The 64,992-nt window shown below is 39.4% G+C and overlaps 10 protein-coding genes and 1 pseudogene across 13 annotated transcripts in view; 5 read left to right on the plus strand and 6 right to left on the minus strand.

Annotated features, from left to right (window-relative positions):
* LOC141829028 (protein NLP1-like) overlaps positions 1 to 3,619 on the minus strand; it is a 4,856-nt gene extending 1,237 nt beyond the window's left edge. Inside the window, exons 1-5 of one of the 2 annotated variants that reach the window (XM_074716438.1) lie at positions 3,180 to 3,619; positions 2,106 to 3,029; positions 1,841 to 1,888; positions 742 to 1,768; positions 1 to 187 (exon numbers count right to left, since the gene is read on the minus strand). The exon at positions 1 to 187 is cut by the window's left edge and continues 1,237 nt beyond it. In XM_074716438.1, coding sequence (XP_074572539.1) covers positions 1 to 187; positions 742 to 1,768; positions 1,841 to 1,888; positions 2,106 to 2,981 — 2,138 coding nt within the window. In that variant the 5' untranslated portion in view covers positions 2,982 to 3,029; positions 3,180 to 3,619. The other variant, XM_074716439.1, reaches the window with a different exon arrangement.
* Positions 3,620 to 7,612: 3,993 nt separating this feature from the next.
* Positions 7,613 to 17,558, plus strand: LOC141830171 (protein argonaute 1A-like; annotated as a pseudogene).
* A 4-nt stretch (positions 17,559 to 17,562) lies between these two features.
* Positions 17,563 to 21,311, minus strand: LOC141830168 (sucrose synthase 7-like). Its single transcript, XM_074717651.1, is given in 16 exon segments — positions 17,563 to 17,779; positions 17,859 to 17,997; positions 18,074 to 18,318; positions 18,396 to 18,717; positions 18,795 to 19,019; positions 19,095 to 19,261; positions 19,336 to 19,452; positions 19,539 to 19,712; positions 19,807 to 19,902; positions 19,987 to 20,203; positions 20,279 to 20,397; positions 20,465 to 20,657; positions 20,746 to 20,887; positions 20,890 to 20,899; positions 20,985 to 21,117; positions 21,199 to 21,311. Coding segments are annotated over 16 exon segments (2,544 nt in total). The 3' UTR covers positions 17,563 to 17,647.
* Positions 21,312 to 22,375: 1,064 nt separating this feature from the next.
* On the minus strand, positions 22,376 to 31,547 carry LOC141830170 (tobamovirus multiplication protein 3-like). Its single transcript, XM_074717653.1, has 11 exons — positions 31,319 to 31,547; positions 31,131 to 31,221; positions 30,975 to 31,027; positions 30,798 to 30,890; positions 30,639 to 30,710; positions 26,613 to 26,685; positions 26,485 to 26,530; positions 25,434 to 25,497; positions 25,307 to 25,360; positions 25,126 to 25,203; positions 22,376 to 22,825 (listed from the first exon to the last, which is right to left on the minus strand). The coding sequence occupies exons 1-11, from the start codon at positions 31,466 to 31,468 to the stop codon at positions 22,733 to 22,735; spliced, it is 867 nt and encodes a 288-aa protein (XP_074573754.1). The 5' UTR covers positions 31,469 to 31,547; the 3' UTR covers positions 22,376 to 22,732.
* Positions 31,548 to 35,328: 3,781 nt separating this feature from the next.
* On the plus strand, positions 35,329 to 38,098 carry LOC141829750 (inactive leucine-rich repeat receptor-like serine/threonine-protein kinase At1g60630). The gene is made up of 2 exons (XM_074717267.1): positions 35,329 to 36,685; positions 37,220 to 38,098. The coding sequence occupies exons 1-2, from the start codon at positions 35,329 to 35,331 to the stop codon at positions 37,942 to 37,944; spliced, it is 2,082 nt and encodes a 693-aa protein (XP_074573368.1). The 3' UTR covers positions 37,945 to 38,098.
* Positions 38,059 to 44,515, minus strand: LOC141830169 (uracil-DNA glycosylase, mitochondrial). Its single transcript, XM_074717652.1, has 7 exons — positions 44,228 to 44,515; positions 43,939 to 44,159; positions 42,879 to 43,037; positions 42,247 to 42,277; positions 41,613 to 41,748; positions 40,394 to 40,477; positions 38,059 to 38,412 (listed from the first exon to the last, which is right to left on the minus strand). The coding sequence occupies exons 1-7, from the start codon at positions 44,475 to 44,477 to the stop codon at positions 38,346 to 38,348; spliced, it is 948 nt and encodes a 315-aa protein (XP_074573753.1). The 5' UTR covers positions 44,478 to 44,515; the 3' UTR covers positions 38,059 to 38,345.
* A 4,393-nt stretch (positions 44,516 to 48,908) lies between these two features.
* Positions 48,909 to 51,953, plus strand: LOC141829541 (transcription factor ILR3-like). 2 transcript variants are annotated; one of them, XM_074717039.1, is made up of 5 exons: positions 48,909 to 49,094; positions 49,188 to 49,265; positions 50,051 to 50,128; positions 50,230 to 50,392; positions 51,336 to 51,953. In XM_074717039.1, exons 1-5 carry the CDS (start codon positions 48,991 to 48,993, stop codon positions 51,609 to 51,611), a joined length of 699 nt encoding a protein of 232 aa, XP_074573140.1. In that variant the 5' UTR covers positions 48,909 to 48,990; the 3' UTR covers positions 51,612 to 51,953. The 2 variants fall into 2 exon arrangements, with proteins under 2 accessions (XP_074573140.1, XP_074573142.1); XM_074717041.1 differs by having other exon boundaries at positions 49,203 to 49,265.
* Positions 51,954 to 53,214: 1,261 nt separating this feature from the next.
* Positions 53,215 to 54,866, plus strand: LOC141829468 (sialyltransferase-like protein 1). The gene has a single exon (XM_074716945.1). The coding sequence runs from the start codon at positions 53,467 to 53,469 to the stop codon at positions 54,643 to 54,645; it is 1,179 nt and encodes a 392-aa protein (XP_074573046.1). The 5' UTR covers positions 53,215 to 53,466; the 3' UTR covers positions 54,646 to 54,866.
* A 2,136-nt stretch (positions 54,867 to 57,002) lies between these two features.
* Positions 57,003 to 57,605, plus strand: LOC141830205 (germin-like protein 9-3). The gene has a single exon (XM_074717688.1). It carries the CDS (start codon positions 57,003 to 57,005, stop codon positions 57,603 to 57,605), a length of 603 nt encoding a protein of 200 aa, XP_074573789.1.
* Positions 57,606 to 57,682: 77 nt separating this feature from the next.
* On the minus strand, positions 57,683 to 58,552 carry LOC141830150 (uncharacterized). Its single transcript, XM_074717634.1, has 3 exons — positions 58,229 to 58,552; positions 58,094 to 58,147; positions 57,683 to 58,013 (listed from the first exon to the last, which is right to left on the minus strand). Exons 1-3 carry the CDS (start codon positions 58,517 to 58,519, stop codon positions 57,780 to 57,782), a joined length of 579 nt encoding a protein of 192 aa, XP_074573735.1. The 5' UTR covers positions 58,520 to 58,552; the 3' UTR covers positions 57,683 to 57,779.
* A 5,424-nt stretch (positions 58,553 to 63,976) lies between these two features.
* The window catches only part of LOC141829398 (PH, RCC1 and FYVE domains-containing protein 1-like), a 52,943-nt gene continuing 51,927 nt past the window's right edge, over positions 63,977 to 64,992 (minus strand). For both annotated transcript variants that reach the window (XM_074716858.1, XM_074716859.1), the window contains 2 exons: positions 64,400 to 64,833; positions 63,977 to 64,256 (listed from right to left, as the gene is read on the minus strand). In XM_074716858.1, coding sequence (XP_074572959.1) covers positions 64,154 to 64,256; positions 64,400 to 64,833 — 537 coding nt within the window. In that variant the 3' untranslated portion in view covers positions 63,977 to 64,153. The remainder of the gene's footprint in view (positions 64,257 to 64,399; positions 64,834 to 64,992) is intronic.

Genomic DNA, 64,992 nt, shown 5'->3' on the forward strand with positions numbered 1-64,992 from the left:
TCTGATACAGATGCCGTTGTGAAATCTGTATACAGGGAACTGAATTGGATGGCTTTATCAGTACCGTGAACTGAGTCAATAACAACTTGCAGTTTCCTTAAAGAGCGGTCTACTTTCTTGATTTTCCGGGAAGGCCATCGAGCTAATCCATGCTGTCGGCATATTCTTTTAAGAGTAGTAGGGCACACTGGAACATGTAAAGATAATAGGCATCAACTATCATCAGTCACTTGGGATTCCGTAATTGGATCAGACAGCCTTTTGCAGTGCTATAGTTGAAAGCAAAATAACTGAAGTAAAAGTTCCAAAAGCATGCATTTGTCCAATTAATGAACATTAAAATTAGGTAAAATTGGTTGTGGGTGAAAAAAATGAAACCGATTAGCGCACACCAGTCCTGGACTGCATTAGTTTCTTGTCAGAAAGTGAATATGAATCTTAGGCGATACCACCCAATAAGCCTAGGCAACAAAAGGCTCCTTGCACATAAGTCGACAATTTTTTGGATATGCACTTCATACATAGGGATATAGGCTATGTGGTTATCCATCTCTTCCCTAGTTTCACCTCTTCACAAATCTTCTAACAAAGAAAATATCTAATGTATTTGAAAAGAAATATTTGAAAGGGGAAATACTTTTGAGAAAATAAAGAACTAAACAAAGAAACATTTGAAAAGAAAGAGAAATGTAGAGGATAATCCAATCCACGATGGGATTTCTACTAAAGAATGAATTATACCTCCAATGCTCTTTGCAGCGTCTTTCAGGCTACCAGCAAAATACTTACGAAGAACTTCCAAACTAACAGTCTTTTGTGCTTTTCTGTGCCTCTTTTCTGTTCTTGTTGTAGCATCAGAACAGCTACTGTAAAAATTTAAAGAATCTTCATTATCACCATCATTGTTTTCCGATCCTACTCGATGCAGCCTAAGCTTTGAAGATATCTTTTGTGCAGGTGATATCACCTCAACCTCATCTATGTCGCTTACACTATCAAATCTTTCAACTTCATCCTTAACATAAAAAACAGGGCTTGTTTTTTCCTTTGAGGATTCTTCTGTACTTATGGACAAAGGTGTTATATCACTAGACACCTCCATAGTCTGAGCTTCTATTGAAGTGACAGCGACACATTGTTTACCTGGTTCTCCTTCGGAAGAAGAATTGTCTAACAAAAATTTAGAAGGAAGTGCTTTATCCCATTGCAATGTAGCCTCATCTGCCAGCTCCTTTGCTGTGACAACCCTTAAATTTTGGCAAACATGTTGCATAGTACTTGACAATGAGTCAAGGATCAGTTTCTGTTCTTCAATTAGTATGCAATTAGGGGGAAGAAAGAACTCCAACACAAAATCAGCACTCCCAGTCAGAATATTTCTTAGGCGTATTGCAACTGCACTTTTCAAACCAAATATCTTTGCATGGTGGGCGAGTGGATATTCTGTCTTACTCAAAGCACTAACATCTGGCAAAAAACATGGTTGATTGGTGGTGAAAGCTCTACCAGCTACACCTTGTCCCTTCAGCAAGTGATGCTCAGAACAGGCCTCATAAAAACCCATCATAGAAGGATCATTCACATAACAAGAAGATCCAACAGTGGAGACACATTCTCTATAGTTTTCATCAGAATGGCGGATGCCTTTTTTACCTTGTTGAATGCATGGAACCCATGTTTGAGCTAATGGTAGCATGTGCATCATGGAAATGATTTTTAACACTTCTAGGATTTCAGATAAAGCAGCTTGGTATGAATTACTAATTACCTGGGGAAAACAAGTGCTTTTACAATCTGTAGGATTCTTGAAGTGTAATGCTCTTGTAGTCTAATGACTCACCTTAAGCCGCGGAACAGTCACAGCTGCAGAAGAACTAAGGTCTACTTCCTGCAAATACCAGTATCCTTTAGCAAAATACCAGAAAGAAATAGCTAAATTGAGGCCATAAATAACTTGTGCGAATACATTTTTGGCACTTAAACAAACTTTAACTTGAAATGAATAATCAGAAAATCATTGTAAGCGGATAGCAAGCATGTAGATATCAGTACATCTGAAAAGAAAATTAGGAAGAAAAAGCATATTTATAAACTTAAAGTCTAACCTGAAGAGCATTGCAAATATTCTCTAGATCAAAAGTGTAATTTATCTTCTGGGTTGTCATGACTAGTTCCACTACACCCAAGCAAGACTGACAGCCATGATCAAAAACAGGAAGAGCTACACTTCCCCGTATATCAAACAGTTGAGCATAATTCACACGCGGATACTCATAGCTGGTAAAATATCGAACATCTGGTGTCCACTCGGGTAATCTTCCAATAAACACACGTCCAGGCAAACCTAATGCCTCGCCAGAGTTATCTTCAGCTGAGAACTGGTAGTTTGTGGAGACCTCTCTATAATTCACAAGTTTGTCAGAATTGGAGGTGAGTGCGAAAGGTTGACTATAAGTTGTAAGAACCAATCGGTCTCCTCTCTTCACAGGCACCCATAACTGAACTAGGACTTCTCCATCCCTCTGAGTCTCCTTGATATGATCAAGTGCCTGCAGGAATTTCTCTTTCACATAGAAATTGGAATCCCTTGTTTGAATCCACCTACTTGTTCCTAGCTCTGAGTTCGGACTTGCTGATCTTAACTCACTAGTGAAGACCGTACGTATGCATTGTCCAATGGAATTTGGGTCAACGAAATGCAATATATCGACATCTCCAGGTAGGGTTTCGTCTCCAGGCCTACCAATGTTTTCTTGGTTACAGTTTTCCAGCGGATTAGGGCCGTCATGGTTGACCTCAAAAAGAGGTGAAAAACTCAAAGAATTGAAGGGGCTCATGAAGTTAGGAGAACCAGCTGGGAAGCCATCAGTAAACTCCAACCAACCATCTCCAGATAGCAACTGATCCAACGAATCCAAATCAGCAGCCCCACCTGAGAGACTGTTTCTCGGTGATCTCTCGGGCTGAGGAACTGCTTCCATCAGTGGAATCTCTTCAATACCGATTAGAAAACCCTAGTGAAACCATAACTGAAAAAAAGAGGGCGAAACGTACTTCAAAGATAATACACACATCAAAGAGAATCATTTAACTCGCTGTTCTTTTCCGTAGTTTGCAAACGTATCAACAAATCAAGCCAAAACTTGGAAAAGCGGAGCAGATGTAGAACAAAAGCTAACCTTTGTCGAATTTACTCCGAAGTGGGGTTTCTTTCTTCCCCCATAGCAACAACCCACGCATGCATGGAAGACAAAGCGCAAAAGCAAGCAAAAACCTGATCGCACGAATAAATAAATCCCAATATACTGACGCGCCTCAATCACCAAAGGGAAAAAAGGATCGCCACGAACTGCTCCTCCTTCCCAGCCACAAACCAACTGCACTCGACTCCGAGCGATCTCGACTGAATCCCGATGGTTGAATGAATAGTTGAAGCCAATTCCGACGCCATCAAATTTGACTCTGTGGTTGAAATCTTTCTCACCGCACTCCCCATCGATACAAAACAAACAAGACCGACGAAGTTTGTGGGGTTTGTGGATTGGAAAGAGGGAGAAACGAGGATGTGATCGGCGGTGTCATCGTCGCCGCGATTGGTTAGTCGATCGACTTGATCCTTCACGGCAATTCGGCATCAGGTTTTCCACGATGGCGGGTTAACAAAGTCAAAGGCAACGCTGTCTCCGCCATAGAACTTTGTTATAAAAATTAGAGACAATTTTTTTTTAATTTTCTACATATTTATTTATTTTTCGTTTTACTTATATATATATATATATATATTCTCATAATTTGCAAAATAAAAAATTAAAGCGAATTAATCCCAAAAGATAAAAACAGATGAATAAATTTAGTATTCAGTTGGATAACATTTATTAATATTCATTTAATAATAAATAAATAAATATATATATAATAAATAAATTTAAATTTTATTAATATTCATAAACTTATGGATAGATTTTTTTTATATATATTTTTAAATTATTTATTTTTTAATCTTGTTTATAATATTAAATTATTTATAATTGGTTAAAAATAAAAATAAAAATAATATAAACTTGATGAATTAGATAAATCTTTAATTTCATTTATAAGGACAATAATATTATTAATTGAAGTTGATGTTTGAATCCCATTTTTGACATAATTTATTTGTTTTTGAGACATAGTTGAATTGGTTATGACGATACAGAGTTGTTGAAATGAACAAGATTTCAATTTCGGTAAAGTTGAAACAATGTCCTCCTCCTTCATGGTCAACTGTATCTTCTTGATTTATCTTCTCATAATTAATCGTGAGGTTGATCATGTAGGACCGCTGAAGTAATGAATTTCATTTTTTTCTGAAGAAATTATAAAAAAATTTGAGCCCGATAAAAAATTTAGTAAAAAAAAAATTAAACAAGCTCAATAAATAAAAATTAAACACAATTAATTTTGATTCGGCTGATTGGTGCTCTTATTTGAAATCCTATCGGCGAGGATAAAATAAAAATAAAAGACACTCACTTCAAAGTAAATGCCCCATCAGCCCCATTAAAATTTTACAAGTATGATTAAAAAATAATATCTAATTTGTCAAATTGCTAAGATGTTGAATGAAATCATTAGTAATTTAAGTATTCTTATAGTTTGATTAATTCAGAAGATGATCAATTCAGTTTCATAATATTTTTTACCGATCACTAGGGTTAGCATCATAAATTTTTAAACCTCTTACGTGTAATGTGTCTTATGTGAGATTTGGACCTTTATTATTTAGGAAGTTCATCTCATCTCTTATTTCAGAATAAATTATTCTTATTTATTTTTTAAATAGCATATATCCAATTTATACCGATTAATCTTGAAATGAATGGTCCAACTTTATATTTCACCCATCAAATAAATACAACAAACAATGTGGCTGATGACGTAGCACCTTTAACATCACCTTTACTAGTTGTTTAAATATTGTATGCATGTGCTTAGAACATATCAACTATAGGACTAGGGGAAAAAAAAATCATATCTCTTGCAGCCCTATCAAAGGCAAAAATCACTCTTGTTTACGATACTATAGTTATCAAAATATCTCCGGTACAAATTGGCATTGCTTGCTAGATTTTGTTTCTCACATGCTTATAAGACGCGATACTTTTAAAAGGTAAAATCATCTCCACTACAAATACACACGAAAAAAAGCTATCAATTGTAGTTTCTCGATTTATCTTCTCACAGATAATCGTGGGATTGACCGTATGCAGGCCCGGCTTTAGGCATAGGCCGGTAAGGCCTATGCCTAGGGCCCAGATTTAAAAGGGGCCCAAAAAAATTTAAAGTATTTAGGGTTAATGGGTAATAGATGGTTAAAATCCGATCCGGAAAATCTCGCCGCGTCCCGATAATGATATCCCCTTTATCTCCCCTCTCCTCGGTCGACGCGTTCTCCCCTCTTCTCGACGTTCTCGTTCAACGCCGATCTCACAGACTTGCGACAGTTCGACTCTTCATCTCCCTTCTCGTTCGACGTCGACGCGATCTCCCCTCATCAGAGGCGCGAGCTCAAGATAGCATCATAGCACTGAGCACGGTCGCACGGAGCACCTCCGTCCGTTCGACGCGAGCACTGAGCTCAAGCCCCTCTGGTCCTCTTCTTCGACGGTTTTCCTTCCTCGCCGGCGAAACCGCGAGGCTCGCCCCTCTGGCCGTCTTCCTCTGTTCCTCGCCGGCGAAACCGCGAGGCTCGCCGCCTCGCCCCTCTGACCGTCTTCCTCGCCGGCGAAACCGCGAGGGCCTCGCCCCTCTGGCCTCTGGCCGTCTTCCTCGCCCCTCTGGCGGCTAGAGTCTGGCCGTGACTGTGAGGCTCTCCAGTGGCCGCGGCGAGGCTCGCTCCTCTGGCCGTCTTCCTCGCAGGCGAAATCGTCTTCCCTACCGCGTTGGATCCGATTACTCCGTATTTGGGCGTCCTGTTTACAGATCGTCGGATTCCTTGATTGCTGTTTACTCCATATTTGGGCGTCGGATCCGATCCGGCAATTTCTTTTCCTTTTTCCAATATTATTGTTGCTGAGATTTAGCTTTTAGATAGTAATTTTTTTTGTGTTTGATCCAGCTGTTCTACGAGTCTTTTGACGAATCGTTCGAGAGCAGTGGATCATTTGACGGACTACAAAGGTAAATTATTTCTGTTTTATTATTAATTGTTAGTAGATAGTTCATTATTAGAGTAAATATTTATCTTTCAATTTTTATTATTATTTAAATATAAATATGTCTACTAAAAAAAATGATTTTGAACATACAAAACGCATGAAAAAAAGAAAAATAGAAGAATTTAATGAATCTCAAAAAGGTGCACTTGATAAATTTGTTATTAATAATAAAAATTAAAATTTAGAAAATAATATAATTGAAATTTTAAATAAAAAATCAATTGAATTAAAGATAATACTAAAGAACAAAAAGAAATTTATCTTAATTTAAACGAAGAAGATAATACTAATTCAGAAGAAAATAAATCAATATATCTCAAAAATAATAATACTGATAAAACTCCGTGGGCTTGAGCCGTCCCTGTCGGTCTCAAGTCCGAATAAAAAAGGGTGAGCGAAAATTTTTTAAAATAATAACATTTATTTTAAAAAAATTTCGCCTAGGGCCCTCCGTGGGCTTGAGCCGCCCCTGATCGTATGAGACCACTAAGGTGGCGGATTCTACCTTTTACAGAAGGAAAAAAGCTACCAATTTACAATAATAAGAATAAAAGTATAAACCTGACCATTTAAAAAAATAAAAAATAAAAAAATAACCCTACGAATCCTAAATCCTAAATAACAAATAAACAAGCTCTTCTGTCTGTTTGGCGTCGTGAGATGCATGTGCTAATCATTTCATATATCCGGACCTCTTCAAATGATACAAGGAATTTTTTATAAATATATTCCTAGCACATGGATATGCTCATCATTAACATTTACTTAGGGCTCTACTAGCTATTCCCGTTAGAATATATATATATATATATATATATATATATATATATATAATATAAATATTTAATTTTTATGATCAAAGTAATCTTAAAAATTGAATATATGAATTATCAAAAAAAATTTAAAAAAATCAAGGTGTTAATTTTAATATTTTTTAAAATCAAAATTCATTGCTACATGCCGGGACCCATATACCCCGCCGCTTTGATTCCATCACGCCCGTCCATTTCAGTCTCCGGCCTCAGAACCATCACGAGAAGTGTCCGGGCTGTAACACTGGAACCGTACGGGCTCCGTCCGCGTTCGACACGTAGGCGGGCGGTGAGAGCGGCATCACGTCGAGGCGCTGCCTGCTGCGCCGCTTCTTGCAGCGGATCCTCGTCCTCGCACCACGCCCTGACGTACGGCGCAGCCAATGATACGGCGTCGGGGGTGTGGCGGGAAGCACGTGCTGGCCCAGCCTGTCGCCGTCTCCCTATCACCACGCCGACGTACTTCCTGGTTTCCTTCGCTCCCCGGTCCAGACCGGTCCATTGGGCCGTTCCGGACAGCGCTTTGTCGCTTCCGTTGGCCCGCAACAACGTGTCGCTTTAGCTCTCCCTAGTGCGCCGGAGTCATTGCCAATTTCTGGAAAAGTAAATCTGCGAGTTAAAAGAACACTTTACGAGGTGGTTTCCAGGGACGATCGGCGGTTTTCCACCATCGTCTTCTAGTCGCTGATCAAGGTAAAGCTGCTTCCTCCGCGCCCCTCTTCCTCCCTGCCATAGTCGGCTTCGTGTGGTCTCCGTCCGCTTCCAACTGGCTGCATCGCGAGTTTAGTTCTGAGAGATGCTTCGTCGTTTTAATTTTTGTTTGTTTTTCATCTGCTTTCTTCTGATTTTTCTTGGGCTCACTGGGTTGGTTTTAGTGCGTTCGGTTGCCATTGTGTTCGTTTATCCGGTTGTCTAGTGTAGGATGCGAGGAAGATAGAATTTCTGCTAGCGTTTTAGTTCAGGATACTGTAGATCTGCGATTTCAGTGCTGATGCTTGCAGATCTCAAGGATAGGCAGAGATTTTTGTGATTTTGAAGTTGTTTAGGAGCGTAATAACTTGCGCTAGCTCGTTTACTTGTTCGCTAAATGTTGATCTTTAGCTGACTGTACATTGGATGTATTTGATCTCTATGCTCAATTTTATTATTGCAACGGTGCCTGTCTGATGGCTTTTCCATAGTCCTCTTTTCCCTTTGAATGCTTTGGTTGTGATCGCACATGTATCAGAAAATATGACAATTCGACAGTTCAATAACTATTATATGGAGCCTTGGCGTACTACTTTGATCGCAAATTAATATGTTCTGAAGAAAAGATAGATCATTACTCACTAATTTTTCTGGATTTACATTTTTGCTACTAAAGTTTTTGCGTTATAAGCTATAGGGTACCTCTTAGATAGCCGTGAGGAGTCACTCCAGATTTTGGGCGTATGTTCATTCCATTTGTGTTGGCGATTGGTTGTAACATTTATATTCCTCTTGGTCCATATGAAGTCAACTTTTGTAAAATTATTAAAATACCTGTTCTGCATTTTCCTCATGTACTTATCTTTCTTAGTTAGTTTTATCTACAAGCAAGGAAGCTATAAGGAATTATTCTGTGGTATTGCTCATACTTAGAATATATCTATTGTGGTGGTTCGTTTGATTGATTTCAAGTTCTTCCTAGTTTTTCTTTCTATCATTGCCTTTTGAAATCCCCCTATTTGTAAAAAAGTAATCCAGCTTTTGGTCATTGAAATGAAATCAGTTATTGTAGTAACTTTTGTTCATTCAAGTTTTGTTTGCGGTAGAGTCACAACTCTTTGTTTCAGCGAAATTTGCATCTCGTTAATTGTTTCAATGTGGAACTTCGATGATAGTTTCAATATTTCATTTTGAAAATAGATCTTCTTACTAGTATAATTACTTGTTTTGACTGTTATTCTTTATTTTACCCATTTTAGTTTCTGCATTCTTTTGCAGTTCACAATATGGTGAGGAAACGCAGAACTGATGCTTCGGGTGCAGGTGAGAGCTCAGAACATCAAGAGACAAGTGGTACTGCAGAGCGGGCAGGACCTCAACGACCCTCAGAGCGAGGGCCTGCTCCACAACAGCAGGGCACTGGTAGAGATAGAGGTTGGGTTGCTTCTGGTCCTCAGCAGACACAACAAGGTGGCCGAGGTGGTGGTGGGTATTACCAGGGGCGAGGCAGCCTCCCCCAACCTCATGATCCAGAGCAGCCTTTTCCACCATCTCAGTACCAAGGCCGGGGTGGGCCTCAGTTTAGAGGTGGAGTGCCCTATCAGCAACAGTATGGAGGACGGCGTGGTGGTCGTGGTATGGCTGGGGGACGAATATTCGGCCCCTCTGCTGCAGGTTCCTCCAGGCCACCAGTTCCCGAGCTGCACCAAGCAACGCAAGCTCCGTATCAATCCACTCAACCTGGATCAGTGCAGGCAACTTCTTCACGGCAGTTGGAGGTGTCTCCTACTGAGATTGCAGAACCATTTCAGAAACTCTCTGTGCAAGGTGAATCTTCATCTAGTCAAGCAATCCAGCCAATAGTTCTGCCTGCTTTTTCGAGCAAGTCTGTGAGATTCCCTGTTCGTCCTGGGAGAGGTACCCAGGGAGTTAGATGTGTGGTTAAGGCTAACCATTTTTTTGCTGAACTCCCTGATAAAGACCTTCACCAGTATGATGTGAGTTTTCTTTGTGTTTCTAATACATGTGCTTGCTCTTTTTCATGTGCTCAGTTTTCACCTGTATATTGCACAAATTTGATATCAGGTATCAATCACTCCTGAAGTATCATCACGCAGTGTAAATCGTGCTGTGATGGGACAGTTGGTCCAGCTTTATAGGCAATCATATTTGGGAGGACGTCTTCCAGCTTATGATGGAAGGAAGAGTCTATATACTGCTGGTCCTTTACCATTTACCTCAAGTGATTTTCAGATCATTCTAGTGGATGAGGATGATGGTTCTGGGACAGAAAGGTGTTTTATCAGACCAATTGTTAAGCATGTTTATAATTGTTTTAATCTATTTTCCTTCTTTTTTGAAAAAGTAATCCATTGAATAATCAATTTTCTTTTCCAGGCGGCAGAGAACATTTGGGGTTGTCATTAAATTAGCTGCTCGCATTGATCTTCATCACCTTGGGATGTTTTTAGCTGGGAGGCAGGCTGATGCTCCTCAAGAAGCATTGCAAGTACTGGATATTGTACTTCGTGAACTACCTACTGCCAGGTCATATCAGAAGGATTGAATAAATTGAATGTTTCACTTATGACTCAATGATCTATGGTGGCTGTGTGTTGATGTTTTGCAGATATTTGCCTGTTGGACGGTCCTTTTATTCACCTGATCTGGGAAGAAGACAACAACTTGGTGACGGACTTGAAAGTTGGAGAGGTTTTTACCAGAGCATTCGCCCTACTCAAATGGGTCTTTCTCTGAATATTGGTACTGATTCCACCTGTCCATTTGCTAGTCTAATTGTGTTTTGTTTTCTACTTTTGCTAGTTCGTTTGCACCAATTTTTTCTTCCAACATTTCTTTTTATTCTTTTTCATAGCTGACCATGATCATAGGCACTGTGCAGCTTCAATTCAACGTTTAATTTGTCAATGTTTTAGAGACAATCCTATTGAGTAGGGCATAATAAATGAAATCTTCTAAACTAAAATAGTATATTCAATTATTCATTTATCTTTTTATGCGGAAGTTTGTCTTTTCATATTCCACACACAAAAAAATCAATGTTTATACTGAAATTCTTTTTTAAGTTTTCTGTACTATGGTGACTCATGGCTAAATGAGGCTACAGGTTCCTTTGGAATTATGCACTTGCAGGTTTGTGGCTGAAGCTTCTGCAAAAACACAAAATTTGCATCATATAATGCAATTTTATTTTAATTGAGTGCTTATGTTATTGTCTGAAACTTGCAAAATATTGGCTAATCATTGAGATTTAGTGAGATGTCGACTTGTGTGAATAGACATTAATTAACCCTTACCAATGCTAGGCTTGCTATAAAAATGTCAATTTATTGGTTTGTTCTGACTGCTTATCTTCAATTGAATTCCAGTTGATTCAGACTCTATATGGCTGCGTTGCTGTTAGTGTGGTTCTCTCAATTTTAAATATATTTTTTTTCAACTTTATTTTCATCTTGCTGCATGGTCTGACCCCAATCTAATTGGGTCTAAGAATTGAGTTATATTCAATTAAATTCCTGATTATTCTCAAGTATTTCACTATCCTGTAATTGTTTCAATTTATCCACATTGGTTTCTTTGTCTTTCTATTGTCACTAATATATTGCTGGATCTAATTATAAATTTGTGAAGATGAAGCTTTCATATTCAATATGCTGATGCTGCTTCCTACAACTAATTTATTGCTTTTGCTATAGTTAATTATGTATTTAGAGTTGTTGATTGGACTTACTTTCTAAATTTGCTTTGCAATGCAGATATGTCCTCCACAGCCTTTATTGAGCCATTGCCCGTTATTGAATTTGTTACCGAGCTTCTTAATAGGGATGTCCAATCAAGACCTCTATCTGATGCTGATCGTGTGAAGGTTTGGTTTTGATTTATTTTTATTTCTTAATGGACAATAATAAGAAGGGGAGCCTTGGCGCAACGGTAAAGTTGTTGTCATATGACCTAGAGCTCTATGTGTTCAGTCTATTGGCACAGTTTAAACAAACTCTTGCAAGGTAGAGTAAGGTTGCGTATAATAGATCCTATGTGAAATTGATATGGTTTCTGTTAACATAACTTCCTTCGTGCATTCAGCTTGCACTGCTCTTTTAATAGACAATTACATATCTATTTGTTTCATCCATTGCATAATGGTAGCATAGGTTTTATTATAGGCTGGCCATTTTATGTGCTCATGCAGATCAAGAAGGCCTTGAGAGGTGTGAAGGTTGAGGTCACTCACCGGGGGAATATGCGCAGAAAATATCGTATATCTGGTTTAACATCACAGGCGACTAGAGAGCTAACGTAAGAATTGCTTGGGTTATTCAAACTATCACCTAATTATTGCTAGAAGTTGTATTAATATTGCCTAATTTTCCTGGAATATCTGAATGACAGTTTCCCAGTTGATGAGAGGGGGACAGTGAAGTCTGTTGTACAATATTTTCAGGAGACTTATGGTTTTACAATCCAGCACACAAATTGGCCGTGTTTGCAGGTTGGCAATCAGCAGAGGCCAAATTATTTACCTATGGAGGTCAGTATGTCATAAAAGTGCTGCTTGTAATGGTTTTATCCATGTAACCCAAATTATATATTTCTTGTTGCATATGCTTTTAAACACCATAATAAGCTGTGCTTATATTTGCATGTAGATATACAAATATTGTTGAAAAGGGGAAAGCATGAAATATTGCCAGGACCGCTAATTGTTTGTAGGCTTGTAATTAGTAAGGAGGGAAATGTCACTGCACCTTTTCCTATCTGTAGGTTTGTAAAATTGTAGAAGGTTATGATTTATCTAAGAGGTTGATATGAGAGACAAATTACTGCACTCTTTTGATAAGGTGACATGCCAACGGCCTCGAGAGAGGGAGTTGGACATAATTACAGGTTATCTTTCTAATTCTTGGACTTTTGATGTTAGTTTATTTTCATGGTTGCTGTTTCAGAAGAAAGCAATAACTACTGTGATAAACTCTGTGCTAATTATTACTGCTAGCTCCATTTTACTGCTTCAGTGACTAAGTTCATGTGATGTATTATAAGGGAATCGATGGTGTGGGTTTAGGGCCATGTTGGATTACATGCATTAACAGAAACCATAATTAATGATTGGTCTTCTTGCAACTTGAAGTTTTCTTGGTTGCCTTTGAATTTCTACATTAATTGGTTTATTCATTATTTTAGGCTTGGTGTTTTTTCAGAAAGTTTATGCAGATGATTCTGGTGCTGCTCCTTACAGTGAAGCACACAGAAAATGAAGGTCACTTCTGTTAGTGGTCTAGGAAGCCTATTCATATCTAGATTCACTTCTATATACACCATGTTCAATTGATTTAATTTCTTGATTGTTTCTATCAATTTTTAGTTACATGTTTATGAATGCATCTTACATGGCCTATTGCGAATGGATGGGCTATTGTTTTTTTGTTCATGGTTTAAAATTTAAATATTTTTATGTAGATTGTTTCTTTATCCTTGTGAACTAGATATAACTTTTATCTAGAGTTGACCTGTGATGATCAATTAGTTTATCTTTGATTGTTAATTTGTACAGACAGTTCATCACAATGCATATCACGAAGATCCTTTTGCTAGAGAATTTGGGATCAAAATTAGTGAGAAACTTGCATCAGTTGAGGCCCGTGTTCTGCCTGCCCCTTGGGTAATTAGATGGCATAAAATTAATTACGTCATTCCATAGTGCTGTTGCTTAAAGTGGTCCAACTTTTTGAAGTTCGTGTATCCTTTTGTCACACAGCTTAAGTATCATGATACTGGCAGAGAGAAAAATTGCTTGCCAAGAGTTGGCCAGTGGAATATGATGAACAAGGTAATGCATCTGATTGCAGCTTTTCTAGGTTTTGTCCTGAATGATGATTTCTACAGAATTCTGATATTGACTTGTATAGTGAAATGTGGTTCTTTGGCAATGAAGTTTTGTTCCCTTTTGTTTGCTTGTAGCAAATTAAGTTGATTTATGTTGAAGCTTATGCACTTAAAATTTTGGCTTAATTGTATGCAAAAGATTTAATATATGACTACTACATTGCAAGATATTTATTCTCATTCATGTTCTAGACAATGAATACAACAATGGTAATTTTGGTACTAGCTGCTACAGAATGATTAGATGGCTGTGATGTTCTAATAATCCAATTCTTATGTTATTCACTAGACAATTTGTATGGTAATGAAAATTGAATGGCTTCAAATTTATCCCAAGAAACAATCTTAATATCACATATTCTCCAGTCTTCTCTTTTAGGATATGTTTAGTTCAGCTGATGGAGGTAGAAGAGGAAAAAAAAGGATGTGGAGGTGAAGGACAGGAGATGAAATAAATCCACCTTGGTGTTAACTTGGCCAGAATGAATTGGAAGGAACTGTGAAACAAGAAATTTTTGTATGATCCTTTTTTCCTACTCATCTGCCATTTTGGATGAGTGAAACTGGAGAGGAAATAAACCCTCTGCATGTCCTGCCCTCCTTTAGGCTTTGTTTTTTCTGGAAGGATGATGAATGAAAAGGTGGATAGCTAAAACATGGAAAAGATGAAAGGGAAGAATGTGAAAAAAATATCCCTTAAGTTGTTTCTTTGAAAGTATGTAGGATGGATGGATAGATTTATCATACTCAACAAATTTTCATTACTTATTGTCTTGTTTTGTGCTGCTGAATTACAAAAGGTAGAGATGTTCATGCTTAAAGTGGAAGATGCGTCGGTATATTCCCACAAGTTGTTCAAACTTGGTCATTTCTTGGCTTACAGATTTTAACAATCATATTCATGAGATGAGTTTAACCGCACAGGTATCTCATTCTACCTAATTCTTCATGTTATTTAATTGGCATGCGTGCATTTCATTAGAACTCCTTGTTAATTAACCCCAATAGTAAGGAGGTAAGATCTTTGATTAATTTGCCATGTTGATCATTCTCCTTCATTTCTAATTGGCTGCTGATAATCCATGTTGGGATTTGATAAGTAGCTTGACCTTCCAATTTAGAGAATCAAAAAATATCCTAGTTATTACTTTGTTTCACTAATGGTTATATTATGGCATATCATCTTAATTAAAGTGAAATCTAAGATTTGGTAAGAATGCTCTCTAGCTTGATTTGTTCAGTGTTGCAATTTTTTGTAATTTTTTTAATGATGCAGATATATTAGAATAGATTGTTATTTTGATGATTTTAGCTCATTTTGTTACTTGTTCTAAAATTTGCAGAAAATGGTAAATGGCGGGAGAGTGAATAGCTGGATATGTATCAATTTTGCAAGGAATGTGCAAGATAGTGTGGCTATGAGATTCTGTCATGATCTTGCCCAGATGTGCCAGACATCAGGAATGGTATGTTCAACAGTTTTACTGCAGCATTGTTTACTACATCCTACTTAAATTCCGAATTAGCATATCAGAAGGAAAGCCCACACAGATTATTATGTTTATCTAAATGTTTTGCAGGAATTTTCTCTGGACCCTGTACTTCCTCCTTTAAGTGCCCGGCCTGATCATGTTGAAAGAGCGCTGAAAGTGCGCTATCATGATGCAATGAAGATACTCCAACCTCAGGGAAAGGAGCTTGATTTGCTGATTGTAGTATTGCCTGATAATAATGGTTCTCTTTATGGTATGATGTCTTGCACCTGATCTTGTTTCTATACAACTTCATATCATTGCTTGGTGCCAAACATCAGTTGGTTGAACCTTTTTAGCTTTCATTTTTTTACTGCTTATTCTCTTACCGTATGTTGATATTTCATCATGGTGATCACAGGTGATTTAAAGCGGATATGTGAGACTGACCTTGGTTTAGTTTCACAATGTTGTTTGACAAAGCATGTTTTCAAGATGAGTAAACAATACCTTGCCAATGTTGCTCTCAAGATCAATGTAAAGGTGAGTATGTGGAAAGTGGATCTGTTTTTCTTGTCTGTTTGTATGGCTAAGTCTTGGTGCATAGGTTGGAGGAAGGAACACAGTTCTTGTGGATGCCTTGTCAAGGTGCATTCCCCTTGTTAGTGACCGGCCGACTATAATATTTGGTGCTGACGTAACACATCCTCATCCTGGGGAAGATTCTAGCCCTTCTATTGCAGCTGTGAGTAAATCTGTCTCATCTACCTTTATGTATAGTTTCATTGTATTCTCATTTTCTTGAATTCATTTGGTTCCTCAGGTTGTCGCATCTCAAGATTGGCCTGAGGTAACAAAATATGCTGGATTGGTCTGTGCTCAGGCCCATCGGCAAGAATTAATTCAAGATCTGTGTAAGGTCTGGCAAGATCCTCAACGTGGAACTCTTACTGGTGGCATGATCAAGTATGAATTACAACCTATAACCAGTGCTTAATTAGAATGTTGAGTCTCTTTTCTAATTTACTTGGCTGAGCAAAGCATTTGACACGTGATATATCCAGAGAGCTGCTGATTTCCTTCAAAAAGGCTACTGGACAAAAGCCTCAACGGATTATATTTTACAGGTATGAATCTTTGGAAGTTGACTTATAATTACTTCTGTCTATATTAACATACTGACATCTTTCAGGGATGGAGTGAGTGAGGGCCAATTCTATCAAGTTTTACTATATGAACTGGATGCAATCAGAAAAGTATGTTTGCTCATTTGTTTGTACAGAGGTTCTTATTTCGGTGTTTTTGTTCTCATACTTCACTTGTGGTTTAGGCCTGTGCCTCTCTAGAACCAAACTATCAACCTCCGGTGACTTTTGTGGTGGTCCAAAAACGTCATCATACTAGACTGTTTGCTAATAATCACAATGATAGCCACTCTGTTGATAAGAGTGGAAACATATTGCCTGGTTAGTTTATTTGATAGCGCTGTCATGATTGAATTTTGTGGCATCATTTAACTTATCATGACTTTTCTATTTTGTATTTTGTTCAAAGTTTGTTTTCATATAGAGATTTATACCTTCAATTTCCAGGGACTGTTGTTGATTCTAAGATCTGCCATCCAACAGAATTTGACTTCTACTTGTGCAGCCATGCTGGCATTCAAGTAACTCTTCTCGTAACTGTTACCTTTTTGTATGATGTACTTAATGCATAAAATTATGCAAGCCCATTTGACAATGAGGTTTGACCATATACTTGCTTGAAGGGTACTAGCCGACCTGCCCATTACCATGTCTTGTGGGATGAAAATAAATTCACAGCAGATGCGCTGCAAAGTCTGACAAACAACCTCTGTTACACGTAATTATTCTACTTCAATTTCTCTACTGGTATTTATAGTTTATCTATCCCTTTAGACCAAGTTTTGAAGCTTCATAAATTTGCAGCTATGCAAGGTGCACTCGTTCTGTATCTATAGGTATTTATTCTACCTTTCTTTTTAGAATTTTTCTCTGGACTTTTACATCTTATGGTTTAATTGTGTATGCTTTTTTTTTTTAAACAGTGCCTCCTGCTTATTATGCTCATCTAGCAGCATTCCGGGCTAGATTTTACATGGAACCCGAGACATCAGACAGTGGCTCTCTGGCAAGTGTAGCTGCTGGGCGTGGAGCTCCGCCTGGTGGGCCACGTGCAACAAGGGGCCCTGGTACTGCTGCTGTCAAACCTCTTCCAGCGCTGAAGGAGAACGTCAAGAGGGTCATGTTCTATTGTTAAGCCTACTATCTCTGCTTATCTATATATTTTGCCCAAGTCACTTATTTCTTGCACTAATCATGTTTAAACTACATGCTTTTGTTTGACTGATACTTGAAACTTTGGGAAGAATTGTATGCGTACACATATAAGACGTACTCCTTGCCTTTCCCCAAGTCATGATTTGTCCAATCATTCAGTTTGATTTAAGTATTTGTGGATGCACGATATATAGTGTTACATTTAGGTGCCCGGATGCAGCCAAATCAGTTGTCCGTTAACTCGCCTGGGTCAGTGATCAAGCTGCTCCGTTTCATTTGCTTTGCTTGGGTTTCCAAGAAAAAATGCTGAAGAAATTTCGAGCTTGCCTTGGCTTTGTTGCAGATTTAGCCAAAGGTTGTGGTGTCTGTGGTGCTTCAGCAGATGCTAATGGAACTGCTTTAACCTGAAATTTCTCTTGAAAATTAGAACTTCATAAAATTCCTCACTGCTTATCTACGATCAATTTCAGGCTGCAGACTAACCAGGTTCCTGTAATGGGCATTGTAGAACAGCCGCAGGTACTTGTCTTTGACGTTCTTCTCTTCCTCGTTGAGCTGCCTCCAGAATCCATAGATCGATCCCATGGTCAACACTTTGGCGGCGTAGATCTTCCAGGTGTAGCTGCAAATCACAAGTCCTGAGATCCGCAATGGTTTTGATCGCCTGCGGCGTAAGCTGGAAAGACGGCGCGAGTTACCATTCATATATGCGTTGGAGGCCGGCCGTGGAGATCTTGTTCCAGTAGCTCTTGTCGTCCCTGCACGTCTCGAAGAAATTTGCCATTTTGCTGCTCGCTTCGTCTCCGTTGGTGGGGTTGATGTGGAAGCCCGAAACGCCGTCGACGATGATCTCCGCCGGCCCTCCCTGATTCGTCGCGAAGGTCGGCAAGCCGCAGTTCATGGCCTCGATGACCGTCAGCCCGAACGCCTCGTACAAAGCAGGCTGCAGGAGGAGAAGAAGAAGAAGAAGATAAACCTCTCGTCCATTTCTACGAGCAGGCAGAGTGCGTGGTAGCAAACCTGCACGAAGGCTCCTCCGGTGTCGGCGATGCACCGGTAGAGCTCGCCGTTGCGAGCGCGGTCGGTTTGCGCTGCGATCCATCGCAGCTGACCCTTCAACTGGTACTTGTCGATCAAAGAATGCATCTTCTTGATTTCGCTGATCTCCTCCCTGTCCTTCGATTTGGAAGCATCGAAGAAGCCAGCCACTACGACCAGGTTGACGAGCTGCCTCAGCTTCTTGTTCTTACCGTACCACTCCACCAACCCAGTTATGTTCTTTACAGTGTCGAGCCTCGCCATCGAGAAGACGATGGGCTTATTTCTATCTTCAAGGTATCCCCTGCGGCCATCCCAAATGCTGTCAGATAATCACAATCAGAAAGAGATGCAAGAATTCTAATGGAACAGGAGGACTACATGTGCTCGTCATTGTCCGTTTTGCTGTACAACAACTCCTCGATCGCCGGACGAAACGAACTCAGACGCTTCTGTTTTTGGGTGAAAGGGAAGTAGACAGATTGATCAGCTCCAGGGGAGGCTATGTTGAACTTGGGATTGAAGACGTTGATGCCGGTGGCAAATCGGCAAAGCCCCGGAAGTGTAAACGCGTAGTGGCTTTCATACTGCCCCGCCTTGTCCTTGCTGCACTCGTCGCCACAAAGATTTCCCTTTTTAGTATCCAGTGTCACAAAGCATCACAAGCTATGCTTCACTTACCTTCCTGCAATTTCTTGATATGTGCTCGTGATGATGAAATCGGCGGCGTTCATCGAGATCATGTCGGCTGTGAATTGGCATGAGAAATGGTACTTCGCATCAAGTTCTTTCCACTTGACATCAGAATCTTCGTACTTGGTCTTCTCAAGAGCATGCGCAATGGTTGCCTGGTTGGTGTGATTAGTTTAGACTTTAGATGCCATCTATTAGATGCTATATAGCATTCAGGAGGATTGCTTACCTGAGTAACTCCAAGATTGCTCGCCATGAGAGAGGCCACCAAGTTTCCATCAGTGTAGTTTCCAATGATAAGATCTGGTTTGCCTTCTAAGATGTCAACTATTTTAGCAGCAGCATCCTAGGGAGAATTATGCAGGGTCAGAGATTTTTTTCCTATCTTCTACCATGACAAATCCTACTCGTGCCAGAAGGTGAACTACTTGCCTGAGCATATCTCTCCAGGTAGGGATAGACGTCGAAGCGAGACACCCACTCACGTAGAACACCGGCATCGGTCGCGAATGGTACGCGAAGGATGTGTGAGTGATTGGTGTTGAGAATTGGCTCAAGCTCTTGGTTGCATTTGGTGCCCTTTGCTTCTGGTATCAGCCTAGTTACCTGTAATTCGCCAAGTTTTGTCAGCCTTAGCTTGTTTCATGTTAGATTATGATTCTGAGTATACAATTTTCGAATGCATCACTAGTTAAATTACCACAAGAATCCGAGGTTTGAATGACAATCCTTGCTGCTTGATCCTTTGTAGCAGTTCCTCCTCAAAAGCCTTGACTTGATCAAGGATATAGACAACCTTATGCAAAATAGCAGCATATAGCCATAAGACACTAGCTCAGATGTGAAGTCTACAGATTTTGATTTACTTCCACAAACATACCTGTCCGCCGGTGTCGGGCAAGCCAAGAACATTTGCTTGTCCAAAGTAGCCATGGGGTGAGAAGATGACTATGTTAAAAATACAAGGGACTCTGGCAAAGAACTTCTCCATACTGACAGGATCTGGTGCTTGAAGAACCTCTGATAGATAATTCAGAGTATCCTTCACTGTTCCCGCCGTGTCGCCCCATCCTTTCTCCAATCCCCACTCCTCAAATCTGCATATTATATTTTGTAAGTCTGTATTTCTTTGCTAGCAAATCTATTCAGAAATAAGTATATATCAAGATCACCTGTGTTCGAACTTTTGGAATGGTGTGTTCTTAGGAAGACCACTGACGAACACTTCGGCTAGGAGCAGTGCTGTCTGAAGCTTGTTCACGGTACTGAGAGTTTCATTGATCATCAGCTTCTGCAAGCATCAGTCAGGAGATTAAAAGCCTTTAACAAGTATATATATATTGTCTGCCTCTTCTTACTTGGCCTCGGTGATTAAGCTTAAGCAAGTAGTCCAACAACGGGCTCAAGCTTTCAGAGTGCTCATTGAGTCTTGACGACATGAATCTCGATATGAACTGCATGCCATTTCCTATAGAGGATGGCAAGGTGATGAGGGGCGTTGCTTGATCGAACGCTCCGAAATCTACTTCCAGTGAGTTCACATCTTTTGCCCTGCCATGGTTCCATTGAATTTATAGAATTCTGTTCAATTTGCAGTTAACTGTCTGATCTGATTCTTTGCTACAAAAGGAATACCGACCATTTCTCATTGAAAATAGTTTCTTTGCACTTCAAGTATTCAGAAGGTGTGATTCCTTCAACTGAGAGGTCTTCTGAATGGACCTTGAGAAACTCCCACATTCCCGGTTGAACCCTGACTGCAAATGCGACGAGAGGGGGAGAACAACAGCTTCCTGTCAGTTAATACAGTTAGTACTGCTCATGCAAATTATGTACCATCGAAAAGCTGATCGAACACAATGAATTGTTGATTGTTACCTGAGTTGAACAAATAATGAAACCCAGAAATCCTTCCATAAGGTTGGTCTTCTCTACCTTGTCGTCGATGGACTTGTCCAATTCCTCCATCAACTGTGGGTTCTTCATGAGCCTTTTCCCCTTCGAGACATACCTGATACCTCACATGGAAGATAAAGAGCATGTGCATCTATGTCTAACAGATATAACTACTACCATACACAACAACAAGTACCGCGAGAAGCACTTCTTCATCTGGTACCGGCTCTGCTTCAATGCGTCCGGCAGGCCCTCGGCGATGCTGTCTGACCTCTTGAAGCTAAGTGCGGTGGTGGCAGCGGCTGCCATGGTTGGTTTTCTGGCTAGCTTTTGAAGCCTACGCACAAGGAAGGTTGAGTTGGCAATGGTTGCCGAGAGCCAATTTATAGGAAGTGGCTGGGTTGTAGGATGCAGACAAGGCAATGAGTTCCCTTTCTTGCTCTAGCAGAAAGATGAAGCACATTTCTCTTCCCTGAGGGAAGAAAACAACAGGAAGGAAGCTAAGTAAGGAATTCTAACTATTTGGAGATTCCTTGTTTGGCTTGCTTGTAAACTACCTTTGCAACGATATCAATTTTCTTCTTTTTTTTTTTGAAGTTTGCATCCAAAATATACTTATCCCTCACAAAGATACTACCCAAGAACATGCAATCCAAGTATCAATTAGATTCACTGAATCAGACCAGAATCTCGATATATATAAGCGTTAATAAATATTTATACATTAACTAAAGGCTGGGCATGCTAAGTGTTAGATTTCTCAATTATTTTTATCATTGATTATTATATTATTTAAATTAGTTAGTGAACAATGAAATTGACATTCATGAGCTGAACAAAAACGTTGGGACAAACTGGAAACCACGCACAACCAAACATTCAACCCTCCAAAGGAACGACTGGTAGGTAGCTCAAGTAGTAGAAACTACAAGCTCGAGAGAGAACAAGCACGGCAATGCAACTCCTTCTGTCAGCTGTGGTCTAGAAGGCGCTTCCATCCTCTGCAACATAAGGTCTGTCCCATTAATACATCTTTCTTCTCTTTTCTTATTCTTCGCATCATTTATATGATGATTTTGCACCAGCACCATAATTTGGAGTGCTTAATCAGTTTAGATTTGGTTGCAAGAATTAAAACAAACGATAGAGATAAACAGTCTCTTTTTCTGCAAAAGGTGGATCCGCCACCTTAGCGGCCCCACACGGTCGGCCCCACGACCATCTGTGAGGAGGTAAACGAGAAAGTGCAGTTGATTACGACGCATGAGAGTATTGTCTGACTTCGCCAGGATTAATGACAAAGAGGGTACTGCCCATATACTTTAATGACAAGGAGGAAATTTATAAAAAAAACTAAGATGGCAAAGGATGAATTGAATATTGCAAACCAATTAACAGTATGATTGAAAAGAATGGTTTCTACATGATCCAAACAACTTCTACACTTCATTTGTATCAGTAAACAAGAAAAGCCAATGCGTACGCAACAAGAAAAATATTAAGGTCAGAGTTGCAGAATTGGTGTAGCCCATCAACCTGCAAGGTGGTTTTTTTAGTTTACACTGCTACATGAAAGTTGAAAAGACCAATACACACTAGACTTCATAGAAGCAAACTTAATTCTTTGAAAATTTACACAACTTGAGGATGCCAAATATGTTCAACTCCTTTCTGAGAAATGCAACATGAAAACAGTTAGTTATCGGCGGCATAACTGTCATCTCCTAGTCTTAGTGGATCGGGTGGTATTGAGTTAGCCCACGTTTAGGCGGTAACTTTCTTAAAATGAAAAGTACCAAGGAAGATGGCAGGATTTCAACTAGCTGTAGAAGACAAAAAAGACAAGACGAGCGTCATTGAATAATAGATAACACTAGCATATATGTCGAGGAATTATAAAGAAATAACAACTGCTATCTTCGATATTGCACTTAATAATGTGATTCCATGAAGCAAAATATTAGTCTTTCGTGACCTGTAGTATAGCTTGTGCTTCTATAAATAAATAGTTGAAAAAAAACACAGCAGGTTTGTTGATTTTAAAATGGATGAAAAATTACTTTTTTGGCGTTGGATGATGTTAAATAAAATTATTTGCTAGCCCCAAGACATATCTAGTCTTTTGCCCAATTTTGGATAGAGTTAGTATGTCTAAAATCTATATGCTCATGGATTTTAATCCTATCTTACCATAAGAATGAAATATCAAGTTGCAGCTTGGTATCAGAACCTCTCCATCACTCCCCCTTTCTCTTCCATGCGAACAGCCCCTGTCCCTTTACCTTCTGTTCTCTGCCGATTATCTCAATCTATCACGATTCTATTGGTGGAAGACTCCTCTCTTCCATCCTCTTCAAGCCACTGCAAGTTCTCTTGAGGCCCTCCCTCCGTTCTCCCCACCAACACAATATCTCCCTTCTATATTACATATTAATGATACTTTGAAACAAGATGCTCGTTTTATATAGGAATATTCAGCTGTCGCTCTCTGAGGCAAGTGAGATGAACCAGTATATCACTTACATCTTAACATGAAAGTTACAATTCACAATTTGTAAAATCACTAAAATAACTCACAATTTTAACTTCAATTCGACAACCTTAATCGATATGCTTAAATACAAACTTGTAGAGACTCTAATTATACAAAATCATAATCTATGATCTAAAGATGATAGCTTTGATGACATTCTAGTTATTGAAGACTCATGGGAAAACTACTCTATATAATAATTATAGGCCAAATATTATGCATTTGGTGTTATGAGTGAATTCATAGACCTAATAAATGTCATTGAGTGACATTCTTAAGAATCTTTCAATGTATTAAAGGATCTCTATAGAAAAAATCACTTTATAAGAATAATGAAGGCTATATTTTCTCTAATGTTGATTATACTAGGGCTAGTATTGATGGAAGGTCCACTTTAAGATTTTGTATGTATGTTGGAGACAAAATTGTAACATAGAAAAGAAGCCAAGTATTGTGACATGATCTAATGTTGATGCAAGATATAGAGTTGGTATACATAGCTCGTGATACAATGCACATAAATCTTTTCCTTTCTTGAAGATAACATTAACAAAAAAATGACTGTGCCAGGACAATAAAATATCCGTGTACATTGTCAACAATTCAATGTTCCAATGAATCCACTAATCGCATTAAGGTATACTAGCACTTTATTTGTGATGCAATAATTTTTAAAAGGATTAGTACACCATATGCTTCTTACAAATTGTCACCATCTTTACTGAGCCTCTTACTACTAAATTCATGTTTTTTGTGTACCCAGCTAAAGCATGATAGATATTCATGTTATGGTTTGAAAGAGAATATTAGATAAAAATTATTAGAGAAAACCAAAGTCCAAGTCATGGATTGTAATTCTATTTTATAAGTAAGAACAAGATATCAAGATCTCAACAATAGCAACAAAGATAGAACCAAATTATGATATAGGAATGAAGGTTACTAATAATTCTTTGGCAAAAGAATGGGCCTGCTTGAGCTGTTGAGTAAAGATATCAAGCTGGTAAGATGCCTTGAGAGAAGGCTTTACCTAACATGTTTAAATAGGACCATACATGACCAGTTGGCCGTATCCAAAAGGTGTCAACAGGTCACTTTCTTGGACCAATTTAAGCTCTCAAAGTGACATGGGTGTGCATAACATAACATTCAGGCAAGTCCAACATAGTACACAAATGAAACCTAACCTATCCCATTGTCTACAAGTGTTTTCACATAGGAAACACTAAAAACATAGAAAATTTAATTTTTGATTTCTAATGATCAATAAGACCATAGTTTCAGTTTGATCCAGAAGTATTACTCAAGCTAATATTTCTCTATTAAAAGATAGGACATCAGAAATCAGTCACATTTTTATTGTTGCAACTAAAATGGGACCACAATACCAAAATTTGTTCATTTTTTAATCAACAAATGGGACTTCAGGTGTCAATATAATCGATAAGTATTATTCACACTAACATTACTCGTACAAGATGAGACACCCGAAATCAGTCACATTTTTACTGTTGCAACTAAGATTTTGCAACGCACATGATCATGCAAACTTCAGCTGTGTAAATCAGTATGAAAGAATATAGATCATACCATGTAGTAGATGAAGTTCAGAATTGGGTGGTCTAGAACATCCAAGTCTGCAGCTTTATCAAAAGCATTGATGCACATCTGCAAAATCAATAATTAGGATTGATAAATCTGATATGCTAGAAAACAGACTATGAAGCAAAACTCATTTTTAAGTGCAACTGTCTATATTCTGTACACTTACCATAATGCATCTCAATAAGAAACAGAGGAAACATATAGTTGTAACATAACCAACCTATACAAGTAAAACAGGGAAATCAGTATAAGTCCAATGCTCAGAGAAATGAACATTAGTAGCTAATAAATACCTCCTGTAATTTCTTTCGGCGCCCTTTTGACTCCACAGGGAAGCGTTTCAACATTAAGAAAAGCCTATCAATAATATCAGTTCATAAAGTAAGTCTACTCATCGTGCAGTGAGTTCTCATGATAAGGATCATCAGGTGTGAAGATATATTGGACTATTTCTGAAACTAAAAACAAGATGCATTTGACATTTCCTGAATGTTCTTAGTTATACATATGGAAAAAAACATGCGACTTTTGTTCATATAATAATTAATAAGAAAGATAAAAACATCACGTTTAAGTTTATTTGTTTCAGAAGTTTGGCCTGTTTCTAAATATCATGCATAAGAAAGACACCAATATTAGAATGAGTAGAACCTTTGAATAAGTTTTAGCTGCATATCCAGTGTTAACTAGCAGGACTAAACATGCATTATCCTTTTGATATTTTAAGCCGAAACCTTCTACAATTCCCTACCAAGTCTCTGTAGCACTTGCAAATCATGACAATCGGAAAAGGCATTCTTATAGATAAAAGCCACCGTGAATTTGACCAAATCTGAAAAGGAGCTATAATAATGAAGCATTGTGCATTCATATAGAAGAAATTGCCATAGCAACATACAAGAGATTTTTTCCTTCAAGATGGCTGGAAGCATTTTGACACTTTGCATGTTTGTTTACTAATTTTAGGTTGCCCATAAACTAGGAACTGGATGTGGGAACAAAACCAACAATCTGACAAACATGTAAACACATAAGACTGGAAAAGCTAAGGTCCAAGCCTTGCATTGGCTAAACTGGATACAGGAGTAACACATGCAAACTAAATAACCAGAGGCCAGCAAACATATAGGACATCTATGAGACTTAAAATCCCCAAAATATGTTACAAAAAAAATAATGATAAAAACAAAATTTTGAATTATCTCTAGTTCACATCTGTTCAGACAAAGCGTGTTGATGAGACTTAAATCTCCAAAACATGTTACAGAAAAAGAATGATGAAAACAAATAAATAGAATATCTCTGGTACACATCTGTTCATAAGGCAGATAAGACTGAACATACCTCCCTCCATATAGAAGAAAAGCAAGGGCAGCAAACAATGAGACAACTGCCAAAGTGGGAAATGTTTCCATAATACATTAACACTTTACATGTAAAATGGGGAGTTGAAAATACAGTATCAAGCAAACCTGCAAAGAATATCTTGGACACAATGACCATGGCTTGGATTGACTTCCACCACAAGACCAACCATAGAGAAATCTGCATACAATTGAAATAAGATGCTATCACTACAAAAAATGAGGTTTACCACCTAACAAATATTAGATAGTTGTCATTAAAAGTATTTTAGTTGCCAAAGTTATTATATTGATTATATTTGTGATGAATTATTTTTATGCCACAGTTTGTCATAATCTTGTATATGATACCGTAAAATAAATTGTCAATTAGTAATGAAAAAATTATCACTAATGTTACATTTATTGACAGATCAATTAATATTGTCAATTAATAATATCATTGACAATTTTAACTAGGGGTGGTATACTGTAGCGTACTGAAAATTTTATATCATATTGTATACCGTATCGAAAATTTTGGTATTTGAAAAATACATACCGATACCGTACCGAAATTTCGGTATACCAACTTTTCGGTATGGTTAAATTTCATACCATTCACCAAAATTATTCGATATTTTGGTATTTTCAGTATACCAAAATTAAAAAAGAAAAAATATATATTTGTCTAATTTCCAACACCACATTGATGCTGGATTTTAAAATCCAGCACCATGGTGCTAGTTTTTTTTTTTTTTGCATCAAAAAGAAAACCAACATCACATTGGTGTTGGATTTTAAAATCCAACACCATGGTGTTGGTTTGCGACAACCAATACCAATGTGTTGGTTTTTTTTTTTGCATAAAAAAAAGACCAACACCAATGTGGTACTAGATTTCAAAAATCTAGCACCAATGTGGTGTTGGATTTCGAAATCCAACACCATGTGTCGAGGAACAATTCCCAAATAATATATAAAAGAATTTATTTAATATTTTGGTATATACCGAAATACCGAAAAACAATAAATCTCATATTGATACCGATACCAAAAAGTTCGGTACGGTATAATACTATACTGAAATTTTCGATATACCGAAGTTTTCGGTATAAACAGTATATATCAGTATGATATGTACGATATATCAAATTTTTCGGTATTTTCCCCAACCCTAGTTTTAACTACGAAACTTAGACCAATGAGATATCGAAATGAAATTGGTATCACCAAAACTTTAGTGACAAATTAATAAGTTTAGTGATAAAATTTTGACATTAAAATACACTCTTTTTTTTGTAGTGTATCCTCTTCAATCTTAAAAATGAACATACAACAATGTTATGAAGGTTTTAACATTGCCTACAATAATAGGATAATCATAGAAAACATCCTAACTTCCCTCAAGCTTGAATCTACCCAAAAAATATCATTCCATGGTCAATAAAACTACTATACTACAAGCCATTTGAGTAGTTTTGAGTAATGACAGAGGTATGCATTATCCATATAATCAAAAAGACATAAAGAATGATCTCTTGGGCTTCGTTCATGGACAATCAATAGTTGAAAACATACATATTGCGCAAGAGTTGTTGCGGAAGTATTCACGAAAGCAAGTATCCCCTAGGTGTGTGCTTAAAGTGGGCCTTCAAAAGGCATTTGACATGGTAGACTAGAAATTTTTGAGGACTGCCTTGTAGGGATTTAGTTTTCCGCAACTTTACATAGATTAGATTGTCAAATGTGTTACAACCACTTCGTATTCTATGAGACTTAATGTAGTATATGGGCACTTCAAGGGAGTGAGAGGTCTTTGACAAGGTGATCCCCTTTCTCTATTGTTGTTTGGGTTATATCTTAAGGTGTTTTCTCACCTTCTCAAGGAAGTGGCGGCTCAACTGGATTTCCATCATCATCTTATGTGTGTGGTTGCGAGTATCACTCATTTGGCATATGCGGATGATCTTTTATCGTTTGCAAGGGTAGGTGAATCCACCATCTCATTGATTATTGAGTGCTTGTAGTTGTTTGGAGATGTCGCTGGACCGAGGGCTAACCTGCAGAAATTGAGATTGTATATAGCTGGACTGATCTACAAACGTGGAACGGACTATTGGAGCTAACTGGATTCTAGTAGGGGGACTTCCCTTTCGATACCTTGGCATTCCGTTAGCGGAAAAAAAGCTTTGCACTTTCAACCGTGGAGTTCTGATAGATGTTGTGGTGGGTTGGTTAACCACGTGGCCATGGCGTATGCTGTCCTATGCTGGAAAATTGGAGTTGGTCAAGACGGTTTTACAAGGCATCAAGTGTTTTTGCCTTTCTATACTGTTGGTTCCATGTGGGGCCATTGACACTTTGTACTCTATCTGTCGATCCTTCGTTTAGACGTCCAAACATCCCCCCCCCCCCCCCCCCCCCCCCCCCCCCCCAATCTCTTAGGCTACAATGTGTTTAACAAAAGAGGAAGGGGGCTCGGGACCTTCGAGTATGGAATTCAGCACTACTCAACCGTGTATTCTAGAACATTCAACGGAAGAAGGATTCGTTGTGGTTTGATGGATTCATCATCAGTACTTGGGGCAGACTGATCTTGGAGCGTGGCAAGCAAAGGCCTCTGATTCGCTGCTCGTCAAAAGATTGTTGCGGAGTCAGGATAGCATTCTTGCTCGTGCTGCCTCCCTGGAGAGGGATGATGCATTGATGGTTGGGTGATATATGGATGATCAACATGGGCCCTCCACAGCATATGATTTCTCCCGTCTGCAAAGCACTGCTCAAGCCTAGTCTGATGTTTTTTGGAAGGCTTACCTCATGCTGAAGCACAGCTTTACCTTGTGGATCTTTGCACATGAGCGACTACGAATCAAGGATCAACTGGCCTATGTGCAGTGCAAGACGTGATGATGTGTCAAGGCACAAATAAGACATTTGATCACCTCTTCTTTTGGTGTTCGATCAACATGGCCCTATGGGCCAAAGTGAGGGTTTGGTTGGCCATGCGTCAAGAGATGAGCACGGCAAAGAGGATGCTACAGGTCTTCAAGAGAAGGCTCCAGGGGACCGATCGTCTCACCAAGGCAAGGTTTTTGGCATTGTCGTGTATGATTTATCTTATTTGGCAAGCTCAAAATCGGTGTAATTTTGATGGTGAGATACCGAGTATTGATAGGATGTTCATTAAAGTCCAAATGCATGTGTTATGATCTTTGAACACCTAGTATATACATTCTTTTCTTGATTCCGTAATATATATTTACCTTCTCCACCAAAAAAAGGCATAAAGAAGATACAGTCGCAAGAAGAATTTATATAAGCAAAATAACCAAAGAAAAAAAAGTATATATTATCATTTGGAATAAACATTTGCATGTGATATGATTACTTGCAAAAAGATTTTCTGACCTCTCATAAAAAGAAACTAGAACTACCTCAGCTTGAGGAAAAGACGAATATGAAAAATAAATGCTTCAGATCGATATCTTCTTTCTACTAACGTCAAGTTTTTCCAAATATAACCCCTCCTTTTCTTAAAATAATTTTCCTACCTCTCTTTTTCTTTCACTCTTAAAATCCCACTCCCCATTTTATTTTTGGATTTTCTTAAAGTTGCTCCCTTATTTCGTTGAATCAATCATGGTGCCTACTTAAAAGTTTGACATTGGATTAGGCCCTCGATTGGAATTGAGATTTGGGATCTGGGCCCTATTACACCAAGGAATAGGGATTAGAAGGGCATATTCCTTCGTTTAGACTGAGAATATGATCAAGAATCAAGAACATAAACTAGCCACGACTGGAGAATGCCTTCAGCCTTCATTAGAGGCAGTGTTCTTGCCATTCACAACCTGAGGAGATTTTTGTTACCTGAGAGGACATGAACCGTTACCAGGTTGAGAGAAAATTGTTGTGTTGTATTTATAAAAGAAAGCCATCAAGGTACAGACAATTGCTTAATATGATACCCAAAGACTAGACCCGTAATACCTGTTAACATAATTATTCTAACACCTACAAAAGGGATATTGAACACCACATATGGAGAATGAAAGACTATTAACCTGCAACCTATATAAAGGCTAGAAGAAATCCTTTCCAAACATAGAAGGGATAACTATATGCACTGTAGAAAATACTAAGCAAAATTACCTGTATAACATAGATAACTGCACTAATTGCATAGAAAGCTGGTCTAAGCCCATCAGTAGATACTGAACGTGCCTGAAGACAACAGCAAAAAAGAAAAACACACACACAACTCAGTTGCAATTCTTAGTAAAATTACTAGCCAAAATCCTCAATACCAACCTGATAGTAGATTTCTGCCCAAAATAACACCAGTAAAGCGTAGGTAGTGAAAAATACAAGACCAGGAAAATCTAGAAGAATATGCTGAATTATCTGCAAGACCGCCAAGTACATTTAGATAAGCTCGAGAACCATCAAACACTCGTCAGAAAAAACCAAACGAGACCACAAGCGCACCTCAGGGTGTATTTTATCAACGTCCCAACGAAATACAAAAACCAGTGACCTAACTGCAATGCAGGAGTAACAAAGCGGCAGCAGTAAATCAGTGCATCATGACAAAGAGTATATGATCATGGTCTATGGAGGCTAGAAAAAAAAACAAATAATTACCCCCATTCACGAGGAAATTCAATAAGTGGAAGACCTTCTGCGTCGTCCAACCAAACTCTGACACTCTACATTCAATTCTAATCAATTGAATCTGCAATTCAAGAATACGAGAGAAGATCGACTCAGGCACCGAAACCCTAGCGCGCAAGATCCAGAATGCGATTGAAAAACAAGGGGAGGGAAATTACGAGCGCGACGACGGACACAAGGCCATAGAGGACGGCGAGGGTGTGAAAGATCCGATCCTGCCACAAGGGGGAGCTGTTCACCTCGTCCCACCAATCGGGGCCGCTCCAGAGCAAGAGAAAGACCGACGACGGGGCCATAAGCAGGCGCATCCGCCAATGCTAAAGTTTTCCGGCGACGGAAGCTTCTCGGCGGATCTGAGGGCCAGAGAGCGAAAAGGAAGAGCCAAGAAAAAAAATAAGAATAAAATGGATGAGAAAGGGAAAGAGCGAGGAGGGTTATCGCAGGCATCGCGGACAGCGCGGGGCAGCGGAACGGAGCTGGAGTCGACACGTTTCTGGTTGTGGGAAAACAATTCCGACGGTCGAATGTTCTGAAATCGGCTCATTGAATGTGAACCCTCGACAAATGCGGACTCGGTGGTTCGATTGGACGGTTCGATCGAATCGGTTGGCTCATTGATAATATTATAAATAATTTTCTAAGTTTTTTGGATATATTATTTTAATCTATGTTATACATCATCGAAGATTAATAATTACACAAAATTATCATTACATATATTATAAATATTAGCATATCAAAATTATCATTACATAAAATATTATTCAAAAAAAATATAATCCCAGCTTATCAGCATGTTTCTCGAAAATTTTACTAAAATGGATTATTCAAGTACCATGCAACGGTAAATCACGGATGTCGGTGTAATACCGCGGCACCATGGCCCCAGGGACTACTAAAATGAATTATTCAAGTACAATGCAACGATAAAAGATACAGTGTAATTTTTGCTTATATCGAATAAATTTACGTTTGTAGTGCTCGAATTACTGAAACAGCTAAACAGTCATGTCAAGAATTACTTGTGCTATTAGATCTGCTCGGTGGGCAAATCAGAATGGAAGGTTTTGCCTAAGGATTAGTTGGACTTAAAGATGCAAATAAAATCGAATCGAATTGAATAGTATAAAAATATTGATATTTGAATTTGAGTTTGAAAATATATATGATATTCGAGTTCGATTAAAACTCGAAAAAATAAATAATTTTGGCTTAAGCTCGAGCTACTGAGACAGTTAAACTGTTCAGATCTTGATTCGAGAAGAATCGAACTATAGTTTAAAATGATTTAAATTTGAGTTCATTTCCAGTTTTTAATTTGAACATATTTAAATTAAAATTATATCAAAATAATTAGAGTTCGATTCGAATTCAACTTGTAAGTGGCTCATGAACAAATCAAATAAAATATTATAGATTTGAATTTGACTTGAAAAAATTATCGAATATGTTAAGTTTGACTCGAATTTGATAATTTTAAATACGAATTAAATATTTTTTGAGTCGGCTCGTAAAACTTACAAATATGCTCGATTCATTTGTACCCCTAGTTCGACCCAAGACCAAATAGGTTAACAAAAATAAAAAATAAAATAGATTAACTAAGAACTAAGTTGCTAAACACTAAATAATATCACAATATATCATCAAAAATATTATGGTAACAAATTACAAAATATATTTGTCTACCGTGATTGATTAAAAAAAAATTCTAATTGTGAGGGTCGAGCCACTTTAACTTTACGCTTCAAACACAACAAAATAATATCTATCATACTCACGTATATAATTAATCATGAGCCATATCATTTATATTAATGTAAAATCATAAAAATAATATAAAATCATTATATAAATATATGTTTAAAAAAACGTGATTTATGATGAATTATTTGAAAAAAGATATACATATCAAGGAAATATCATTTGTATTGTGTTATAAATAGATATTATTTTAAAATTTTATCTTAGTAATCACATTTTAGATCCCATAGATTTAACTCAAGAAATCAAATGATTCTGATATAGCTAGTAATCTAAACTTAAATTAATTATAATCTTCAAAAAAATCAAAAGGTGTCTCTAAAAATATTTTTATTTTAATATTTTTGTAACCATTACAATTATATTATAATAACTACCATTGTAATTGATCCGGTAGGATTATTACAATTATATTATAATAACTACCATTGTAATTGATCCGGTAGGATTATTCAGTAAATAATGGACGTTGGGTATAATAAGAGACCAAGAAAAAAAACTAAGTATTGGATGAGAATTATTTTTGGAATCTTAAGCAAACTCTCGAGCTCCCCTTTCAGTCTTGATAGACTTTCTTAAGCATACACCGAGCTCCTCTTCCGGTCTCGATATGCTTCCTTAAGTATACACCGAGCTCCTCTTCTGATTTTGGTATGCTTTCTTAAGTATATATCGAGCTCCTCTTCTGGTCTCGATATGCTTTCTTAAGCATATACTGAGCTCCTCTCATTTTCTTAAGCATATACCGAACTCTTCCTCCTATCTCAATGTGCTTCCCTAAGCAGGTGTCGAGCTTCTCCTATGGTCTCAGCATGCTTCCTTAGCCATGCTCCGATCTCGTGACTTGATCTCGTCACGCCTTCTGCACCCAGCGTCGATCTCATGACTTGATCTCGGCATGCTCTCCGCATCGTTGAGATAACCTCGAGATGCGATATCAATGTATTTCCTACATCTAAGGCTAATTTTCAGTGCGTGATACTTATTTAAAAATGCGATCGTTCCGCTTAAATCAGAAAAAGAATAGAACCAAGTCTCCCGCAAAGACAAAAATTAATATATATTAACAGACGGAATCTTTCCAGAACGAAACCAGTCTATCCGAATATTTCTCAAACGGTTGCTAATATTTCAGAGATCAACTACTATAAAAAGGTAGCTAATGCTCATGGGCAAAGGTACGCACACATATCTACCTTAATTTCTTCAAGCCATTAAATTTCTTCCTCACGTCGTATCCTAATTTGAGCGTCGGAGTGGTTTGCTGGGATCCAACCTCGGCGCCATTCTAATCTTCTTTTCGAGTGCTTTTCAAGACCTCTTTTTTCTCCAAACAATTCTTTTCGAGAAGCGTACATGTCAGCCAAACTTTAAACCAACATTTGTATCATCTATGGTGTATTGACCAAAACAGTAATTATTATAACTTATTTCATATTATAATAATTATAATGTAAACAGCCAATTTACCTTCATTATACAATTTGCTTTACCTTCTAATAACTATATCGATAACTACACAATTGCCCTCGAAATATGATTAAATTGATTACTGTAGAATAGATTTAATAAAGTGAACAATAATTGAATCTCGATAAATACTCATGTCCTCTTTTTATAGTAGTCAATTTTAATATTTAACTTTTCACATATGATTATAGAATCAATGGTATAAGATGATTGAAGTGACGGATTATTTTACTGAAGTCAGTAACTACACAATCGATTTTTTATTGGATGCGCATCAATCGTTACAAGTTTATTGCTTGGCTTGTACAATTGTACTACCTCTCCTCCCATGCCAGCAAGGATACATCTCTTTTTGAGACATTTATTGTTTACTTTTCTTCTGTTTTTCTGATGCCTGGCAGATAAGTTTTAAATCGGGTCACCCCTTCCACGAGGTCTCAAGGAGACGCCACTGTGTCTCAGCTTCTGCGGCGGCTGTGACTGTCAGCTCCTCAGTTACCTTCCCGTCCCTCTTCCCCCTCCATTTCCAGCTTCAGCGGCGGAAGGCCCATCGGATTCCATGCCATTGAAGAGGCCCGGGGAGGTAAAGGAGGTGAGGGAGAGAGAGAGAGAGTCATTAATAATGGAGAGTGGCGTTGGTAAAACTATATCCAGAACAATAGACAACCATCCATGATCCATCCCTCTGCTGTCCCTTTCCTTCTCCGCTCCTGATTGACTCACGTGAAGCCAAACCCGTGCTCTGAGATCGACGGACGGCCTCGCGCATTTCCGCCACCCGCAACGTCGCGGCTCATCGCTCTCGCGCGTCCAAAGATCCCGTCTTTTGGTTTCTGATGGGTGCAATGTGATTCAGGAACAATCCTGAGATGCTCCTGCTTCTCCTCCTCATGCCTCCCATGGCCGCCTTCGGACTATCGCAGCACTGAAGACCATGCCAAGGTGCAACTTTTACCTGTGCTTCCTCCTCGTCTTCGGCTTCTCGACCTCATTTGCTGCCAATGTATCGAATGCCGGCGACATTGCCGCTCTCTTGGCCTTGAAGAACTCTGTAGATACTCAGGACTCCCTGCCATGGCGGCGAGAGACCGCCTCTTGGCTCTGCAGAGAGTGGAAGGGGGTGAAGCAGTGCTCCCCTGGCAGCAGAGTGACGAAGCTGGTGCTCGAGTTCCTCAACCTCACCGGGACCTTGAGTCGGGACCTCCTTGCTCCTTTCGACCAGCTTCGCGTACTCAGCTTCAAATCCAACTCGCTCTCCGGCGCCATTCCCGACCTTTCCCCTCTCGTCAACCTCAAATCTCTCTACCTCAACGACAACCAGTTCTTCGGCCGGATCCCGGCCAATCTCAACGCTCTCCACCGGCTAAAGGTGGTAGTCCTCTCCGGAAATCTCCTCTCCGGTCCAATTCCGGAGTCTCTCGTCAGCCTCCCGCGGCTCTATGAGCTCTTGCTCGAGGACAATTACCTCACAGGGCAAATTCCGGCCTTCAACCAACCCAGTCTTCGCTACCTCAATGTATCCCGGAACAACCTCTCCGGAGAGATCCCCGCCACTCAAGCCCTGTCCCAGTTCAATGCTTCCTCTTTCCTCAACAATGCAAACCTCTGCGGGGCTCAAATTGGAACTCCCTGCACCCGAAAGTTGATCTTTCCGCCGTCGTCCATCAGCCCGAAATCGTCGTTTGATCATGTAAATGCCTACCCACCTCTCAGGCCTCCGACCGGCAGCAACCACAGCAGGAGGCGGATCATTGCCATCGTCGCCGGCTCTGTCGCTGGGGCTCTTTTCTTGTCGATTTGCTTGGCCCTTGCGTTGCTTTTGGCCTCGAATAGGAAGCGGAGGCGGCCGGTGGTCGAGACTGGAACCGTCGGTCGCGGATCAGGTGGTGACCGCAACAAGCCAGAAGAAGAAGGTGGGGTGGTCGTCGGTGAAGGGGAAAAGGGTGTATTCTCGTGGGAGGCGGAGGGGCTCGAGAAGCTCGTATTCTGCGGCGGCGTCCGGGAGATGTACAGTCTGGAGGAGCTACTGCGAGCATCGGCGGAGACACTGGGCCGGGGAACGGTCGGGAGCACGTACAAGGCGGTGATGGAGTCCGGGTTCATCGTGACGGTGAAGCGACTCAAGGACGCCTCCCGCCTGCCGGCGGAGGACTTCCGGCGGCGCATGGAGGAGCTTGGCCGGCTGCGCCACCCCAACCTAGTCCCCCTTCGCGCCTACTTCCAGGCCAAAGAGGAGCGTCTTCTCGTCTACGACTACTTCCCCAATGGCAGCCTCTTCTCCCTAATCCATGGTCCGTTCCCCTCACCCCCTCAAATCCTTCTCTAATCTGCTCATTCAAGCTCCTCCATTTAAACTAATGAATTATGATCATAGTAATAATCTTGAGGATCAAAATTATGAAACAGGAGGATACACATGGATTTGTTAGAAATAGGATGGTAGATTGAGATGGTAAGATTTGTAATTCTTGCACCAAAAAGTTGTGCAATATTTGGCATTCAATGCCAACGACCAAGACATTTAAGACGTTGGAAGGTAGCTGCCTCACTCTGTCCCAGTGACCAAAAAGTAGTGCAATATTCAGGTTCGTTGTAATCCAACCTTCAGATTTCACTCATTGACTACCTCCCTGATCCACCATGCATCTAAAGCGGCCATGATCTGAGCATTGGCCCCGGTTTGCTCTCTTCGTCATTTTAACAAACACCTTCTCTTCGTTTCCGGCTGTTGCGATAGATTCGGTCAAAGATACCAGTTTGTCAAAAATAGTAAATTTATTAATAAATAAAATTAATGGATGATGGCTTACTTTTGGCACTTGCAGGGTCGCGGCCGTCGGGGAGCGGGAAGCCGCTTCATTGGACGTCGTGTTTGAAGATAGCGGAGGACGTGGCAACTGGGCTGGCCTTCTTGCACCAGACCAGCCCACCAACGGTCCACGCGAACCTGAAGCCCGCTAATGTACTTCTCGGCCCAGATTTCGAGTCCTGCCTCGCCGACTACGCCCTAATCCCCACCCTGCTCCATGACGACGCCTTCCCGTCGTCGTCGTCGTCGTCCTCCGCCGCGGCCGCTGCCTCCCTGTTCTACCGCGCCCCCGAGACGCGAAGCACCCGCGCCTTCACCCCGCTCTCCGACGTCTACAGCTTCGGCGTCCTCCTCCTGGAGCTCCTCACCGGGAAGGCGCCCTTCCAGGACATCCTCGACGAGCACGGCGCCGAGATCGCTCGCTGGGTCCGATCCGTGCGCGCCGCCGAGCGGGACGACTCCAGGGAGGAGCCCGGCGCTGGGTCTTCGTCAGGGAACGAGGCGGCGGCGGCGGCGTCGTCCGAGGAGAAGCTGACGGCGCTGCTGAACATCGCATCGGCGTGCGTGGCGGTCGAGGCGGAAAGGAGACCGGCGATAAGGGAGGTGCTTCGGATGATACGGGAGGCGCGGGCGGAGGCGATGGCGGTGTCGTCCAACAGCAGCGACCACTCGCCGGGGCGGTGGTCGAACACGCTGCAGAGCCTGCCGAGGGAGTACGGATCGGAGGGGGATTATATTTGAATAATCAATTCCTCGTCGGCGATCGATCGGCGTGTAGAATTGACGTGTGATTTGATGTTTTCGAGATTTCGGGATTAAATAAATTTACTTTTTTTGAAAATTCATCGATTGTAATAAGAGCGAAATAGAATTTAAAATTTTACTACATGGCTCACTGAGATTTGAGGACTTCACACTAAATGATATATACACTAATCGAACACCATTCGAACTAAAATGTACCTACAGAATAAACAATCTGTTAGCTATTAGAAGTTGGATGCATACAGCCAAGATCACAAAATTGCATCTCATTATATCTCATAATACGTGACTCCAAAATCTCGGCTTGAACCAGAACCAGGAGATAGACAAAAAGTGAGCAATTTGATAGGCGAAACACAAGCAGCAGCTCATGCGATCTACAGTTGCCAATCAATAGGCGAAAGCCCATGATTCTCCAAGATTTGATTTGTCTGTGAGAAATGCCTGTTAACACAAATAGTAGCACAAAAATGTTAAAACATTGCAGAGATAATACCTATAGCAAGTTGAGGTAGCTTATATATAAGTCTGCCTGTATGTAACAAGAACTAGGTTAGAATGCACAAACTTAAACTGGAGAGAAGCCCTTAGGATCAATAACAACGAGAATCCTATATTGATGTAATAAGAAAGGAAAACAAATATTCTAGACAAAAACTAAATCATATCGAGAAAGGAAATGTTGTCTGTATAATTTATCAGCCAAACAGAAGTTCTTTTTGTTGCCCATGATCTTTCATTTTGTGCGGTAAAAGGAGATTTTGTGTAAGTAAAAACAAAATCTAAGGAAAATCCTGATGACCTAAAAGCAAAAAAGGATCACTATTCCTGTTAATTTCTTAAATCTAGTCTCCCTTTTCCACACAAAGAACAGTAAATGCATTTCAAATATCCTGACTAAGAATACAACCAGTGCTGGTAGATTTATTCTGCCATGACGAAATGTGAGCACCTGAATCCTTGTTGCTTCCCTATTTCCATAGTTGTTCTTGAACTGGGAACTAAGCCAGAGACAATCATGTTCTCTCAACGAATAATAAAGCTAGAATTGGTCAACAAGACCAAATCTACCAAATAGATAGGAATTAATAATCAGTCCATTTGTTCAATTACTAAGAATTCTATAAATATATATTGTAATCAATCAATTCAATATAAAGATTCTATTCTTTCACAACATTTTACATGGACTGATCCTGTGGTTACCCTTTCCTTTGTATTTTGGTTGGAAGGGAGGTTGCAAGATGATTACAGCCTTCAATATTGATCTCCTTCTCATTTCCTCTATCATCTCATTGATCTATTATGCCACTGCTACCTCAACCAATCCATCACCCGCCGATCCTCACTTAAAGCCCACCAAATTGCTGACTCCATGATTTACAACTAGCAGCCCCACAAACTTTGTTGGTGCTCTGCTGCTGCAACACTTTCATCTTCAACCACAGCCGTCATTCCTACATTGATCAATGCTCTGAACTTTCAAGCTAGTTGCTCCTGCCTTTGATTTGCCAACTGATGTTGATTGATAGTCACCCTTGCTCTAGCCTGATCAATATCTCTCTCATCATCCTATAAGATGCACATCTTCTGATAATTCCTTGATTATTACATAAGACACACAGATCATCCATGGACATGTGTCGTCCAATCTAACATTATGCAGTAATCCAGAGTTCATGAATCTTAGACCAGGCATTCTGAAATTTGTGCATGTGTGATTATCATATGGTAGTATGTCATCCAATCTAGCTTTGGCAATCTAGGAATCTCAGTTGGTGTTGGATGATCTTCCATGCTTGAAGCAAACTGAAGATTCAAAAGCTTCACTTTGAGAAGAGTTGTTAACAAATAAAGCTATAGTTGATCTACAAGACAAAATTCTACCAAATAGATAGCAACTATGTCCAGTCTATATATATTGTAATTAATCAATTTAGTACACCAATTCTATTCATTCAAATCTTTTACATATTCCATTCAAGAAGCCAAGATGTAGCTGGATTATTCAAGATGTGGATGGAAAATCTTTAAGTTGTGGAGTTACTGGGTACCTAGTGATAACATACAGGATTTTCTAATGTGCTTCGGAAACCTCAGATAATTTGTCTCCACTGGAACTAGATAGTATTTGGGGATCTGGATTTCTGGGTAGTGTGAGACTCAGATTTTGCTGCATCTTATGTAGTTAAAATGTATGTCCTATTGGGTGATGAGGACTAGTTTAGTTCATCGAAAATCTACATAACGGGTCTCTTAAAATGTCTCAAGTATCATTATCAACAAAACTAACAAGTGGCCAATGTCTGCTCACCCAAATCCTTTTTTCCAAAAACAAACACTATTTAGTGGCATCCTTGAAGGTTAAGTAGCAAAGACAAATAAGTTAAAAATTTTGATAAAACATGTCGAACTGAGAACCAACCTGCATCCAAAGAACCCTCTATTTGCAGAAAGACCAGATGGATGAGCAGCCTTCAGAATATGATGTTTTGATCCATCAATCATCCTACAAACATACAGTCTAATGGTTAAAAGGCAGGTGTATAGTGCAGAATCAAACATTTCAAAGCATACTTCTGCAAATTAATCAAGAGAAAATTCATAGTAAATTAATTCAAAGAAGGATGGAAGAAAGATGCATGCTCTGACTGAAACTTTTTTAATGCACATCTCTAGCCAGCATGGAAGCAAATATGTGAAAAATGCTGGAAGTTGGGGCATTAACTTTTTTTTATGATTGGATGACTAGTTTGAGAAAGTGTTGCGAGGAAAAGAACCAACCTATGTATTTAAACTTTCAACACTTCTCATTTGTGGGCAGGAAAATTGGATTAGATTAGTTTAAACCCAACATGTGGACTAACTCAGAGTGATATAATAATGGCATTTCAATAGTTTGACTGACTGAGCATGTATCCTTAAATCTCTAATTAACAAATCTTTTGAAGTATCACTAGTAACTAAGCTTTCAGTTTTCATATAGTGTATCCGATGACCCTAAACTTTAGATATCCAGAAGTCATGCATCTTCTATGGCATGTAGCTTTATTCAAGAATTTTTCATGACTACAAGGAACTTTTTACTAGGTAACCCCAACCATTTCACTTTTATTTTAAAAAATCAAGGAAATACTTCTTTCTGCTTTGGACATTACAATCAAATACAATTTACTTCACCAATCGCTTGAATTTTGTGCAGGTTTAAAATTTTGTACAATGTTCTTCAGCATGTACAAAATTATCATGTTGACCAAAGATAGGGCTGTGAACTGCTAAATTGTTCAGTAATCCACAATGAACAATGTTTATTATGTCCATACAAATATCAAAAACAGCACCACGAGCTTGGTGCATTACAACAAATATCATGTTAAATTGTTTTTTATTCTATCCTCTGTAGAGTTGGCCCATCTGGTATTACCAATTTAACAGATCATCAAGCTCCACATCAGATTAGTATTTCAGATGAGAGGCAAACTAATATCACCTGAAATACAAAAGCTAACACAACAATAACAGTAAAATATATATACATACACACACACACACACACACACACAAAGACTTCTTAACCCATTATTCAATATGACTCTTTCAATTGCCAGGGTGTCTATCAATTTGGAACAAAAGAGAACACTTGCCTCGTCTTTACTTGAGCAGAATTCCCCCACAGGAGGAAAACAACCCCAGATTTCTTATGAGAAATGGTTCTAATAATAGCATCAGTAAATGGCTCCCACCCTTTCTTGGCATGTGAGTTTGCTTGATGATTCCTAACTGTTCAGGAGAAATAAACATACATTTCAGCAAAATCAGGTGATTTAAACCAACTTGTAAAATTCATTAAAACTATCACGTGCAATGCAATAAAAAATGTTATTATAAACTAGCATCAAAACATATAGGTTCAAAGTAGATACATATGTAGCTAGTTAGATGGGATTAACATGGTGGGTCATAATTGCTATATATGCGTGTATATATATACATGTTCAGCAAAAAATGTAAATCCCCTCTCTAACAACTTGCTTAATACATATATGGCAAGTATGACCCACCAACATATATAGCAAGTAGTTAGAGAGCTAAAGATGTTGATGAATACCCAGTAACAACCTCTTTAGCTCTCTAACTTCTCATCTTAATCCTCTTGTAACACAAAATTAATTATGTTATCAAACCATCATAGCGAACCAATTTGTTATGAAAATATCGAGCAAGATTTCAACTTCCACTTGATAAATAAATGAAATATTCATAGAGAAAGAAGCATACCAGTGAGAACAGTGTTGAGCAAAAGAACACCCTGAATGAATAATCTTATACAAGTTAGCAGAACAAACAAGTAAATATATATCAAATGTATTGCGACAAAATATGAACTATAAGTAGTCTTCAAGAATAGCAGACATATGGAATTATATCATTAACTAGCATGATAAGTAAACTTTTGGTGAGCTATGATAAGAAGAACAAGTAATCAAAAGCTTGAAGTTCTATTCATACTTAAGATTGTCTTGCAAAATATTTGTAAATCAATTATGAATTTATAAAAACGATTTGCCAAGCACAATGTTGTTACTTAAACAAAATATTGCAATGACGTCAAATAGGTAAATGACTATCAAGAAGTTGTGGTAACTTGAACATCAATCTTATGATAAATATGATTAATTTAGACATGGCTTTATATGCAAAGCCTAGTACTGCCTTGTGAAAGATCATTTTTTTATTTTTAATTTCAAACATACAATTAGATAATTTCTGTTTGGAGAAACTTCCTTACTACTATATTTATGAGCATAGTAATGTCAAGAAAACGGAAAACATATTGCATGTTATAGATATCCTAACAACAAAATAGATGACAAATATAAAAGAAATAAGTAGGAGTGTTAATTATCTACCTGTGCTGCCCATCTTTCCAGATTCCCATTTAATGGCACAGAACACCCTAGATCTTCTTGAAGCTCCTTGAAAATGTTGACTAAACTTGAAGGAATCTTGACACCCTCTGGTACAGAGAAAGCTAGACCCATGGCTTGACCAGTTCCATGATATGGATCCTGTAAAAGTAATTACACACCAATTTCATAGGATGAAGAGAATGAAGCAGAGATTCATCAACTCTGCATGTCATCCTTTGAATTAAAGGAATATTTAGATGAGTTGGAACAAAAAAACTGCAAAGTATATATATGACTTCTTCTCCAGCGCAGCTCAAAATGCTTATGGTTTTTTTATTATTCTCATAATATTGTGACAACACAGACATACCCAAACAAAATTCATGGTGAGTATAGGATGCATTTTAAAGGTCTAGCAGCACAAAACTACATCCAACAATCATGAAAGCATAGGTAGCAAAGTATTTGACTGAGTTTGCCTCCCTTTGTCTTGTGCTCAGCAAAGTACTTGTTCAGTATGGTGGCAACAGAATGGTGGGTCCAAGAGCGAACTATATGGCATGCTAATGGTTCTTCTTTCCCAGTTATCTAATTTGTGTGAGGTATAATTTAGTCTGACATAGAATCAAAGACAGATTGTTGCGCTAACTCAGTTCTCTGTAGTCCTACAAGTGCATGTGAAGGTTAGCTTTGGGTTATATATGACCAATGGAAAATCCCCAATCAGCAAGCACTCCACTAACATATATGAATTATAACCCTGCCAGTTTGGTTGTATTCCTCTGAATGTGATCTTTTCAGGGACATGGAACAGAGGTGAAGCATTTTAAATGTATGCACATGTTACCGTCTGTGCCTAAAACCAGCAACCCTAGACATCATCGCTAAAGATAACTTCTGCTTTTACCTCAAAGGTGCGTGAAAAAAATGAATGAGCATATCTTATACTGAAAATATAACATGCAAATCAACAAAATGTAGGATCATTCAACCCGTCGGCTCCAAGAAGCAACACAAAATTCACGTATCTTAGACTAAAGTTGCAAAGTTATGTTTTTACCTGTCCAATAATCACAACTTTCACCTGATCGAAAGGCGTCAAATGGAGAGCATAAAAAATCAGGTGTGGCGGGGGATAGATCGGAATACTCCCCCTGACCTCACGCTCCACATATCTACAAAGGTTCTTCGCATACGGCTTCTGAAGCTCCCCCGGGAGAGCCTCCAGCCAAGACTCCTCCACCAGGAGCTCCTCCAACTTCACATAATCCAAACCGTCGGCTGGCATTACTGACTAAATCAGCAGTCAACAAGACGAGGAAAAAACCCTAAAAACAGATTATCGCTACCTTTGGCCTTCTCAATCCTTTCTCTGCAGACACTGAGGTTCCTCTTCGATCGCGCTAGGGCCTTGTTGATATCCATCCTCCGCTTCTTCTCCGGGGTCAGGGCGGAGGGCTCCGGCAGAGTCTCGCGGCGGGAGGGAGAGATCTTACCGGGGGGAGTTGGAGTTTTCAGGGAGGCGGAGGAGGGGGAGAGGGGCCGGAGGCGCTTTGCGGGATGGAAAAACTCAGCTAGGGTTTTCGGCGTCGAGGCCATGTGACGTCTACGTCTCCTCGCGTTGGGCGAGCCGGCGAGGGAGTTCGTAGGGCGTGTATTCAAGGAGGCTAATTTGGCGGGAAATGCTGCTGCCTGCTTGCTTTGAGTAGCGTGCTATGCTTTGATTGCCCTTTCCTTTTCTGTTTATTTTGGATGAGGAACTGTCACTGTTGGAGAAATGGACGGGTTTGGAAAAGGAGGCGCATTAAAAATCGGTTGGACGGAAGCGAACGAATGATTGTTATTTTATATTTTCTATCTGTTTACTTTGATGGACTCGATGTAGGGCATGGATAAGATTATTTATTTATTATTTTACTTAATTCGGTAATTTATCGAACCACGTCAGATTGTGAAATGCTAAAAAAAAAAAAAAAAACCTAGGATACTTTTCAGAATGATCAAATCCACGTACCCTATAACCCTATTAAGAAAAAATTATTTTTTAATCAATTGTGTAACTATCGATTAAATTTGTTAATGTAATCATGAACAATAACTTTATAACAACAGGTTATGAAAAATTTGTGATCTTTTTAAAACAGATTAAAATGTTTTCTATAATAAAAAATGCACTACTTTAATTGGTATTTAAAAGTGTGGATAATTGGAACAATCAAACAGCTTCAAATGGGGAACGCGGTTTAAAGGCACGTAGGATCTGATTTCATATCAACCTAAGCTCTAAGTCTACCAATCATAAAATATTAATTTGATACATTATATTGAGAGCAATTAAGTTGAGACTGATTAGGATTTATCATTTATGGTTAAAAAAATTATTTTTTTAAAACAAATTAATGTTTTCTATCTTTTGCACATATTTGTTGAAGTAAATAATGGTTTAATTGAGAGCAATTAATCTCTAAAAAACATAGTGATTAGTTACAACTTCCTAATTTATCTTCTCACAAATGATCATTGAAGTGGAGAATTCTATTTTAGCGGAAGGAAAGAGAGCAATTAATTTTTTATCATAGAAGATTTTTTAATTAATTTGAAAAAAATAAAAATAAAAAGATTTTTAATCCTTTTTGTTAGAGTGTAGCAATCAATTTTAATCGTTGTTGGTAATTATAATAATAAATTTAATTAATGATTATACTGTAGCAATCGAATTATTTTTTTCCTTTTTACGGAGGGGTAAAAATGGAATAGAATATGTGATTTAATCATTTTGAAAAGTACCCTACGCGTTTTGAACATTTAATTAAATTAAATGTTTAATAATTAAATTTTATATATGGTACGATGTTAAATTACTTATGAAAACAAATAATAGACTAAAGTTTGAATATCACTTTGGATAAATATTCTTTTATTTTTGTTATCCTCAAATTTGATAATTTAGAACTTCACCGAATTAATCTTAGAATTTGTGGACGCCAAGTGAATCTGAAGGACAATTTACACATGTCAAAAGAAAAAATATATGCTACGTTGAAAAATATATTAATAGGTCATTTGATTTTATTTTTTATCCAATAATAATACCTTTATTTTTAGTAGTTTTAATCAAAATTATATGGAATAAAATTATTTCAAATATAATAGTAGTTTTAATATAATGTAGTGTAATTTTAATTAAATTATTTATTATAATTTTTTTAGTAAACATATTTTTTAGATAAAAAATGAGATAGAGAACCTTTTTTAATATTTTGTTAATACAAGACACATAAAAAAACAGAGAAGCCTTTTGATTCTTACCTAAATTTTAATATTAATTATGAATTAATTTTATAAAAGTAAATAAATTTAAAAATCATATACTAAATTGTATTCAAGTTGTAATTATAATTCAACCTAATAAAAAAATTAAAATAATAGAATATTTTGATAGAACATAGAGGATGATTCGATGTTAAAATGAAAAAGTCAATAGACCTAAAATATTTTACTTGTTCAGTGTCAATTCTTCGAATAGATTCATTGAAATAAAAATATTATAAAAAATTTTCAATTTGAACCTGATCCAAACTCAAACTTATCCAAAAATCTTAAATTCAAAATTTGTGTAATCTGACGCATCCAAATAATATTTAAAAAATTAATTTTCCTCATAATTCTTTATTTCTATCTTAATACTTCATTATCATATTAAAATTCTATTAAAATATTTTAATTTTTATAATAAAATTTAATTTACAAAAATTTTAAATTTTAAATTCAGATCAAAATACAGATTAATTCAAATCCGATTCAAATTCAATTCAATTCAAAATCTTTTCTGTTATGGTCGTAAGAGGTAGGACACGGTTAATCAAGTCCAAGAGGGGGTTGCATCAGACTCAATGGCACGGACTCTATAGCTTATACCGAGCCGAATCTTCCGAAACCTCCTCCTCCAACAGGTGCGGGTATACCGATTCAGGGGAATCAGATCCAAGTCGGATAAGAGGCCTCTGTCACCCTTCCGAGTCTTCCTCAGTAAGTTCCCCACTCTTAAAGCTGACCGAATCAGCTTCTCGCCCTCGGACGAAGTCGGACCGACTCTCGTCCCCATGAACACCCGCCGAAACCCTCGAGTCGACCCCCCTGGCCCCCCTGGTGCTCCTATCCCGAGCCAAGGCGACTCATTCAGGCATCAGACCAGCCTGCTGCTTAGTCTTGCTTTGGCCCCACATAGGCTTCTCTTCCTTTCCCCAAAAACCACTCTTCCATCATGCCGTTGTGAATGTTCTCCTGTCGTCTCTGCAAACTCATCATGGCGTAGGTCTCAACGAGTGTGCGTGACATGACCCTCTTAAATATTCGTCAACGATGGGACATATACGCTGACTATACCATACTCCCTGACATATTCATAACGGTGATGTGACTCCAATCACATCCATGATGTGATATAGTTAACGCCTTCAACTTGTATAAAATGTTAGCTTTGTACTGAAGAAAGGTATGCGATCACACACACTTTCCCTTTTCGCTCTCAATCTCCTCCTCCTTCTCCAGAAGTTAACTTAAGCATCGGAGTGGTCGCACCGGAGAAACCCTGGTCTTCCTACTCACGTTTCTTGTGCCCATAGGATCTAGAAGCTCCCTACCTTCTTCTTCATCGAAGTTCGCTCAAGTGAGGTGTGGAAGTAGCTACTCACCCAGAAGTGGATCTCAACCGGAACATTTTGGAATCAAATAATTTTATAATTTTTGAATCTATCCGAAAATTGAATTGACAAATCAAATTCATTTTCAACCCCCTACTTCCACCCACTCCACTTATTGCCTTAGATAAGATCAACTCATCAATAATCAATCAGAAAAGTAATTTAACAATACAAAAATTAGTGTTGTCACATCCATAAAGTCGGCGGCGTTCTGCAGAAGATTCATCGACTTTTTTATATATATTCTCCGATTTGTAAAATCTGTGTTTTTGCTAAAAATAAACCGATATATTTGGAGAACATCTGACTTTTTATTATTAGGTCAACGACAACTACAAAATAAAATTTATATTTTTACTAAAATTAGAGACAGTAGCACCCGATTCCATTAATATCATGGTAGTGATATTTATTCTTTTATTTGCAAAAAAAAAAACAGAATTAGAATCTTTTTAATCCCTCATAATGTTATCCACCTGTGCGATATTATATTCAGTGTATTTATCCAAGAGATATGACAATTTGACATTTAAAAGTCAATCTTTAAAATATTCATCTGATTTAAATTTTGATTTATTTATTAAATTATTTTATCACTATATTACACCCGAGAGATAGACAAACTGCATCATAGTTCATTCATAATGTTGTCACTCTTACTCCATTTTCCACCATGATCCTGAATTCCACTCTATCACTGTCTTTCATTCAGTGATGGAATTATTTATTTTAAATTAAATATAAATAAATATTATTCAATATTTTTTACACGATATATGAAAATAAGAGGCACAATCCCAAGAAGAAAAAGAGGGGAAAAAAAAAGAGTTTGATAAAGAAAGACGATGATGTATGAGAAAATTTTGAGAACAAGAATTTGAGAGGGACCGGTTAATCATAGATATATTACTAATTTTGGATGAGTGGAATTTAATTTTTAGATTTGACTTTCCTTTTTTAATTTTATAAAAGATACCTTTCTCTTTTTAAAAAAAGTTTTTATCCTTTAAATTATTATTTTTCAACTAAATCCAAAGAAAAATTGGAGTTTTCCGCAAAATTCGAGGGCTCCACGATTTCACCCATCCTCTTTATAAAAGGCAACCAATATTCCAACATTTCACCACGGACGGCGCTCGCATTTGGAGGGCCCACATAAGATAATTTGATAAATAGTAATAATATAATAATAATAATAATAATAATATAATCCACCCTTTGTTTTTTTCCGTAACAACAACTCAAAATCGCTCCTCTCTCTCTCTCTCTCTCTCTGGGAAACGCGGCAACGCATCTGCATTGCTTCCTTTCCATCTTCGTCCTCCTCCGGAACGCCTGTCCCGATCCCTATTCCATCGCTACTCCTCGTCCGGATCGAGGGAGGAGAAGGCTCCTGTCTTCCTCCCGCCATGGCCTCCAACTCCATCGACGATTACTGGAACGACGACGGCGGATCCGACGGCGAGCTGCGCTGTGCGATCGAGAATTTCTGCAACATCGCTCCCATCGCCGGGTGCGAGATCTCTTCCTGCTTTACGTTTGCGATTTTCGGAGAAAATGATATGTGATATTGAATTCTCTTTTGGGATTGTGATGGGCATGGAAGGGAATCTTTTGACAGGGCGAGCATCGGGGAGGCGTATTCTGATATTTACGGTTTGGAGCGGACCAGCTCGCGGAAAAGGTCGGTGCTCTCTGAATCTCGATCTAGGTTTGGATGCACATCTCGCGTACAGATGTTTGGTAGTGGATTTAATTTTACGTTCTTCTGTGCTGCTTCTTTCTCCGATTTATTTATATATTGTTTGGTCTCTAATGGATAATTATTATTTCTAGCTCCCTATCAATTGTCTTTATCCTTGTGTTTTTTCGTTTCAGATTCCTCGCGGTTGATTGTTTTCTCCAATAGTTTCAGTAGGGATATTTGTTTAACCGATATAATATTAATGCAGACTTGGTGTCGGTCACATGGCATGTTACCGAGCGTACTTTGATTTGCTTAACTCCAATTTAGAGGGAAATCATTGTCCCATCTCATTTTGTCTGTTAGCTCACAATTGATTCACCTTTCCAGCTTCGCAGAAGAATCATGCTTGTTCTTTGTACTCTTGAAGCATGTCTATCTTGTGAATCTTCCCAACAATTACTATGAGACAGCAAACTGCTTACTTCTCTTGTTTAATTAACAAAGGAGAAAAGTGGTTTGGCTTTTGTTTTATTATATAGAGACATCATAGCACATATCTGATATTTGAGATTTAGATCTTATCCTTATATTTGCTCAATAGTTGAATTAGATCACAGTATGAAAATGTTACGTTCTGTTGTTCTGTTTATCAGTGTTTACAAGCTCCATGCTTACAGTAATTTTGGTGTTTTTGATCTACCTGAATTAGATTGTTAAGAAGTCCTTTGGAGTGGCATATTTAATTTGGGTCTCTAAGATTGTCTTGTACTTCAATTTTGCAGGACTAGGGATGAATCATGTGCAGAACCTAAGTCAAAAGCCTGTCGCGAAAAAATGCGGCGTGATAAGTTAAATGATAGGTGCTCATTCATGAATAAATCTTGCAAATTCAGTTTCATCCTTGTAAACCATAGGGTCACATTTTTCAAATCTGTTAATAAAGACTTTCTTAACTACATAGGTTCGCAGAGCTGTCTTCTTTCCTAGACCCTGGTAGACCTCCCAAGTCAGACAAAGCAACTGTTCTAAGTGATGCCGTTCGTGTATTGACACAGTTAAAAGCTGAATCAGAGGAACTTAAGGAATCCAATGAAAAGCTACAAGAAACGATTAAGGACTTAAAGGTCTGATCATCCTTATCCTTTTCTCTTGGTAAAGAAGTATATATGAGTGTTTTAAATAAATTGCAATCAAGTTAGTACATGTAACATGATTGAAATTATTCTGGATTAGCCTATCTAGATTGGTTTAGTAATTCTAAAAATGTGGTAAGGGATTGAAGAATGTAGAACCTGAAAGAAACACAAATGCGTGAGAAGATTCAGTGATTTTAGGTATAACGTAGCTTATGTAAGACAATGGAATGGTGGTACATGATACTGTTAGTTAAACACGGGGTAGAGAAAAGTGAGTAAAAAAATAATTCTTCCTTGTCAAATTTATGTTAGATGCTCGGATGAGTCTTGTCTGGATGATGTAACCTATCCCCTTCTCTACCGTTGTTTCTGTTGCCTGGAAAATGAGCTGTGTTGCTCAAACGGTTCCAGGTATGTAGCCTGAGATGGGGTTTGGGCAATTAAAATCTTAATTTTTTGTTCTTTTTGGGCAAATAATTACAGACGAATTTCATTGTTATTTGAAAGGAAAAAAATGGTTTTATTTTCGAGTTATGCAGCTCGAATAACAAAATCTCTTCTTACTATAAAGTTAATCATTTGTTGAATCAAACATACTGAAAATCATATATTCTTTTCCACTTGTTAAGTGGATGTTTGTTTTCCATTAGTTGGTTACTACGAATGTAATAGGAGCATTAGGAAAAAAGGAGGACCCTAAGATGATCATTCTTGGTTATCGAGAACAAATCAAATTTCTGACTTGTTCCTATGAAAACCAAGGCCAGAAACTATTGGAAAAATTCAGTCATTTACAACCCATTGATAAAAAATTCCTCGAAATTTTTTGTTTTACTGTAATAAGGAGAATGCTCTTTGCACTGTTCATAGCATAAGTTGTTCCATCCGCGTGCAAATGTTCTAATCATATATAGCACCTACTATGTCACAGACAGAAAAAAATGAGCTTCGAGATGAGAAGATTAAATTGAAGGCCGATAAGGAGAATTTAGAACAGCAAATCAAAGCAATGAGCATGCTTCCAGCCGGCTTCATGCCTCATCCACTCGCATATCATCCTGCTGCTGCATTTGCTCCCCATGTCCAGGCCCCATCAAACAAGGGAGCTCACTTCACTGCATACCCTGGCATGGCTATGTGGCAGTGGCTTCCACGGGCCGTCATGGATACCACACAAGACACCAAGCTTTGGCCTCCTCACGCTTGAGGAAGTCTCCCAAAGATGCATCTCATTGCCGAGGCTAATACATTTATTCTTTTCTCTGATGCTGAAATATAGCAAAACTTTGACATCTACAATCGAGACAGAGGATAAGCTGACATTTTAATCTGCTGCAGGAGTTGCAAGTTTAATATTTTGTTGTGTGCCTCCAGCATAAGCATAAGCTAAATTTGGAGAGTGTTTGTAACCCTTAACTTCGGTCGAACTGTGCCCTAGTGCTTCAGCTTAGCAGCTCCTCCTCTAGACGTACTAATTATTATACAAACCTTGAATGATAGTGGATTTGGTAGTGCATGGTTGTTGCTATGATTTCTAAACAAATTTTATATACTAAAAAATTTTCAATGGTGGTGCATGGTTGCAGCAAGAATCATACTTTGCTAGCGAACCTTTGTTCACTAACAATCTCTTGCTCCAAGTGAATTTCATGGTGGAATATGAATTCTTTCAATTTCTCCATTGTGCTATTTTATATTGCATCCCAGGATCCTCATTGATATCTTAGTATGGATTTGGTTATATTTGTTGCAATTTCCTTGAATTTTATCTCGAAGTGTAACTATACAGGTCACAGATTCACCATCTAATATATCCTCTTCCTCGTACACTCTCCACTCGTTATTGAAAGTTGCAAATAGATAGTTTTTTTTAAAAATTATTTCTTACTAGAACGATATTTAATAAATAAAAAGAAAAAAAAGCATCAATTGCATGTCATGATGATGAATAAGCAAACAAAATATATTGTTCTCCATTGATAGATTTAACAATTGCAATTATGAATATCATAATAAATCGAATAAGAATCTTTACAAGTGTAAGGTATACTCTTTTTGTGGAGCAAATGAAACTATAAAGCATCTTTGCAGTTGATTAATAACATGTATTTAATATGGGATCATGATTAAGGACTATAAAATATTTGAGAACGGATTAAGGCTGATATAACATATAACTATAAAATTTTAACGACTATTAAGATAAATTTATCATTTTCTTTAATCCGGGAGGAAAAATTACCTATACATTAAAAAAAAAAAAGATAAATCTCAGTTAATCCCATTGACTATCTCTGAGGGTGACTGGCGTGACTCCACAAAAGTTTCCCACCGACCACCAGGGTAAATCGAGAAGTGCACATAGCGGTCAGCCCAGACGCCCAACATCCTTTGATTGTGCTCTCCATTTAAAGAAAAATTCTTACAAATATGTCGTAGTTGGGGATTGAACTTACGTAGATACTTAATGATAACCTACATGTCCTATCCCGCGGTATCATTGCTCCGGAGACACCATGCATTGACACCCATGCATTAAGTAAGCTTACGTATGAAGAGATTTATCTAAAAATTTCTAAATATATGAGCTCGATCTAGACGTGGAATTAATTGTGGTAAATGAATGTTGCTGTCGCGTCAACATAATCCATTGGGAAACAAAGCATACCCATCTGACAAGGGTAGTACTACAAGGGCTGAACTTCGCCTATATTCTTACTTACCCACAGATCTACCTTCCGGTATAAACTGAGTAGCTAGAAAACAAGTGTAACTACTTTTGCAGGTACAACTTCCCCCGAACCCTTGGGGGCCGGTGGCGGTCTTATCAGAGGACCTCAACGAGAAACCGGCGATCTCGATGTCTCTTCTTCGAGCCGTGGGCTGTCGGGATCCCTATTCGCTATCCATGGCGGCGCAGATTCCTCCTTCGTAGTTCCCCCACTGGAATTCCTCCTGCTATTTTTCTGTCCCATTCCAAGTGATGTGCCTCCGTTCCTAAAGATGCGATCTTGTCGGAGAAAGGCGAGCTTTCCTAAGGCGCCGTCCGTGTAGCGGTGAGGATGAAGCGGTCCCTGCGCTTGCCATTCATCTTTCTGATCATTGTTGCTGCGCTCTCCGTCTTCAGCTTCCGGGCGGCGCTCCAGGACAGCTGGCGCCGCGAGCGGCCGCCCGAGGCCTCGCCGGCGGCCAACGCCTCGCTCGTTCTTCTGGCGGCGGAGGACGGGGACGGGGAGCTGGAAAAGGACGTGAACGATCTCCTCCACGGGGTCTTCCCCTCCTCGGCCCGCCGCCGCGGCACCGAGGAACGCCTGCGGAGCTACTCGGAATGGCGGCGGGAGAGCCGCACCGAGGTGCTGCGGCGGACCTCGACGCGGTTCCCCAAACGGCTTCGCGCGCCCAAGGACTACATGGTGCTCCCCGACCTACGCCGCGTACTCCGCGATTGGTTCCGACGCCGCCGGTTCGATCCGGGGGTCATGTCCGACCTTCTCGATCTCGTCAAGAGCCCCATCGACCGCTACCGCGGCCTCTCGGACAGGATCGGAAATGGGGACCGGCGTTACGGCTCCTGCGCCGTGGTCGGCAACAGCGGGATTCTCCTCAAAAGCAACCACGGGGAGTTAATCGACGGCCACGAGTTCGTGATCCGCCTCAACAATGCCCGCGTCGTCGGCTACGGCCCACGCGTCGGCACAAAGACCGACCTTTCCTTCGTCAACAGCAACATCCTCCACCTCTGCGCTCGCCGGCCGGGCTGCTTCTGCCACCCTTACGGCGAGAGCGTCCCTATCGCGATGTACATCTGCCAGGCCGTCCACTTCCTCGACTACGCCGTCTGCAACTCCTCCCACAAGGCGCCGCTCCTCATCACAGACTTGCGATTCGACACGCTCTGCTCTCGCATTGTCAAGTACTACTCCATGAAGAGGTTCACGGAGACCACAGGGACGCCGGCGGCGGAGTGGGCGAAGGCCCACAACGAGAAGATGTTCCATTACTCATCGGGCATGCAGGCGGTGATGCTCGCACTGGGGATCTGCGACCGGGTCAGCGTTTTCGGGTTCGGGAAGTCGCCGGCGGCGAAGCACCATTACCACACCAACCAGAAGGCGGAGTTGGACCTGCACGATTACGCGGCGGAGTATGCCCTGTACCATGATCTGGTTGAGCAGCCGCAGGTAATCCCATTCCTCACAGACTCAGGATTTAAGCTTCCTCCCGTGGTATTCTACCAATGAGCTAAATTGATATGCGCTAAAGTTGGGTCTCTTATTCATTCATCACACTTTCAGGTAAATACTTGCAAAGAACATGCATGATGAAGAAGATAGTTTTAGCATATTTACAATTGTGGAGTAGTATAAAATTTTGGAATTTGTTTGCTCATTTCAATTCAAAGTGTGATTAAGCAGAATCATTCAAGGTCAAACATATAAACAAGTTACTTGGATTCAGAATTCCTAGGACTTAAAGAGAATTATTTCTTCAGCTCTTTGGTGTGAAATCTCGTTATGCTGATTAACTAGGACTTTTTGATTACATTAATTGCATTGTGTTCTTCAAGTAAATACTTGCAAAAGAACACGAAGAAGATAGTTTTAGCATATTTATTTGTCTGTAAGGTTAAAGGAAAACAATTGAAATGCAGTATAAAATTTTGGAATTTGCTTGCTCATTTCCATTCAAAGTGTGACTAAGCAGAATCATTCAAGGACCCTGAAAACTATTTATCAGACATTCAATGAACTTACACTCTAATTTATTATTGTCTTGGAGTTTGCTTGGTTGGATTTTCTGCTGCCCAAATGGCTTATATCTCGTTATTTTTATATTTTGATTTTATTTTTTCCTCAGTTTTAAATAAGACTTGATCTTTCATGGCACATGCTCCTTGTTGCCTTAGAGTTTGCTTGGTACTAAAACAATATCGGTTCTATCGAAGATCGAAATATTAGGTAAGGCTCGAGATTTTGAACCTTGATTGTAACAATCACAATGTTGTTAGAGTCTATATATTGAATATCCGTAATCAATGGACAGCTTTCACCCTTTGTCCTGCTGCTACTTCAGACTGTCTACAACTATTTTAAGGATTTCTATCTCTTGCAACACAGGCATCCACACATTGCATTTCCATATTGAAATTTAATAATAATTATTCAGTTCGTCTCTGGATGAATCACAGGACACCTAACTTTTATGTTGACGGAGTCACACGAAGCCCACGAGCAGTTGGAGAAGACGGTGTCCCTATAGAGCTTCAAAGAGTGTTAGAATGGAGGTCAGGGGTGTCCTGACTTAACCATCCGACGTCTAAGTCAGTCGTTGATAGGAGATGGAGAAGAATCGAAACAATGGAGTGTCAGGAAGAAGGCTAAGGCATGTGTTCGCATGAACGTACTTGGGTCCGCGGGAAGTGGAGTTATTTTGTAGAGCCATCTGTGGAGATATCTCATCGAAGCTAAGGTAAGAAAATAAGAAAATATCCCATCGCAGTAGGGAAAAGTCCCATCACTTATGCTTAGTACGATAAAAGGTCATGTATTAAATGTGATAGGTGATTTACCGTTGAGTACTTTACCATTCCACATGTCACTCAGACAGCTATCAAGTGAGATGAGTTAGGGAAGTAGGGTTGATGGAATGGAACTACTTGGGCAGGAGTGCGAACTCGATGAGACTAGGCCGACTGAGGAGTCGATCTCTTTCTGGGAGGTTACGAAGTCAATCAGGCATGGAGCCAGTCGGACACTGAGTTAGTTGGGCACGGAGCCTATCTGACACGGAGTCAGTCGGGCATGGAGTCGATTGAGCACGGAGTTAATCGGGCGCAAACTCAATCAGGCATGGAATCAATCGAGTCAGTCGGGCACAGAATTAGTCGGGCCTTCTGATGTGTTATCTCCACCTGGATCCAACCTCAACTTTCTTGACCAAGATACATCATCCCATAACAATATCATTGATATGGGATCATTCACCCTGTCTAATGGCTTATTTAATTTCCATTAAAACTAGATATAAAAACTAAAATTAAAGTAATAGCGTCGATCCCTTCAGTTGAGTCAATTTACAGGTGTTACTGCTTGTTTTCTACCTGTTAGAAGCAGCAGTGAAATTGTTTTCAGTATCATCTCAGATAATGATGATGATGATGATGATGTTTGTTGATGTAATAAATAAGCCAATAGATCCATGGACAAGGACAAGAATCAACTCCTCCAACTTATAATTTACGTTATCATGTTTTACAAATAATCAAAGTTATCTTGATTTGATTGAGACATGGAATTAAAGATAGGTTTGTCTGGAATCTAGTAGCTCAGATTATACCTCCATATTGTTTCTGCATGGTGGTTTCTTGTATGTCACCTGCAAAGATGCTGAAAATGGAGGAAAGCATCACCACATTCGTGACATTTGTCGTTCGAGATCCAGGAAATTCATCATGATTTTATAAAAGTTCTTCATCTGGCATCGCCACCATGAAGATGCTAGAGAAGAGAGAAGACAAATCGCCTCAGCCGGTCTTCATGCGTATAAATACACACACACCTCGCCACAAATCTTGGAAGAACAAATCCTCTTTGGAAATATGGAGCTCAGCCTTCTTTGCCTCCCCTTATTCCTCCTCCTCGCCTCTGATGTAGTCCTCGCCGGCGACCCCGACATCACCTCCGATTTCATTCTGCCGTCGAACGCCACCGCTGTCGACGGCAGCTTCTTCACGTTCACCGGCCTGCGCAAGGTAGTCACCGCCGGGCCGGGGAAGGAATTCACCGTCACCAAGGCCTCACTGGCAGAATTCCCAGCTCTGAACGGGCAGAGTGTGTCGCTGGCCGTCCTCAGTTTTCCGGCGGGCTCCGTCAATGCCCCTCACACGCATCCCCGAGCGGCGGAGCTGCTCTTTCTCCTCAAGGGAAAACTGGAAGTGGGAGTCGTGGACACCGCAAACAAGCTCTTCACGCAGACTCTGCAGCCGGGCGACGCGTTTGTGTTTCCAAAGGGACTCGTTCACTTCCAGTTCTGCAACAGCAAGAACCCTGCGCTTGCCATTTCTGCTTTCGGAAGCTCCAACGCCGGCACTGTTTCCCTTCCCAAGACTGTCTTCACCAGCGGCATCGACGTAGCTATCCTGGCGAAATCGTTCAAGACTGACGTCGCCACCGTCGAGAAGATTAAAGCTGGTCTCGCGTAGCAAGACTGACTCCTTCAGTGTGGCACGAGAATTCGTTTAGCAATAATTGTCCACTAGTTTGACGCAATGAATTGAACGTTCGTGAACAAATTTGATATCTAACATCGCTGATCATCAGCTCTAGCTGATGAAGCATGCATCTGAATTAACAATACAAGTACAGAATTGAGAAGCTCAACTACTTGCAATTTGAACTGATTTCTGAAGGGCCTGGAGGAGGCTCCTCATAACTCTCGGCTCTCCCGGAGGCGTTTGATCCTTCATCGGTCCATTCCTCGTGGCTCGGAACACCGGGCCGGAGCCGTCGGTGGCCGGAAAAACCAGGCAGTCTATGTGAGCAAACACTTCGGCCTTCCCGTCATCAATCTTTATAAATCCCAATCTGGCGCCGCCGTCTACCTTGTCCACCTACTTCCATGGCGAAATCATCTTGCAAGTCAGAGAAAGATTTTATTTTCTTACTGCGATTAATTTAAAAGATCACAGACCTTGAGAGGAACAGGAAGCGGCAAATTGGCACCTTGGCACAAACTGTTTGCCCACTGTATGTTGTTCATACACCATTTCATCGGTTAGGTAGTAGTATATTAATTGCAGTATAGATATACTTGTTTACTTATTACTTGGAAGAGGAGGGTCTCGAACAGAGGGATGTCGGTATTGGCAGGCAGCTTCATTGTCCCCAGAGAGACGCCGCCATCATCCTCGACGCCGGCTAGTACGTCGCTATCTTTCCCTGACGAGGCACGGAGCGGCGCGACGGCTGATTCCAGCACCTTGCTCTGGAGCTTCGGGGAGGTGACGCCGGCGAGAGGCAGAGCGGCGCTGGCGGCGGTGGAGATGATCAGTGGTGGTGGTGTGGGGTTCAGTTGGTGGGCGAAGCGGATCAGGAGCTTCCCTGCCGCGGCTGCCATGGCTGGGTGGGTGGGGATTGGGTGGTTGGGTTGTGCTTGTTCGCTCGTACAAGGGCAGCTTGGTGCTGTTTTGGATAGATAGATTACTTTCTAGGCAAAGCGTTGAGCCACGTAGTGCGACTTCAAATCACTATGATAAGAAAAGAGCTTTAAAATAAAATTAACAAACAACTAATTTAAAAATTTTTTTGAGAAGTTATATTTTGATAAGTTTTTTTGATGAGGTGGAAATGATAGGAGCCATGTGTCAATCAAGATTCGATCAATGTAGAAGTCATCTGATTTATAGATCAATAAAGATATCATTAGTATCTAACTTGTCGAGTTGGTCTGACTTGTTGACTTCTCGGGTTTGTCCAACCTCCTAATCTGTCGAGTGCCTTAGCTAGGAAGACATTCTCGAGTGCATAACATCTCAAGCATTGTAACGACTCGAGTGCTACGATGCTCAAGAAGAGGAGTTGGTTCTCAAAAAAGTATATCAATTACAAATATGACAATAGTTGATTAAAAGATACGTTGATTATCTCATCAACATTAATGGTGCCAAGAGAGAAAGGTACGCCAATTGCATGACAATTATCTCATTAGTATCAAGTAATGACAGAATAAAAAATACATTATACCTGAGTCCCACATTCATGTAGTGTAATGTATCATGCTGAATTTTCATACTGCGTTTTTATGTAGTGTAATGTATTAGCAAATTCTTTGTTCTCCTCTCCAACTTTGATTTGAACGTCAAAGGGATCATGCTAAAGTATGTCTTGATCTTTTCAGCAAGAAAGCAAAAAAGTCAATAGTCCTGCAAGGTAGGAAGGAATAGGTTCGTCGAGTTTTGTTCGTCTCATCTTCATTTAACAAACTCGAGTTCGATCTGTTAAAGATCAATCCAATTGAAGAAGATGGATCTAGTAGCAACTGATGCAGCATAAAGTACAAAAACAAAAACAAAAAACAAAAACAAAAACAAAAACAAAAAAAAGTTCCATGAAAATTGACTCATCTCTCGGTACGGAAACATTCATCCTAAGAGATTCTGACATAAGATGGATCAATGGTCTGGTCAACGCATGATGATCAGCGAGTAATGCAGCTGGCTAATCCAATTGCTTGTTCTTCGGACAATTTTTTCCTGTGAATGCGAAGCAAGATAGGAATTGAAAACAGACAGACCACAGCGACAGCAGACAGACACAGACGGACAGCGAGAAGCAGGGCAAAACCAGCACTGAACAGTATGAACATTGTGGATCAACAGTCAATAGTTAGGCTCAGCAAATGATTCAAGGTGAGTTGGATTCACTTGATCGCACCATCCTTCTCAGAGTCCAACAGTTTGCACGTACCTTCACTGTTCAGCTACAAAGAATTAAAACTCCTGTAATCTCAATCAATTACCCCTGGGCTGCTCTTATGCCCAGTTTATTTGGAGGTACGGAAAGAAAAACTGCAGAAAAATTTCCCTTGCATGCATGCATCTTTCGTTTACCTGTCAAAATTTTTAGGAAAGAAAGGAAATTTAATCCATCAGCGGATCATTTTTTCCTCAAAACTTGTCCCCCGATATCGGACGGAACACGACGGACGGACGAAAAATAAAAATAAAAAATCTCTCCGCTCGCGAAACCCACCCGATTCTTCTCCTCCTCACTCGATTCTTCTCCATCTGCCGCCGGCGCACCCGATTCTTCTCCTCTGCCGCCGGCGTGTCGCAGAAGGTGTGGAGCAGGGCGTCCCCGACGCAGCTCTGCTCCGCGACAGCGGAGAGTCCTCGCTGAGCTCCAGCGCCTGTCGTGGTGGTCGTGGTGGTGACGGTGTGGAGCAACGGGGCGGAAGTGAAGAGGGAAGTAGAGGAGGAGAAGAAGAGGAAGAAGACGACTTGGGAGAACCGAAAACCGAGGGCGAGGCTGACGAGGCAACAAACAGCGTGGAGTACGATCGAAAACAAGGCGGACTGGGACTGTGAGTTGGTGTTGCTTGGTAGTAATGGATCTCGAGAGCGGACACTGTCCGAGAACTTTCAAGGTGAGTCGATGTCCAACGCTTGATCTTTTCCTAAGAATCGGTGGAAGCAATTCGAGCTCAAAGTATGGGGAACCCTGTTTTGCTTTTGGATTGCAGAAACAATCTTGGAAGTCGGTTCTGATGCTGACCTACCAGAGCTTGGGGGATTTTGATGCACTCCGCCCTCGTTCTCCAATTCTTGATCGACCAAGCAACAGAGGAAAGCGCAGAAGACGAAGGCGATCGAAGACGGCAATTACTGAATATAATCAAATTATAATTCGGTGACGAGGAAGAAAGACGACAGGGTGGATGGTGGCGGCGACGAGGTCCTTGCGGAACGCGAGTCCTCCGTTTACTCTGCACAGGTGTAGAGATTTTCTTTCTCCTCCCTAGGGATTTATTTTCCTTAAGGATTCTTTTCTTTTCTTCATCCATTGTATGAAGTAAATATAGCGTTAGAGTAGAGCCACCCTTGCCTCACATCACTACACTCCAAAGGAACCCTATTTCGACACGGAAATTAATGGGAATTAACACAGTGGGATCGACTCATTAATTCTGTGTGTGTAAAAGTGCAACATGAAATGGTACGAATTTTATGAAATTAAGAGCAACATGTAAACTACAGAGAGTTTAGCTTAGTTTATTAATTTTAGCACATATATAAATAGTTTTTATGATATCCTTGTGGTTAGATGACTTATCGTAACGTGACAACTAATTGATAAATAAACAAAACATGAAACTAGTCGAGACAAAAATCACTAAATTTTACTTAATTCTTTTTTCTCGCTATAATTATCACCCATGATATATATCTCAGTTTACAAAAAGAGGACCCATCATTTCACTGTTAGCTATATTACGTCGTCGTAGGCGATAAAGAAGCAATCAAACACTAAATATAATCTTTATTTTTTAAAATAAATAAATAAACTTGTATTGTTTGAGACCGATGACTTGAAAACCTGTGGAGCATCTGTTTATACGTACGTGGTTGACGACAGCCATGCCTTGTCATGCACCATCCCCCTACGCTATCGCCTTACCTGCTCCCTCTGCGAGCGAGAAGACGGTTGCAGGACTATCAGGCCCGCCAACAAACACCCATCCATCGTCTCTGCTCCAGAACTTCACACGGCAAAGATGTGAAATGCTCAATACATACGATCGATCGAGTGTGCGACGATTATATTAGCATTTCAAAGATGTAAATGGTTCAGGAGTATCAAAAAAGGAGCTTTTAACATTCGCATTCGAGGCGTACATCAGCGAGAGAGAGAGAATTATATTACTAGCTAGAAGAAGCTGAAAAAAGCTTCAGAGGCCAAAATAAGAATGTGTGTGTTGTTGCTTTTTCTCCCTGCAGCTTAATTTCATGGCGCTCTCTGCCAACGCAGGCCGATGGAATTGTGCTTCTTCGAAGGCCCCGACGGTGGGATCGGCATCGCCTTGGGGAGGAACCCGGAGAAAGCAGCTGAAGGCTTGGCCGTCCGCCCGACGGCCATCGAGTGCTCATGATCGGCGGGCCCCTGCATTAGCCTCGACGCGCTGCTGCTGCTGCAGCAGCATGCGGCCATGGCCAGGAGGAGCAGCAGTGTTACCATCGCTGAGCCTTTGCAGGGCTCTCCCATTAATTTCGCAAGGAGAGGAAGAGTTGTATCGATTGTGAGAGGGAGAGAGCTAGTGCTAGTCGGAAGATGTTTGATTTAAATAAAGCTTTAAAGGTCGAGTTGTCAGATTATGACTATCGAGTGTGCGTGGGGAGGTGTTCATTTATATTGTGCTGGGGGTACGATCTGTGGCAGTATTGTATGATGAGGGAGGGTATGGTATGGTGTTGGAATACTGCTACCAGTTGGATACAAGTTTGGAGCTCGGGCAACACGCCACCAACGTATCAAGCAATGTGTACCTAATTTGGCTGGCCAACGTTGAGTGTTGAAACACAGTGCAGCGAAGAAAATTAAAGAGAAGAGGAAGAAAAGAGTTATGATGTGATTTGTTTGCGTTGTTTGGTCAGATCAGTAAAAGTGTAGTGCTAAATCATGGTTTATTAATTTGTCTTTTTTTTTCATATCTTTGATATTTTAACGAAATATTATGATTAATTGAGTGGAGATGTAAAGAAATTGCAATGGAAGTTTCCACTTTGTCGGCTCCTGTATTGCAACATTGTAATTGTAACAATGTACTGTACCTTTCCCTGTGCAATACTGAATGAAGTACCTTTCTCAATTTACTGTAATAATGTATCGTGTGAGACCGCTAAGATAATAATTTCACCTTTTGCAAAAGAATAAAGTCGAGAAAATACTCAAACACCCTGCATGAGGATATAATTATTTAACCAAAACAACTTATTTTAGGGCATCCAAATATTTAAACTAGTTTCAATTAAAAATGAGTTATTTTTACAACTTATTGACCATTTTAACTAACACATTAGACGAAACTCTCATAAACTTTGTTATAATATTCTAAGCCATCAAATATTTTACCTGACAATTTAGATTCAAAAATGTCTTGTCACCCCCACTAAAATTCCAAAATTCAACCCTCCTACTTTTAAAATGTCAAAATAGAAAAATACACATTTCATTACTGTTGGAGGCAGTGCTCCTGTGCCAATGTGAACTAAGTCAGCAGTCTCTCATCTTCCTCAATGTTGAAGCAGCAGCAGTAGCAAACTTGAGGGGAAATTTTTTTACAAAAAAGCAATATCTTTCTATGAATACGGTCATGATTTCAGAAGATAGAGTCATGAACAGTAACAGTACACTTCAGAAATTACTGTGCTGTAAGAAGAAGAAGAAAAAAAAAGAACTGAAACTAAAAACGATGTCTACGATGGAAAAATCATAACAGTAAGTCTTATCACTTTACAGAAGTGCACTATGCAGTGGCTGTGGAGGTACTCGTATGGTGGTGGTGACTACCATTAATGTGATATCGCTTTCACAGAACTTAACAAGGTATAAGACAACTTCAAACTAATAATTATGATTCCGTGTCTAGAGAATCAGCATGCATATATCACAGCAAAAAAAAGTACCTGCAAACTTCTACAAAACTTGATTGCTTGGAGCCATTGCGCAAAGTTGACTAACAAGTTAGTAAGCCATGGGACATGCAAGAATACTCTTGCACGACAAAATCTTAAAACTGAAACTGGCAGTGCTCTGGGGAATCATCATTATATATAACTCATTGAATTTGCGCAGTTACATTTAATAAAGAGATGAAATCCAAAAAAAAATAACAAAAGAGGGATTCCTATTTAAAGCTGCTCCCCTTTTTTTCTCTGACCATGCTCGTGTGTCTGTGTCATTTATGTAACAATGCAGCAGAATGCAGAAAAAAACAACGAGCATTTGAGAGAAACCACAAAGGAAATTATGATCTGTAGATGGTACATAAGGGAGCAGACTTTCCAGAGAACGTATGTGGTGGGAAAAGTTGATTACTTATTGTATTAAGGTTCCAAGAATCTATTTCACAAAGTTAACTTAAATATGTACTACTAGGTCAAGTTGAATTCCCTTCCAGCTGTTCTCAATTGCTAGTTACTTGGATCATAAAAGTAGAATTCACTTCACAGCGTGTAGGACTCATGTATCTTACTCATGAAGCCATATTTAACCCATGGAAATTATATTTATCATGCACCCTCTCTGCATTTTCAGACCACCAAGTTTCTGCCTGCTGTTCTCCAAACCTTCTCCTACTGCAAAGAATTATCAACATTAGTATCCATCTTTAATGGTAATTTAGAAGGTATCAGACATGATACAATGAATCTTCGCTATAAACTCACTGAACATTAAGATTGTAAGTACAGATATATCTTCCCAAGAGTTCCTCAATTACCTGAAACGAACTCTCTTCAGTTCACGGGTTCCATCACGAAGTGCCATTAGAGTTAGATATACACCTGGTTCAAATTGTTCTATCCACTCAGCCTCAACTTGATTGCCATCTGACTTGGGGCTATCAAGGTCATCATCTACACTAGTGTTTGTCTCTGGTATTTCTCTGTTACCATTATGTTGAATGTTAGACATATCTTCAAAACTGGAGCAGTGTGCAACTGCATGATCTGGAAAGGATGTGGTTGTCTCATTAGCTTCAACAATTTCTTCTATTGTAGTTGTTTCCTCCAATATTTCACTACTTGGAAGGATTTCAGAACTCAAATCAGAGTATTGAATTGCCTGAGATCCAGTGCCATTTGGAAAATGCACGGATCCTATCAGATTAGTTTCATCGACTCCTTCAGGAAGCCTTTTTGCTATTTCTTTCAACTGTCAAACAAAGAAGAATTTAAGTGTACTTTAGTTAAAACTCGTGGAAGAAGCCACAGTAGGAGGTTAATCAGTATTATAATGAAAGATGAGGTAACTTCGTAAAAATTACTCTGACATAGCAGTGTGATAATTAAAATTTTAATGATATATATATAT

The sequence above is a fragment of the Curcuma longa genome, chromosome 5 (genome assembly GCF_044706935.1).
Source record: "Curcuma longa cultivar G26 ecotype Majalengka, Jawa Barat chromosome 5, ITB_CL_G26_1.1, whole genome shotgun sequence".
Classification (NCBI taxonomy): domain Eukaryota; kingdom Viridiplantae; phylum Streptophyta; class Magnoliopsida; order Zingiberales; family Zingiberaceae; genus Curcuma; species Curcuma longa.

Excerpts from the sequence above, each read along its gene's own strand:
- LOC141830170 (XM_074717653.1), bottom strand. The coding sequence starts at position 31,468 with ATGCGCCTGCTTATGGCCCCGTCGTCGGTCTTTCTCTTGCTCTGGAGC. Across the intron at positions 25,498-26,484 it reads TTTCTTCTATATGGAGGGAG|GCTTTTCTTAATGTTGAAAC; the intron begins GTATGTTCAGTC and ends TATTATTGATAG. Across the intron at positions 25,361-25,433 it reads GCCGAAAGAAATTACAGGAG|GTTGGTTATGTTACAACTAT; the intron begins GTATTTATTAGC and ends TTACTTGTATAG.
- LOC141829750 (XM_074717267.1), top strand. The coding sequence starts at position 35,329 with ATGCCAAGGTGCAACTTTTACCTGTGCTTCCTCCTCGTCTTCGGCTTC. Across the intron at positions 36,686-37,219 it reads CCTCTTCTCCCTAATCCATG|GGTCGCGGCCGTCGGGGAGC; the intron begins GTCCGTTCCCCT and ends TGGCACTTGCAG.
- LOC141830169 (XM_074717652.1), bottom strand. The coding sequence starts at position 44,477 with ATGGCCTCGACGCCGAAAACCCTAGCTGAGTTTTTCCATCCCGCAAAG. Across the intron at positions 41,749-42,246 it reads GCTCAACACTGTTCTCACTG|TTAGGAATCATCAAGCAAAC; the intron begins GTATGCTTCTTT and ends TCTCCTGAACAG. Across the intron at positions 40,478-41,612 it reads TCTGCTCAAGTAAAGACGAG|GATGATTGATGGATCAAAAC; the intron begins GCAAGTGTTCTC and ends GTATGTTTGTAG.
- LOC141829541 (XM_074717039.1), top strand. The coding sequence starts at position 48,991 with ATGGCCTCCAACTCCATCGACGATTACTGGAACGACGACGGCGGATCC. Across the intron at positions 49,095-49,187 it reads AACATCGCTCCCATCGCCGG|GGAATCTTTTGACAGGGCGA; the intron begins GTGCGAGATCTC and ends TGGGCATGGAAG. Across the intron at positions 50,129-50,229 it reads CGTGATAAGTTAAATGATAG|GTTCGCAGAGCTGTCTTCTT; the intron begins GTGCTCATTCAT and ends TTAACTACATAG.
- LOC141829468 (XM_074716945.1), top strand. The coding sequence starts at position 53,467 with ATGAAGCGGTCCCTGCGCTTGCCATTCATCTTTCTGATCATTGTTGCT.
- LOC141830205 (XM_074717688.1), top strand. The coding sequence starts at position 57,003 with ATGGAGCTCAGCCTTCTTTGCCTCCCCTTATTCCTCCTCCTCGCCTCT.
- LOC141830150 (XM_074717634.1), bottom strand. The coding sequence starts at position 58,519 with ATGGCAGCCGCGGCAGGGAAGCTCCTGATCCGCTTCGCCCACCAACTG. Across the intron at positions 58,148-58,228 it reads TCGAGACCCTCCTCTTCCAA|TGGGCAAACAGTTTGTGCCA; the intron begins GTAATAAGTAAA and ends AACAACATACAG. Across the intron at positions 58,014-58,093 it reads CGCTTCCTGTTCCTCTCAAG|GTGGACAAGGTAGACGGCGG; the intron begins GTCTGTGATCTT and ends CCATGGAAGTAG.